The sequence below is a fragment of the Bidens hawaiensis genome, unplaced genomic scaffold (assembly GCF_021521415.1).
Source record: "Bidens hawaiensis isolate Kalapana, Puna unplaced genomic scaffold, B.hawaiensis_p1.1 tig00037688_1, whole genome shotgun sequence".
NCBI classification, from domain to species: domain Eukaryota; kingdom Viridiplantae; phylum Streptophyta; class Magnoliopsida; order Asterales; family Asteraceae; genus Bidens; species Bidens hawaiensis.
In genome coordinates, this window is record NW_027496595.1 from 115,236 (window position 1) to 186,043 (window position 70,808).

General features: G+C 39.1%; 1 protein-coding gene across 1 annotated transcript; it reads left to right on the forward strand.

Moving 5' to 3' along the window:
• The first annotated feature begins 30,202 nt into the window (after positions 1 to 30,202).
• LOC143589653 (ATP-dependent helicase rhp16-like) lies at positions 30,203 to 39,703 on the forward strand. The gene is made up of 15 exons (XM_077070353.1): positions 30,203 to 30,328; positions 30,421 to 31,385; positions 31,477 to 31,599; positions 31,680 to 31,753; positions 31,844 to 31,913; positions 31,991 to 32,134; positions 32,212 to 32,297; positions 32,645 to 32,714; positions 33,906 to 34,025; positions 34,114 to 34,347; positions 34,460 to 34,564; positions 35,327 to 35,479; positions 39,121 to 39,209; positions 39,320 to 39,400; positions 39,485 to 39,703. Exons 1-15 carry the CDS (start codon positions 30,229 to 30,231, stop codon positions 39,558 to 39,560), a joined length of 2,490 nt encoding a protein of 829 aa, XP_076926468.1. The 5' UTR covers positions 30,203 to 30,228; the 3' UTR covers positions 39,561 to 39,703.
• The last annotated feature ends 31,105 nt before the right edge of the window (positions 39,704 to 70,808 follow it).

Here is a 70,808-nt window from a genome sequence, read left to right on the forward strand (position 1 = left end):
AAATATTATGGGAAGAAAGGTTAAGTACATCAGGAGTGATAATGGGACAGAGTTCAAGAACTACCAGATGGAGATGTTCTGCTTACAGAAAAGGATACACCACCAGTACAGCGCCCCGTATACTCCGCAACAAAATGGAGTGGCTGAGAGGAAGAACAGGACGCTAATTGAAGGAGCCAGAACTATGCTAGCTGATGCTAAACTTCCCGTGGTGTTCTGGGCTGAAGCTATTGCCACAGCTTGTTAAATCCTTAATCGTGTTTTAGCTGTTAAAAGATTGAATAAAACTTGTTATGAACTTATGCATTTTAGAAAGCCAAACTTAAATGGTCTCGAACCATTCGGGTCCCCGTGTACGATATTAAAGACGAACTCAAAATTTGGTGAGAAAGCCGACGAAGGTATTTTAGTCGGATATGTAGTTGGGACACCCAACAGACGAGTCTTTAATCTATCGAACAGCAAGGTTGAGGTGGTATGTAACACTGACATCACGAGTTACAAACCACCAAAGCCTAGCATGGGACCCGCTGAGGCTTTCAACTATGATAAGCTGTTCAAATCTTTTAATATGCCTTACTTGGTTTTTGCAGAAGTTGATGAGAAAATTGCTTCACAGATTCTGTATGATGAGAAAGAAAATATTGTGCACCGTCCGAGATACGATGAAAGTCAACCTTTCTCGTCAAGTGCTGCTGACACTCCTGCGGCCACTACCGAGGAAGAATTTTACAACCCATTTCATTCTCAACAACATTCACCCATTGATGAACTCTCTTCGAACTTGGAAAACAATCTGGAAGTCAGTACGGTTCCGACTACTGGAGTTCACAAAAATCATCCTTTGGAGAACGTGATAGGTGATCTGTCTGACGGTGTACAAACAAGACGAAGCTTGAATGAGCACACTTGTGTTTACTCAAGCATTAAGGAAACAGGTATCATTAATGAATGCTTGTACACCTGCTTCATCAGCCAGATTGAACCAAAGAACTATCAAATGGCTCTAAAGGACAGCTCGCGGGTCGAAGCCATGCAAGAAGAGTTAGCCCAGTTTGAGAAGATGGAAGTATGGAAATTAGTTGCAAAACCGAAGAATGTGCATGCTATTGGCACCAAATGGGTTTTCAAATGTAAGAGAGATGAGAAAGGGATAATCATAAGGAACAAGGCGAGGCTGGTAGTAAAAGGGTTCAATCAGCAAGAAGGAATCGACTACAATGAAGTGTTTGCTCCTGTGGCAAGATTGGAAGCGATTCGACTATTTTTGGCATTTTCTGCACACAATGAAATGAAGGTGTTCCAATTAGACATGAAAAGTGTTTTTCTTAATGGTAAAGTCGATGAGGTAGTGTACGTTGAACAGCCTCCGGGTTTTCCTGACCCTGACTTTCCTGATCATGTGTACAAGCTGAGTAAAGCGCTATATGGACTACATCAGGCCCCTCGTGCCTGGTACGCAACCTTATCTGATTACTTACTTGAGAATGGGTTCGAAAGAGGAAAGATCGACAGCATGCTGTTGGTCAAGAGAAAAGGGGGAGATTTTCTACTAGTTCAAGTCTACGTGGACGACATCATATTTGCTGCATCAAAAGTCCTCATGTGTCAGGAGTTTGAAGAAGTCATGAAAAAGAGGTTTGAAATGAGTGCAATGGGTGAATTAACTTTTTTTTAGGATTGCAGGTTGATCAGAAGAAATATGGGATGTTCATCCATCAAACTAAATATGTCAAAGACGTTCTCAAACGCTTCAAGATGGAGTACAGCACTTCATTTGATACTCCGGTTTGCGTCAACCACAAACTGGGTGCTGTTTCGGACAGTGATGAAGACGTGGACCCCACCCAATATCGAGCAATCATAGGTTCTTTAATGTATTTAACTGCATCTAGACCTGATATTATGTTTGCAGTTTGTCTCTGTGCTCGATTTCAGGCAAGCCCAAAGGAATCTCACATGAAGGGAGTGAAGAGAATACTGCAGTATCTCAAAGGCAAGCCTAAGCTGGGATTGTGGTACACGAAAGAGGGAGACTTGGATTTGGTCGCTTACACAGATTCTGACTATGGAGGTTGCAATCAGAACAGGAAGTCGACAACCGGTGGATGTCAGTTTCTGGGAGGAAGATTGGTATCATGGCAGTGCAAGAAGCAGACCTCTGTAGCCATTTCTACCTGTGAAGCAGAGTACATGGCAGCATCAAACTGCTGCTCCCAGGTTCTTTGGATACAACAGCAATTGCGCGATTACGGTCTGAATTTCACTCAAACTCCTATTTGCATTGATAACACTGCTGCAATCTCAGTAACTAACAATCCCGTAAAACACAGCAAAACTAAACACATTGACATTCGTCATCATTTTATACGGGATTGTGCTGAGAAGAAATTAATAGTGCTAGAAAAGGTTGATTCGTTGGATAATTTCGCCGATCTTTTTACTAAAGCGTTTGACCGAACTCGTTTTCAAAATCTTGTTGAGCTTAATGGGATGATCAATCCCGAGTAACCGTGTTTCTCGTTTCTATTAAAAAAAAGAAAAAAAACCATCACTATCGCTTAGAATTATGTCGGTTGCTTCAGTTTGAAGGACACATCTTCGGATATGTTTGGTCCTTACTTCTACTAGTAGATTATGAGGATAGCCATTGACCAGATGACTGAAAGTGACCGGGGCGGTTTATGATGGGTTTTTCCTTCGCTGAAAAATAGTCGTTCATACTTAGTTAGAAGGACACATACTCGTATGTGGTCGGTCCAGCTGATCCATTGGATCTTCAGGATAGCCGTTTACCTGAAGACTTTGACTTGATCGGGGCGATAGAATCTAAATTTCTTTTTGGGAGATGATATAATTTTTCAAGTCTATAACTTCGTAAGAAGTTTCAATACAATGTTTTTAAGAAAATTGATCCAACCTTGGAAAGAGATACACAAACTATTTCTGTGTGCTTAACTAGTGAAGTTATTAGGCCTAAAAGACTCTAGAACAGTCATTGTATGTTATGGTAGCTTTTTATGGTGCGTAAAAGTAGAAGTGATACTAACTAAATCTTCTCGATTTAAAGGGAAGACTCATTCAGAGTTGTGTATGTCTCCATATACATCTTTCCGAATGATAGGCAGAAAAGCGATTACCCAGTCATACACGAGCCCGTGAGTGTTTTGATTTCCGAGAAGATAGTGTGTCAAGTACCTGCAGTGATCCAGATTAGGGACTTGCAGTAGTCTACTGTTTGAAGCTATGTAAATCTTTATTATTTAAAAAAAATGATGTTAAGCCTTCTGAAGCCTATTGTGTTATAATTATCAATCAAGAGGCAAGAAAGAGAACGGGAAGAAGACTCTAAAGATCAAGATGTACTTACTGTTTAATCAGACACTACGGGTCGAGGTCAACTTAGGGTGACTTGGGGAACGCCAAATAGGCTTTGAGAATAGATAGGAGGCATCACAATCTCTGATGTGTTGTCCGTTTAAATTTTGAGCCTAATTGAACCTAATGCGTATCACAGAAGCGATGAAAACCATACTAAGTTGTTTACCTGCTTACAACCTGTTTCTTTATGTCATAATACCGCTGAACATGGATCTATGTGACAGCCATCTAATTAGTATGATTCCTGTTCGGATCTTTTCTAAAACATTCTGGTCCCCGTCAAGACTGAAACTTGATCCCGTGTACTTTATTTCTAAAATTTACTTTACATATTTCATTTTATGGTTCAAAGCTTGGTTACTTGGTCTTTGATCGTAACATTTAAATCTTTAAATAAAGTTTTAAAAGACAATTGCATAATGTTCAAATTTATAAGGGACTGTTGTGTAAATTTTAATACTAAGCGAAGTTGTTTAAGAGGCGAACTTGTTAACAGGCGAAGTTAAGGGGTAAACGAAGTTAACCCTAACTTTGCCTGTATAATTTAAACCGTATATAAAGAGATTTTCTGGTCAAATACTTTACACTTTTCAAAACCTAGCGAAGTTATCATTGGTATCCCTCGGCGAACTTATTAAACCCTCGGCGAAGTTACCTCTCGAATCTAACCATGTTGTTAATCTCAGTTTCAATCCGTGTTAAAGGTGTGTAGGGTCGGGATGATTTATAATTCGTGTCAATGGTGTTAATCAGATGTCGTTTCGGTCCGATTTGTGACCTCGTTCATGCAAACCTTTAAACACCCGCTAACCAAACTCTTTCTAAGTGTTCGTAACTAGTTTGATCGTCTAGATCTCTAAAGTATCATCCTTTTATGTTGTTAATCACAAAATCTCCTTTAAAAATTCTGATCGGTTGTCTGTTTGATGCCGCTTCATATTCAGGCGAAGTTATCTTTAGGCGAAGTTGTTCTCAACTTCGCCTTAGGCATAACTTCCCCTGCTCCTTTAATTGGTTAATTATTCAGGGGCGAAGTTGTTAAGGGTTAGGCGAAGTTATCCCCAACTTCGCCTAATACTTAACTTCGCCTACTATTTTAGGCGAAGTTATTATAAAGGCGAAGTTGTACTCAACTTCGCCCTTTGCCTAACTTCGCCTACTCACTAGAAGTTATCTTAACTTCGCTCATGGTAATAGGCGAAGTTATGATTTGCTTTTACGATTTTCTAACTTAGACCGTTTGTTGTGCAGATATGGCAGCTGTAGCAGGAGCTGGTGGTGCTGGTGGTGACGAAGGTGGTGATAACAACCGTCAATTCTTTCCGGGTCACAATATGTACATCACGCTGGATCCGGATGCTAGCGGTGTTGATGATTATCGCGAGATCATCTCTTTCCTTATTCGCTCGCGTATCTTCCATGCTATTACTACAACTCTGCCCATTTCTCTGCCAAACATTGAAGACTTCTGGCAAACGGTAGAATATGATTGTAGAGTCGAGCCCCCAGTCATGCGCGCCACAGTTAACAATCAGGAGGTGCAGTTCTCATCTGAACAGATAAGGGTCGCCTTGCAGTTTGGGAATGAAACTAGAGATGATCCTACAGACTTTACTGCTCCATTCAGAGATGGTGCATTTTTACGAATGGGTTATTCTGGTCCATTGGGTGACACTCAGAGACGTAAGGGATTTTTGTTAGATCAATGGCGTTTTCTCATGCATGTGATGATCGTGTGCATGTCGGGTCGTAAGGCTGGTACGGACGGTATGGGTGCGACGATGCAATCGGCAATGACAGCACTGACTTACAACAAGCCTTACAGCTTCAGTCAGATGGTGTTTTATGAAATAGACCGTCAGAGACGTGCGGTAGCTCGTGAAAGATTCTTGATGTATCCAAGATTCTTACAAATGATCTTGAATCAAGTGGTTCCTACGCTACCTCAGCGCCGTCCCATTCGATATGTAGAGAGTGTCAGCAAGAGGATATTCGCACAATGCAGATCGTCGAGTGCTCGAAGTAAACCAGAGATTTGTCCACGACATACTCCGTTATTTGGTTATTTGATAAACCCGGCGTATGTTGCTCCTCGTGGAGACGAGTTTCGGTATCCGGCACCGCAACAGGCTGTTGTTTCTCAACCACCACCTGTGGTACAGCAAGCATTGCCTGCTGCTCCTGTTGTGGAACCGGAGGAACAAGTAGACCTTGAAGCTGCTTTTGGTGGCCAAGGGTTCTTTGATATGGAACGAGTTGATCCTGAGGCAGAGATTCAGGTCTCAGTAGCAGAGGTTTCTGGTGTTGATGTGTCGATGGTAGCTACGTCTGTAGCTGATTCTGAAAGAACCGACTCTGACTCCTCAGCTGATGATGTTGCTGAAGCAAGACAGATTCTGGTCGTCCAAGAAAGAATTCATGGAAAAAGAAAGAAAGACACAGATGACAGTGAATCTGACTTTGAGGAGGAGTTAGATCGGTTGATTCGTCGATCGAAAAGGGTCAGAACGGGTGAAGGCTCGGGAGCTGGTGAAAGCTCGAGGGTGGTTCGTTTCTCTCCACCCGCCTTATCTGGTATGATTATGGTCCCTGCATCGATGACTGTGACGGGACCGATCACCTCGGGTGTTCCCGTGATAACTACATCATCTTCCTTTGGCATTCCACCCACTACTTTTCAGTTTTCGGCTCCAGAAATTGTTTCCTTGCCACCTCCTACTCTTGCTCCATCGGAGGTTGTTGCAAGATTTGTTGAGTCGACTTTGGTTGCCACTACAGGGGTATCTGTTACAATACCACATGCGGTTACTTTTCAGCCTGTTTCTGATGTTCCGGCTACCTTGGGAATCCCTCCACCGTATGCTCAAGACACTTCTCATATGAGGTTTGATTTTGATGCAACTTTATCTGACTCAGACAGGATAGCAGCTCTTGAAAGGGTCGTGGCAGAACAGTCAAGAATCAACCTGATCCAGACTCACGCTATTCAGCGCCTTGTTGCAGAAAATCAGATTCAGTCGTCCCTCCTGGTTGAGCACGGTAAACTTTTTGATGCTTTAAAACAGTTCTTAGCATCTCAGGGGGAGACGACCTGTAAGGGCGATGAGTTGAGGACGAAGAAGAGTAATGATAGAGACGATGATCCCAATGCATCGAAAGGTGCAGGTGGTGATTTGCTAAGAACTGAACAAACTCTTGGGACTTCCACATCTCAGGGGGAGTCAACTGGTGCAACAGGTGGATCAGGGGGTGATGATGAGGAGATGTTGGATGATGATATTGTAGGTGACGACGATGTGTTACCGGTTGAAGAAATTGAAAAGATAGGAGCTGACATTGTGATTGATTGTGAGATTGAAGAGGGAGAGATTGTGGAGGATAATGTAGAACATGAAATTCCAGATGTTGATAAGACAAATGTGGGTCAAGATATGGGAATTAAGGAGTCTGAATGGGAAGAGCAGCCTAGATGGAAAGAAGGCTACGCTCAATGGTTTGTGAAGACAAAGAAGCCAGCGGTTCCAACCATGTTTAAAAAGAGTTATAACATCAAAGGGTATGTTGAATCAAAGAAGGGGATTATATGTTGGTTGTATGATGAGCAGTTGAGGCTATTTGTGATTAAACGTTACGATGGGATTCAGTACTTCAAGATGTTGTTGAGATCGTTGAATACCTTGCCTGAGTGTGAGGTGAAGGATTTGGCCAAGTTGGGGTTGATAAACAGAAGTGATGATAATATGGCTAGAATTATCGGGAAGATTGTGTGGAAAGAAAGTATAAAAGAGAAAAGGTTCGAGTTGTTAAAGCCGCAGAAAGGGAAACTTGTTGAAGATAAAGACAGAGGAATGAGAGCTGATGGCAAACCTTGGATGGTAATGAAGTATAAGCCGATCCGGTGTTTAAAAGAAGTGCCGATGAAACAAATGCCCAAGGATGTCTTAAAGAATCTTAAATGGTGGTATGTCGATAGTCACACAGCTGAAGCGGTTATGGAGGATGAAGATGAACAAGAAGTGTTGAGAGTGTATGATCCCATGCACTTGGTAAATTTGTCTCAAGCTGACTTGCAGGTGCTAGACGAGAAAAAGATATTCTATATTCCTGCATGGAAAGATGAAGCCAAGAAATATCAGAGAGTAGTCTCTGTGTGTGTCAGAGAAGGCGTTCATGCTTGAAGACAGGTGACTCGAGATAGTTGGGATTACACGACACGTGATTGAAGATAGAGATATGAAGCTACTACCAAGGGGGAGTCTGTTGGTGCATGATGTCAGTAGTTCAGTATCTAGTGTATGTAATCGTGTTAGTTTGTATTGTTTTGGTGTTTTAGATAACTTGTCTCACAAGTTCGCCTGATATAAGCGAACTTGTGGACAAGCGAAGTTAATGACAACTTCGCCTAGGCTGTTAGGCGAAGTTGTCGTAGCATATATATTCAGGTGTTACGGCTTGTTTAGAGGTAGTTGGCCAGAACGTGTAATTGTGATTGATTGTCACGTGTTAAAGTGTTGCAATACAACGTGTCTTTTGAGTATTGTAACGTGTGTTCATGTTCGGTATTAACGTAGTTTATATCTTACGCTCGTATCGTCTTACGTAGGGATTCCGCACCTACGTAGTACGAGATACTTCCGTGTAGATCCGGCGGGGAACCTACACTTTAATATTTTATTATTATATTATTAGCCATTATGCCTACCTTGGTTGGCTTATAAGAACTCTAGACAATCGAGCAGCACTTCGATGCCTTTTCAATGCTTTCTTGATAAACACTTCACTTTGGCACGCCAAACGAGGCACCAACACTTCTCCACACTTCGGCACGCTTTACGAGGTGATTCGTAGGGACGTTGAGATGGTAATTCCTTCTTGATTGGAACGTTGTTGGTAATGCACGAATATCGAGGAAACGTCGGTTATTTGGCACGATTATCGAGGAAGTTTTGGTACGAATATCGAGGTATTGAGAGAGAGCATCTTAGAGAGAGAAAGTTACTTGTGAAATGGGTGTGAGGAATGCATGGGCTCATGCCCGCTATTTATAGACAAATCAGGGGCCCTATCGCGATACGCGATGGCCCCTCTGGTTAGCCCATCGCCTATCGCGACGTAGGCTTGGCCAGTCACAAACTAGACCTACCACGTGGCAGGCGTTGTGCCACGTGTTGACACTTGGCAATATGTGGGGGACGTGCTGCCACATGGTGACACGTGGCAGACGTTATGCCACGCATGGACACGTGGCATGCCACGTGCTCTTTGTGTCAGACAACCCATCGCGATACGCGATGGGTTTCCCTTTTGATCCATCGTGTATCGCGAAGGGTTAGGAAACCAGAATTTTTATTTTAAACCCTAAGGTTTGATTTTGGCATTTTTGGTCCTTTGACTTTGGAAACTTGGTATTTTTTATCCGATATTTTCACGGTGTTACATTCTTCCCACCTTGAAATAATTCTCGTCATCAAGATTGCTTCTTAGAACAAGTGGGGGTATGTATTCTCCATTTCGGATTCTAGTTCCCAAGTGTAATCGGGGCCTCTTCGTGAGTCCCACTTTAGTTTCACGATTTTTAGAGTTCGTATCTTTAATTTTTTTGTTTTTGAAACTTCGATTTGAATGGATTTTTCAACAAATTTTTAGTTCTCATTTATTTCTACATCTTTTAAAGACATCGATAAAGATTCGTCGGCTAAGCATTTTCGCATATTAGAGAAGTGGAATACATCGTGTATCCCTTGCATTTCCTTGGGTAGTCGCAATTGATATGCCACGATACCAATTTGTTAAAGTTCCTCAAGGGTCCAACGAATCGAGGACTTAGCTTTTCTTTCTTTCCGAAGCGAACTACGCCTTTCCACAGTGAGATTTTTAAAAGAACTTTGTCACAAACATTGAATTCCAATGGCTTACGACGGACATCGGCGTAACTCTTTTGGTGGTTTCTTGGACTATCTCGGGTCCAGACAATTGATGTCTCCGATTCAGACCAGCACACGGGTGTTCTACACTTTCGACCATATAGCGCCTCGAATGTTGCGACTTGAATACTCGTGTGATAGCTATTGTTATACGAGAATTCCATTAGGGGCAAGTGGTCATCCCAACTTCCACCTAAGTCTATCACACAAGTGCGGAGCATGTCTTCCAACATTTGAATTGTCTTTCGCTTTGCCCATCAGTTTGCGGATGATAGGTGGTGCTAAGGTTTAATTTTGTGCCTAACGCTAGTTGGAAGCTTTTCCAAAAGTGATACGTGAAACGACTATCTCGATCAGATATTATAGACAACGGTACTCCATGCAAAGCAATGATGTTGTTCACATAGATACGCGCTAATCTATCCATTGAGTATGATTCATTGATGGGTATGAAGTGTGCAGATTTTGTAAACCTATCCAGATAACCCAAATAGAATTATGTTGTCGAGTCATTTTCGGGAGTTTAGTGATGAAATCCATGGTTATTAACTCCAACTTCCAAACGGGAAGTTCGGGTTGCTGAAGCAGTCCCGATGGCTTTTGGTGTTCAGCCTTGACTTTTAAACATGTTAGACATTTCGCAACATATGAAGCGATGTCCTTTTTCATCCCATTCCACCAGTAGTTTGGTTTGAGATTTTGGTACATTTTGTCAGTACCGGGGTGCATCATGTTCTTGGACTTGTGAGCTTCATTCATTATCCTTTCACGTAAATTCCCGACGATTGGTACCCAAATCCTATTTTCGAGTCTAAGGATACCTTCGTCACCCTTAACTAGCGAGTCAATGGTGTCGTTACGTTTTTCATCGGAGATCTTGTTTTCATTGATCGCTTGGAGTTGAGTAGATTTGATTTGTTCAATGAGATCAATTTGGAGTTCTAATCTTAACGCTCAGACTCTTTTGGGCTTTTCATGTTCTTTACGACTTAAGGCGTCAGCCACAACGTTGGCTTTGCCTTCATGATAGACGATTTCACAGTCGTAATCATTTAGAGTTTACATCCATCGTCGTTGTTTTATGTAAATGCTTTTTTTGTTCGAAAATGTGCTTTAAACTTTTATGATCGGTATACACGATAAACTTGACTCCATAAAGATTATGGCGCCTAACTCTAGATCGTGAGTTGTGTAGTTCTTTTCATGCACCTTGAGTTGAGGAGAGGCGTAAGCGATCACTTTCTTTCGTTGCATTAGTACGCATCCCAAACCGGAATGAGACGCATCACTAAAGACAACAAAGCCCTCAGTTCCTTCTGGCAAGGCCAATATAGGTGCTTGGGTGAGTTTTTATTTAAGTATATCGAACGCCTCTTGTTGTTTTGTTCCCCGTTCATACTTGATATTTTTGCGAGTCAAAGAAGTTAGGGGAACAGTTATACGAGAAAAGTTTTCAATGAACCTTTGTTAGTAGCCGGACAAACGTAAGAAACTTCGGATCTCGGTTGGCGACTTTGGAATCTCCCACTTAGAGATAGCTTCAATCTTAGCGGGGTCCACTTGAGTACCATTGACGTTGATGATGTGACCAAGAAATTGCACTTCGTGCAACCAGAACTCGCATTTCGAGAACTTGGCGTACAACTTCTCGGTTCTAAGTATTTCAAGTAAGGTTAGGATGTGAATTTCATGATCATCCTTAGACTTAGAATAAATAAGTATGCCGTCCATGAATACGATAACAAATTTATCCAAGTAAGGCTTGTAGATTCGATTCATCATATCCATGAACGCAGCTGGCGCATTAGTAAGTCTAAATGGCATAACGGTGAACTCATAATGGCCATACCTTGTTCGGAATGCGGTTTTCGAAATATCCTCGGATTGGACTTTGAGTTGATGGTAACCAGAACGAAGATCGATTTTGGAAAAAAAGCTTGTGCCTAGGAGATGGTCAAAGAGATCATCGATTCGAGGGAGTGGAAAACGATTCTTGATTGTGACTTTGTTGAGAGCTCGGTAGTCGATGCACATTCTCATGGATCCATCTTTCTTCTTGACAAATAAAATTGGCGCTCCCCATGGTGATGAACTCGGTTGAATGAAGCCTTTCTCGAGAAGCTTGTCGAGTTGTTTCTTTAAATCCTTCATCTTAGTTGGCGGTAGGAGATACGGTGCTTTGGCAATCGGAGCAGTACCGGGAATGAGATCGATCCTAAGCTCTACTTCACGATCGGGAGGGTTTCTAGGAAGTTCATCGGGAAAAACATCGGCAAAGTCGAAGACTATAGGTACGTCCTTTATCTCCTTTGGTTTGGATTCTTCAGTGACATAGGCCATGAATGCTAATCATCCTTGATTCAAACATTTGTTAGCCTTAATCATGGAAATTATGCTTACTTGACCAGCGTCTTCGTCCCCTTTAATTTGAATAGTTCGTTTATCAGGGGCTTGAAGTTTGACGGTTTTGCTATTGCAAATGATACGAGAATGATTGTTGGATAACCAATCCATACCAAGTACAACATCAAAACCAGCTAGAGTCATTGGCAATAATTGAATGGGCAGAATATAACCAGCTAAAAGAATTTTTCCGTTATTAAAGGCTTCGGAGATTTTGACTATTTCGTCGCTAGCAGTCTCGACACTTAGAGTTTTATTTAGTTTTGTTAAAGGTTCGTTTAATAGACTATAAAAGTTATAATCTATAAAACTTAAATTGGCACCCGAATAAAAAAAAACTCTAGCATAGGTGTCATTGACTAGAAACGTACCGGTGATGGTTTCCGGCATGTCAGCAGCCTTTTTAGTATCAAGAACGAAGACTCTTGCGTTGCCTTTCTTGGCTTGACCACTTCCACCCGCACCACCAGTCGCGGGTTTGTTTTTAGGGCACTCAAAGCTAAGATGCCCCATTTCCTTGCAGTTGTAGCAGGTCATCTTTTTCTTCCAGCAATCGGTCGTTGCGTGGCCGGGTCTATGACATGATTCACAGACAGTTGCGGTAGAAGGCGGAGCAAAGTGACATCGACCCCTGTGATACCTTCTGCAAGTCTTGCATTGTGGGTTGATATTAAATCCTGACTTGTGTTGGTAAACACTTTTGCCCTTGAATCGGGCGTTTCCTCTAGTCCTCTTTTGATCGTTGGTTGACATGACCTTTTTGTCTTCTTCTTAATTGCGGACAAGGCCGCCCATGAGGTAACCGGCTAACTCCATTGCGAAGTCAGTAGTTTGTGGGAGGTGTGACCTCACCATGTCGCGGAATTACCGCGGCAATCCCCATATATAACGTGTCACTTTGCTGGACTCAGGGTTAACCAGCTGGGGAACGAGTCGGCAATACTCGTGGAATTTGGTATTATATTCGCGGAGGTTAGTTCCTATGACCTTATGATTGAGAAATTTGGTTTGGATTTAATCGGCCTCGTGCATAGCGCAGTATTTTGCCATCATCGTTTCTTTGAATTCTTCCCACGAGAGATTATACAACACTTGTCGACCTTTGCTCATTATCATCGTGTTCCACCATTCTAACGCTTCACCTTTGAACATCTGGGCTTAGTATTGAATCTTCTCTTGATTAGAACACTTGTTTATGATTACAACTGACTCCATCTCCTCGAGCCATCTAACGGTGGCAATAGCTCCTTTATCTCCATGAAACTCCTTAGGTCCAAAATACTTGAAATATTTAAATGAACAACCTCCAATCTTTAACTTCTTAAATTCTTGTCTAACACCATCTCCAACATTTGACTCATGAACACTCTCTTCAACATGGGACGGTTTCGGACGAGATTTAACTGATTTACGAGAGAGTTCAATAGATTGTGAATGCTTAGATTGCCTAGATTGTGATTTAGCTTCAGTTTTAGCCCTAACGGCTTCTTTGATCATTTTCTGGACTTGATTCATGTATTTATGGGGAATTTGTTCGTCTTGTTCTTTCTCATGATCTTTTCCTTTTTCTTTTCTTTTATTATCTTCCTTTCGAGAAGCTTCAACATTGTTACTTTGTTGAGACATTTTTCTTTTCTTTTTAACTGAAATTTAACAAATTTCTTTTCTTTAAATTCATACTTTATTTATGTCACATTATATATATATATATCATAAAATGATATATATATATTTATTTATTTATTTTTACAACATTCATATGTATATCGTTTACTCGATATACATATGTACCTATCCTTATTATACACATATTACACATATCATATTAAGGTTACATCAAACACACACATTCCTCACAACACCACCCTCTTATCACGCATTTCTTCATTCCTTGATAAACTTCTTCACCATTTATGTCATCTTGTTTCATTTTCTTATAAGTTTTTTCTCCCATCTTCTTCTTCTTCTTCTTCTTCTTCTTCTTCTTCTTCTTCTTCTTTCCATCCACTGCTATCTTCTTCCGAAGGTCATCGGTTTCATGTAAGGCTCGGCCCAAATGCTCCTCTTGTGATTGAGGGATCTAGTTTGGATTACCCATCATTACTACATGATAGTGGTTCTTCGGATCTGGGTATGGCGATGTAGTGACATCAGACGAGTAATTGAAGAAAGCTTCGGCAGCCTCATTCTGTTCACGGATTTTATTTGCTTGGTCTTCAATTGATGGGATTTCGCCTTGGTATGGTGGGAAGCTTAATGATGCTTTGTTCTTGAGTTCCTCGAGATATTGCACATAAGGATCGACATAACCATAACTTGGATTCTAGTGGGAGAAAGGTACTTCCATCGGTGTTGTCACTTCATTGGGGTTTTCTGGGTATTCTTCCTCAGGGTCCTCTTCAGATTCTTCTTCACGATCCTCTTCTTCCTCAGGGTCCTCTTCCTCCATCAGTTGAGCAGTCTCCTTCACTATCGAGGGCATCCAAAAACTTTCATATGGCATCATGACTCTCATCTTAGGCTTGCAGGATGGTCCTTCATTGTTGAGGCGAGAATCAACAGAATCGTAGGCAGATGTTACAGTGTGCCACCTTCGTTGGTCAGAATGGCATTGCATCCAATTGGACGAGTTGGACATAGGTTCCTCCTTGACTTGTTTGTTTGAGAGGAAAGCATACTATGGGTGAGGATTTGGTGGTAAGTATGTTGAAGCACCAGACGGGTAATATGGCGGAATCTCAGATGGTTGATATGTTGGAATTTTGAAAGGGTGATACGTTGGGACTTCGGATGGGTGGTACATGGGTATGCTTGACGGGTGGTAACTTGAATGTCTTGGAGGATCATTTCTTGGCATTGGTGGACTATCAGGTAAGTTAATAGGACAATGCTCGGTTCCAGGAAAATATATTGGCTTGGTTCGGTCAATGTATTGGTCTTGGTTGAAGAAAGCCTCATAGTAGTCTTCACTCATGTTATCCTTGGGTAGAGGTTCGGTTATTGCAACCTTCTTTGCTTCACGTACATAGCTATTCATCATCTTCCTGAAATACATCTAAATAGTTGGGTGGTTTAGAGTGAGGAGGGAAAGAAAATGTTACCAGCCTATCTTATCCCTATTCAAATAAAACAAGTAATGAAAATATTTTTTCTATACTTGGATCGAAGCTTAGGTATTATCTTGTAATACCTAATTCTCTAAGATCGATGGCTCTGATACCAACTTGTCACACCCCCATATTAGGCCTGGGCATATGACCAACAGTTGGTACCACCTTTGTAAATAAATCAGAGTTACGTGTTAAAAGTGGAAGTCTTGAAAACATGTGGACTTGAAATATAATATTTACATTACAAAAGACGGGATTATAAAATACCCGTTTAAGTTATAACAAAAATATTACTTGTTTAATTACAAACCATGATTTTGATATTTAAGTTTATACAAAAAGATCCGGGCCATTGGATATTTTGAGCACTTCGTCTTCCCAAGCTCTAACTTTGGTCACCTGCAAAATGTTAATAAAATACGTCAGCAACAAATGCTGGTGAATATGTTGACGCTAAAATATTTTCTTTTACTTAATTACCCCTCGAGACATAACTTGGTCCGGCCCATCGTGGATTAGGAATAATCAAGCTTTAAAACAATACAATTTATAAACTCAAGTCTCTACACAAAGCACCCTAGCAGACACCGCAGCATTCGACATTACTTGGGTACCATAAGTATACACATGGTCATTACTCCCCGCAGGCGAGCGTGACTATAACCAAGTGTGGTGCGATGTGCCCACCGCATTTTACCACATATGTAATGATCTAGACAAACGTATACCACAGCCTGAGGGCTAGGTTTATACTCTTGTTTATAAATGTTTTTAGAGACACGTAGTCTCGTGTAAACATTTTCAATTAACACATTGGACGAGCTTGAAAACAAGTTTGTAAAGTTTGGGGCGTATTCACCTTTTTTATTTGGATCGGCTTCAATACACCGTCCGAGGGTCTTTCACGTTGCTATCTCGCACCTATAGTACGAGTATAACCTTTTGTTAAAACCGGGGCTTTCAACCACTCAGCCATCTCTCCGAAATACAATTTTATTTTATTCCTCCGAATAGAACATGGCCATATGAGTGGATACCGCCACTATCAAAGATCTCGGGATATACAATCCGGCTTAAGACCTTTAGCCTTTTATAGTCTTTACCTCGATTATTTTCTTTCATGAACCTTTAGTTCAAATATCTTTTCTTTACTTTAAAACCTTTAGTTAAAAAGTATTCTTTTCTTTCATAAATTAAAAGTCTTTCTTTTAACTTATATTTCTTTATAATATAAATCTTTAGTTTATTTTCTTTAAACCCTACGTTTCTTCTTTTCTAAGAAACGTATACTTTTTTTTTCTTTATTATTTAATAATAGTTATTATTACTTAAATAATATTCTATAACAGTCCGATATAATAACAAGTATCTCAAATTCTCTCTCCCACCCTACTTCACTCTCGACCTCTTCTCCTTGCCGCGGGCCAACCTGATCTCCTTTGAACATCACACACCGATACAAACATCAATCTTAACTTAAATTCCATACAGACATGTGTATCTATCTGTATTCAGCCTGAGGTTGTTGTTGATGTTGTCGTTTCTCCAATTCTATTTTTTTCTATGAGGTAAGAAACGATCTTTTGCTTTAGGTAATTTCTTGAGTTAGGGTTTTAATTTTATAATGGATTGTGTTTTAAATATTTTTTTGCTTGTTTCGTTACTGTGGCCATTCTTCTCCGTAGTCTTGCTGCCACACTCTTGACTGTCTTAGGTAATTTTCCAGTTTTGTTGTTATTTGTTTTGTGTTTCAACCCAACAACTTTACTCTGGAAATTATTGTTGGCTGGTGGTAGTGCATTTGTACATAGACAAATGATCCGAGGAAAAATCGGACTGTTCGGGAGTGATATTTTCTTATCAATAGTTAGACTATAGGTGTATGAAATAAAAGTATGAAGGTTTTTAGCCCAGATTATTTCTATGAATTCTGTTAAATTTATAGGTGAAAAGTGGTTGGTTTTTGGTAAGTTTTACAATGGTAAATTATCACCATGATACAACTTAAATGATTCAATAAAGAAAGCGATGTATATGAGTAAGGTAAAGGGTCAAATACGTAACATTTATAACCATGACATAGTAATTAAAACATTCATCTTTCTCTTATTTTAGTTTTGGTACTCTTTTTGTTTGTAGTGTGTATATTGGCATATTTAAATGTTACTTTCTATAGGACAGCCTGAGGATGTTACCTTATATTCAAATTGTATTCTATATGAATACAATTTGAAAGTGTTGAGGCAGCCTCAAGACCTCAACACGGTATGCATTAGAGAAGGTTGGTTGGCAAAATGATATCAGACATTTTGTTGGTTAGTAACTCTTTATTATTTTTGCATAGCTGTTTGTTTAATTGAAGGATCATAATATTTTAGTTAAGTTGAATATGCAGATGAGGCAAACTGCTCTCTTTTTGCATTCTTGAGTTATTTTAACCGAAACAAAACCAAAAAAAACTGAAATAAAAAATTCAACTGAAACGGGAACGAAACAAAAATATTATTTAACTGAACCGAAACCAAATGTTGTATAAACTGAAACTGAACCGAACCGAACCGAAACCAATTGTTGTATAGCTCTACAATTTGGTGTCAACAATCAAATCAGAAACCAACGGTACAGAGTACAAGACGGCCAAATTCTAGATGAAAATAAAATATGGGTTTTAGTGGGTGTATTTAGTCATAAATGGTTCTGACCCATATAAACAGATAACTAAAGTTAACATGATTGCAAACTTTTTTATGTTCTACCCGCTCGATGGAAGTGCCAAAGATGCGGGTAGGATTATTTTTTGTTGGTTGTTGGTCTTGGGGAATGTCTAGGCCTCTCAGTTTAGGTGTTTTTAATGGCTAAGAAATATACATTTAAAATATAAATAACTGAGCAAAATATATATGTGGTACACCGGACCTTTTCCGTTTCGATCCATTATTGTTCACTCATATTCATGTTAATGCCATATGCCCATTTCTAGTTTTATTGTATATTATCTTAATGATAAAAGTAAAATAAAATGTTTTTTTTTTTTAATTTAACTACAGCTAATGTAGGAAAGGTGGAGGAATGAATATGAAAAACCTCAATAGTGGAAAATGCCAAGGTGAGCAGACTTTTCATGTTATTAAAATAAACGAGCCAATCCAAGCCAGCACATTTAAGTTCGAACTCAAGCCCAATTGCCCGAGCCCAACCTAGCTCTGCTCGGCTCGTTTACAAGCCAGCCTGTCACTAGCTTTGTAATCGAGCCGAGTCAGGGAAAGCTCTGGCTCGAGTTTAAAACTAAGCGAGCTAGCTAGGCCTAGGCTCGAATTTGGATGGTTGGTAGAGAAGATCGCTGTAGGGAGATTTGGACCATTCTTAAGTAGGCTATTTGACTTCAAAAAGTCAAATTTACAAGGAAATGTCTAATTGTTTATAATAATAAAAATAATCATCAATATTTTAGTTTTATATGCAATACAACATCAATAAATACATTATAAATAAAGTTTTTCCTACAGTTTCTTTGTTTACGTGGATAGTTTGGTGACCTATTGAGAACTTATTGAAACAACATATATGACTTAGTATACAGTATGTATATAAGTACTCATAAAAATTTCTTCAACTTTGAAGCTACATAATAGTCTATTTAATAATTAATAAGTTCATGAAATGACCCCTTTTTTATACATGACAATTTTCTAAAAATGAGTTTGACTTATTTTTAAAGTCAAATGATTAAGCACATAGTCAAAACATATGTTATGAGTAGCTGCTGATTAATTTCATGTGCCTGCCTAAGCCTCTTATCTACATGGGTTCAAAATTTTAATTTACAGTAATCATTTGAATGTTAAGCCTATGGATTGTTTAGTTTGAGGACTTTTTAATTAATATACTATTTATGTTTTGAATATGATTTTGACTTTTTGTTTGTTTTAATTTTGACTTTTTAATTAATATACTATGGAGGAACGAATGCAACAAGTTCAGGCGACGAAGCAGATGTGGAAGTCTGGTCTAGCTGAAGCCTAGGGAGTCCGGTTTGGTCGGCTTGTAGAATTAGAATGCTCTTTAGAATATTGTGATTTTTGTTTATAATGTTTCTTTTTGAAATGGAAAATGAAAATGCATTTGGTTTAGGTTATGTTGAGTTAATTTATGTTTTACTTTTTGTATATTTTGTTCCATGTGAAAATTAAAACAAATCTAATTGTTTGCACATGCTAATGAATTATCTTAGATCTACCGCTGCTTGCAACTGCGGCTTGACAATTTAAGATGCGGTGTCCAAATGACCCCTCGATCCACCCCCACCCCTCCACCCACCCACACAAAATGAAACCAATTAATCTTCTATAACTTTGTTTTATTCGTTGATTATATTTTGATAGGTTACAAGTAATAAATAGGTGAATGGTCATTAAACTACCAATGTTATCATTCATGCTCGAATTACACAACCCTTTAACTTAACGATACTGTGACGTACCGCTTTGCAAATTATCGCTCCCGCCGCATCGCGCGGGTTTCGCACTAGTGTGTGTGTGTATATATGTAGCAATGATATTTCTTTTATGCATAAATCATGTATCATCCATTTTGAAAAACAGATTAGGTGATCACATAGTTCTAGATAGCAACAAGAATAAAGGAATGTAGAGTAGCTAATGATATGAGGGTTGCATTTTTGCTTGGTTTTTCTTGAGGTGGTAAAGTGAGTGAGTTCAAGTCAGTCGGGTTATGGTAAGGATCAAGTGGGTAATTCTTTATTTTAGTTCCATTGGGTTGATCTAAAAGGCTTTTTTAAATTTGCTCTATATTGTTGAAGGAGAACTGACTTGGAAACCAGTTTTCCATGTTATTGAAGATTGTTATGTAATGCTCCGTTTCCGGTGCCTCACATTAGGATGTTGGATTTACTCATTCACATAGTTCTAATAATCAGAGTTAATAAAAACTTTCGTGGAATATAAAAACTTCATAAAAGATTACATAAATCCATAACTTGTCTTAAACAAAACAACTTGTCTTCCAAAAACTAAGTAATTAAGACATAACACGTCCTGAGTCTTCCGATGCCAGCCTCTTATTCAATGCCACGTGTTCCCCTCAAGCGAGCTGCCTCATCCTACTCACCTGCGTGCATACTAAAAGTCAGCTAAGCTGAGTGAGTTCTAGTTAATCATACAACATATTCATAATTACATACTTTCGTACGTACTCCATACTTTCATACTTTCGTTCATATACTTACTTACTTAATCTTTTTCTTACTATTCATACCTTACGTTTTAAAGAGCATTTTGCCCTATGACCTTCGCATATATTATTAGGGTATGCAACCCTTTAACATTCGCATATATTATTAGGGTATGCAACCCTTTAACATTCGCATATATTATTAGGGTATGCAACCCTTTAACATTCCTTACCTTTCATTACCATAGCCATACATCTAACACCATACATATCATAGTCGTACATACTTCCTTATTCACATACACGTGTCATACGTACTGCACTATACTTGCCTTAACAATACATGCAATACCTGAAGGTCGTTCACGTACTATTAAGCATACATACATAACTATTACAATATTTGTAAATGCATACACTTACCATTAAGATAAGTGTATTAACATTCACATCGAGTATGCACACAGCCCCGAAAACATAACAAGGAAATGGGGGTAGAAACTCACCTGAATTCGGTTGCGTTCACCGTTTATCGTTATTCCTTTCTTAAGCTGTGCACGACTAACTGTATAACAATTATACGTATCAATTAACTATCACTATCCATATCATCTTTCTAGTTAATCATTACTCACAGCGAACGGGGGTCCGGGGGCAGCGCCCCTGGAAGCGGGGTTCTAGGGGCGGCAGCCCCTAGCGGGGTCCAAGGGGCAGAGCCCGTGGCTGGGGTTAACAGGTCAGCTTGGAAAAATTTTATTTTCATTAACTATCTTAACACATTTCCCATTAACATTTTAAGTTATCTTTTAAGTTGAGCTTATTTACTAAGCCAAGATAATGGGCTTAACATTTATGGATTTAGTTAATTCAGGCCCAACTGTTCACTATCTGGGCCCAATTTTCCATCTGGTCCCAACCGAAATCAGGCCAAAAACCCAACCGAGAACTGGCCAGCCGAAAACCCAGCTCATGACCGAGAACTATGGTCTGACCGAGAACTCAGGTTTGACCGAGATCTCGCGTTGACCGAGAACCCCAGTCACCGAGAACTCTCGTTGACCGAGATCCTGTATCTGACCGAGGACATGGGTTGGCCGAGAACCCTCAATCTTGGCCGAGAACACCCAGCTCACTCATTTTTTCTATCTTATGATTCTGCCTTGCCCAGATTACTTGATTCATGGTTCAAATTATGAACTTTTAACCCTTTATCATCATCATTCATACCCGTTTACACCCATTACTTATCACAGCTTCAAGATCTATCTCGTTTTAGGCATAAAGTTTGGACCTTTATAGATTAAAAATGTTCTAGGCTAGATCTAGGGTTTCCTTCATGAGCCGTATCTAGCCATGAGTCCATTACGTCCATTTTAAGCATCAAGTTTGCTACTTTATGATTTAACTAGACCCGATCTATTCTATGTTTAAGTTTCATGACTAACCGTTCATAAAAACGTAAGCTTTAAGGTCAAGAACATACCTTTAATCGTTTGTTAGGTAGCGGCTAGTCCCAATATATAACTCTAACTCGTATCTTGCTTGTATGGTTAAGGTTTATCAAGATCTATGCTCGGTATTAGGTATTGGATCACTCTCTTGGTTGCGGCCGTAAGGTGTAGGCTTTTGTGTGTGTGTTTTGTGGTGTGAAATGGATAAGATGGATGGAAATGAAAAGATTTAGGATTTAAGGGGTATTTATACTCCCATAAGCCCATGGACCTAAGGCTCATCTTTCCTTTTTAGTCCATGATTAATTATCTTTAATTAACCTCCTTAGCTTTCCTTTTTTATCATTTTACTATACATCTATTTACTCAAGTAACTTTTCCATTATAAAAAATAATATGTAAAATATTATTATTTAAAAATTCGTGATATTACATGTTATAAATGGTTGTTTCTAACTATGACACTGATATTACAACCACAAGTCCACAACTTATGGTATTTCCTTCACATCAATTTAAGTCTAATAATATGTTTGTGTCATATCAAATTGATACTTAATTTTATTAACTTAAATAAAAGAATGAAAAATACAATAGTAAGAATACTATGGATATAATATTTTAAGTTGTGTTTCATCAATTTTTGGAAAATACAATAGTAAAAATACTATGGATATAAATATGTCAATTTTTGACATATTTTAAGTTGTGTTTCATCAATTTAGTTATATTTTTTAAATATATTTTGATGTATGTTTTTATTGATTTGTCATGTTTTGTGATTATATGGGATTTATATTTTTCGTAACGGATAATATAAAATTTATTTTCATGGGTATATTTATTTATGTTTTTGGTTAGTTGTTAGGTTTGGTTGATAATACTGAATGTATATTTTTTAGTTAATGTATCATCTTAAATGGGCACATGGATGTATTAATTAGTATAATCCATCATTTTTTTTGTTTAATATATAAATTTTGTGCTTCACAGGACATCACACTTACATATAACTTTATCACACTCACGAACAGTCAAACCCACAACTTTATTCAACTGCTAAAAAAGTTGCTTCGCATTTCCTGTCTATTGCTCTACGTTCCAAAAACTCCATTGAATGTATCAGTAGCTCCCTAATCATGCAAAAAAAAATGACAAATTAAATAATCAACCAGCAAGTTACAAACATTAAGTGTAAACACCCTAAAATTTGGTGATGGGTCTTTAACTAAAATAGAAAGTCATTTGATCCTTATCTGTCATAACATGCTAACAGACATGTTGTTTACGCATCTAAAGACCATAAAACATCACTTAATGGGCTATTTAGTTAAATGGGCTAACTCGTTTAACATTGTTCGATTAAAAGGGGCTGGCCCGGCCCAAGGGGAGGGCATGGAGGCTCAGGCCCACTCCCCTTTGAGGGCCCATGGATTCTTAAAAGAGTTATGTATATATATGTATTACAGGCCCATTGATTTTAAAACAAAGCCCAATTATGCATTTCATTAAAATTTAACAAAACCAAATAACATAACCAGGGTTTTGAACGTAGGCAGCAACTATCATCGGACTTCCAAGTTCCGACGACATTTCGGCAGCCACAACCAGCGGGATTTTAACGATCGGCTATTACAGGTTATTATCATTATTATTTACTAACTTTATCCATGGTGTAAATATTTCAATGAACATGTCAAAACTCAAAATCATAGCAGAATTAATAATTTAATTTCCTTTTGGTTTTTCAAATAGGTTATTAAGCTATTTGTTAAATTTTAATGTTAACAGTTAATTAACTCTTAATCACTTACTTAATTTTTAATCATTTGATGTTAAATAATTTCATATTTGTTATTTTGTTGATATTAGTTTTAATATTTGTTAACTTTTTTCAGTTGATATAGTTAATTAGCTACGTTAATATTTTTATTTTAGATAGTTTGCCTCCTAAGTCTAAACAATTATCAGGTAGTCAAAAACGTAAAACGAGGAAAATAATTAAATATTTGTTATTTTGTTGACGTTAATTACCTTTATTATTTGTTAACTTGTTTCAGTTGATACTTGAATACTTGGTAGTTAATTGAGGGCTTTGCTTCTAAAAATGCTAGAATAGCATCACGATTCGTTTACGTATTTTAGTTAGATTATTTTGCTGAAAAAAAACTTTTGTTTTGTTTTATTATTATCACATTTGTCTAAAATTTAAGTTTGTAGTTTAGGGCCTTTTGGTTGTCATACCCTAGGCCTTGGTCATTTTTTGTATTCTCAGAGACGGCCCTGAAAAGGGGCGATCCACTAACCCATTTAAAACCCGTCCAACCAAATTTTTTTACAACCCACCAACTCGATTAACATATTTTACTAGTTTGTACAACCCAGTGACTCAAAAACATTTTCTTTATAACTCGTTTTAACCCGAATAAAAATTGACACTCCTTTTAAACGGCTCGAACTCAATTTGTTTATAACATGTTTTCACACGAACCAAAATGCACCATCAGAGGAATATAGTATATTATAAACGTGTGATACTAGAAAATGAATTCATCAGTTGCCTACTTTATTATAAATGGTAAAAGTAATATTTCTGTACCTTGTCATCTAATGACACTGCTTTTAAGAAAAGAAATATCGTACCTTATCAACTAATGACATTGCCAAAATCAAAACTTTCTGAGTCAACCTGTTCCAAACACTATGCCACCCAGCCCGACCAGACCTACAATTCAACATATGCATTGGTTATCATAAAATTCTATCTTTATTAGTAGGATGAACCAAATTGGTAGTTTTAGAATCTTTGTTTCTTAACTAAAAACAAAGATTTAAAAATGTATTTGTTTATTTGTCAACATAAGCTTTTAGTATCGTATAAAGTTAGTTGTTTTTTTGGGAAAAACAGACAAATCAACTTCGTAACTTTAGGAGGTTACTATAGTAATCTTTGCTTCCTAAAGCAGTCACTAATATGGGATTAAGTTAATAACATAAATGCAGATTAAGGGTATAGTAAATATATGATAACCATTTATAATGGTTTCAAGAAGAAATGGCACAACGTCTCTTTAGTAAGTTGATTTAATTATTCTCATATCTCTCATTCCTTGCATTGTCTTCAGGGTAACTACTGAAATTAATCACAAAGTTTATAACCTTTTTGTAATAAAGAAAGTAAGAACACATCTAGAATAATCAAAAGGGAAAAAAATCATACTTAGATGATATCTGCAAGTTTGCTAGATTTCTTAGTTTTAGTTTCTTGATATTTGATGAGCTAGCACACTTTGACCTCAGACGTTAGACCATTGATAATTGATTGCACTTTTAGTTGCTTCTGTAAGCAATGTTTAGATTTAAATGATCAGCGTAACAAAAATCAGATATTTAGCTTTTAAAAATATATGTTAACCAAAATCTAAGCTTTCTGCCAACTCACTGATCTTTAGCATGGTGTGGGAGTTGAAGGACCACTTTTCAAGTTGGAGTAATAAGAAGTTACATAATGAAGATGAAGTTATGAAACAACACTGATATAGAAATATAAACATATGCATACTTACAATTTTTAATTGTCAGGGACAAGGGCAGGCGCCAGCAGTACCATAGCTAACAACCAAAGTATTAACACGCCCAATGATGATATACATAATTAGTCGAAGTTCAAAGAATATATGTTGTTTATTTAGTATGGCATTGAGTCTGACTGAGTTGGTTGTGAACTAATACACGTGCTATTTGTGCAGTTTTTAAATTACTATTAACTAATGAGTTAATTATGATTTAAATAAACTATAGTATAACAAAAGCATTCTAAATTTTTATAAAAAGTGATTTGACTCATTTTAGATAAAATGTAAAAAACAACTCAAATTCACTTATTCATAGGTAAAAGGTTAAAATTGTCACATTTTGAACATACTTTGGGTTGTTCGTGCATATAATGCATAACTGGTAGTCTGGTGTGCATATAAAGTCAATCCAACTTGTTTACCTTTTACGTTATCGGATTTTCACGAACATAAATGAAAAAACATAATCGTTATAAAATTGAACCAACGAAGACTTGCTGGTGTTAGGTCGTGAAGCTTTTATTGGACAAACGAACATTTCATGAACACATAACAAAACGAAATTCTTGTTCGTGTTCGTTTGTAAAGAAATGAGATTGGGCATATTCGTTAGTGTAATCGTTTTCGTTAACTTTCTAAACAAACGCAACAAACATATCTGATTAATAATTTATAAACATAATCTACATATAAACACCTGTAAACAAACATTAACGTTCAGTGAACTGCTCTGAACCGTTCAACGAAAGATTTGTTTATGTTCGTTCATATAATAAATGAACGAACATGAACAAAAATTTTAAAGAAAATATAAAATTGCTTTTTATTTTAAAGGATAAAAAATATATATTTAAAGCATTTTTTAAGGAAAAAAAATTAAGTATTGTCATTAACATAAAGCTAATGGAAGGCTTATGGACGAGTGGATTGTCTATGTCCATCACTTTGATAATATGATTACAATAAACAATATATTTAAAGCATTTTAAAGGAATAAAATTAAGTATTGAAACATATGTAGGAGCAGTTTTAATACAATCAAAATTTTGCTTTAACAAGACGAGTGGATTGTCTACGTCAATCACTTTGGTAATATAATTAAAGTAAACAATTTATATTTTCAAACAAAAAGATCGGGGGTTTATTTAGGTATTTGTTTTTAATCATTTTGCTACTTTATTTCTTGAAGTGACTAGTTTTATTGCATTTTGATTTAGTACAATTAGTTTGTAATATTCATTATATTTTAACGTTTGAGCTATTTCAATTGTGAAGGGTACTTTTTTAGATTTTTAACAAACAAACATAAACGAACACATCCATTTTTATATGAACAAACATGAACACAAATATTTATCTTATGACATGCATGTATCGTTTTTGTCCTTAATCACATGTTCTATCATTCGTTTATTAACATAAACGATTTTGGTGTCACGTAATGAGTTGGTAGAGGTGGCAATCATTCATGAGGCCTTCCCCGAGGTTAAATTGGAATAAGCCCCCCTTCATGCACTGCACGAAAGCTGTGTGACCATCAACACCTTGAAACTTGGAATAACCCAAGTTTAAGCTCATAAACTGAATTGCGATTGTCAGATCACATCAAATTATACTTTATAAATCAAATCCAATAGCAAATCAAAACCCATAGATGGGCTTAAATAGAATATATGTTTGTCCAATGTGTTAAACGAATATAAACGACATATAAATAAATTAACATAAACAAAGAAACGTAAACAAACAAAGTATGGTTGCAAATGTGTGATGAAATTGAATATAACAACCATTACCAATATCCACTTATTTTAAGTTTATCAATTTTAAAATCGCATTAAGTCGTAAATTACTAAGAGCATTTTTTTATATATAGTATTGGGGAAGAATCAATACTAATCGCATGAATACTGCAAACTATAATATAACAGCAATAAGAAAGTAAAAAACATTAGATATCATAAGAAAGTAAAAAACATTAGATATCATTAAAACTCGGAATGTAATACATGGTTCGAACTTGCATACGATATGAAAAACAAAAAAAAAACTAAAATTATTCATTTTTTATTTAGTCCTTACAACTCCTAAAAAATATTAATGTGTCTTTGGTGGTGTCCATTAATCCGTTATAATACATCTATGGTTTTGTATTACATAAAATGTCAGGCTTTTCTTCGTTTAGGCTCGTTTGCGTTTTTTAGACAACCAACAAACTTTAAACACCTTCAGAACTCAAATGCTTGCAATCTGCAACTTGTTATCAGCAAATTCAGCAAACTCAGTGCAAAAAACAACACGTTTCAGCACATTTATCAGTTCATTTCAGCAGTCCGATACGTTTCAGCTCGTTAAACAACTTGTTTCAGGAACTTTCAGCAGACAAATAGTGTATTTCAGCACTTTTAAACACGCTCAGCCTTTAAAACTGCTCGTTTCAGCATGTTTTCACACAGTTCAGCACGTTTATCAACAAAAACATCAGTTTCGTCGCGTTTTCAGCAAGAAAACAGTTCGTTTATCAGCAATTCAATACTTAAACAGTGCGTTGCAACGATTTTAACAGCAAATCAGCAGGTTTTGGCAAGTTTCAACTTGTTTTAGCATTTAAAATTGTTTGTTTCAGCGCGTTTTTTTTACCAGTTTTGCTGCAATTCGGCACGTTTTGGTTCGTTTTGACACGTGTCAATTAACACCAATATACATCTCACTAATTGACATTTAACCAACCAAACACTTAATTATTGATAATAGATATTAACATTCTCTTGACTTTACACAACCCAACTATAACTGTTGGATATGTATAGCTAAAACGCCTCGTCTATACACCCACCTCTACATAACCCTCCGATAATCACATTATACATCACCAAACTCGGCTCATACCCGTTCTCCGTCATCTTACCAAAAACCTTTTCGCCTCAACCAACTTCCCGTCTTTACACAACCCACTAATCACATTTGTATAAACATACATGTCCGTAACGATTTTCAACTCAAGCATTTTAGCATACACCTTTCATACCAACTCCGTTTTCCAACACTTCACCGAACCCGTCACCAACGAATTAACGCAACCCAAATCTGGAAACCGCTCCTTAACATTAACCCGTAAAACAACACACATAGCTTTATCTTACAACCCTTTACTTTTATGGCCATCAACCACCGTTCCATACATTAAACACCCAAATTTCAAACCGAAACTCTCATTATCACAAACCCATCAATCGAATCGATAATAACCTAAACAGGCATCCAGGTATCTATCAGTTGACCCATTAAACCCTTGGCAAGCCTCAACTGATTTGAAATACACAACGACGTGGACATAATCAAGAACGCATTAGGGTTTTGAGCAATACCCGTTCTTGAATTGACCAATTGAAGAAGTGGAGAAGACGAATTGGGTGTAAAGGTTATGGGTTTTGTTGGATGACGGATTATGGATGTAGAGGCCGGCAATGAGAGGAATGAAGGAGAATTTGTGGATATGATTTGGCAGAATTATGGTTTTGTGTTGTAGTCATGGTTTACAAAAGAGAAGAAAGAAGGAGAAGTAGGGTTTGAATGTTTTTAAACCCGTTTTTCTAACCTGGACCCGTGGATAGAACCCATGACCCACGAATTTTAAAGAAGAGAATGAATGAGAAGCCATTATTCACGAATGGAGCAATCTGGTGATACGAGAGGTGGGGGTGGGGGGGGGGCGACGTGAGGCCTCCAAATGTAGGCAATAATATATATTTAGATAGATAGATGCGCTTTTATTATATTTTGTTTGCATTTTTATTAAATTTACATAGATTTAATCAAACGTAATTTTGTAGATACGAGTTGGAAAAAGAAAGAAATTAGTCGTTAACAAAAATAATCCCAAACTCTATTTTATTTACGATATGGATGTATTTTGGGAAAGATAAATTGCAGAAAACGTTTTTCAAAAAAGCTACTTTTTTTTTCCTTCCAATTTTGTGATTTTACAATAAATATTATTAAATCATAATTATTTGTTTAATTAGACTTAACCAATAATATTAGGAATGAGAAACTAGAAAATGATATTTTAATAATAAGATCCATTATGATAAATACTTTTAAACCTATTTTGATAAATAATTTTTCTCACAAGTACATTTTATTTTAGTAAAAAAATTTGCTAAATAAACCTAAACATATCAAAAGTTAAACTTGGAAATGTTTTAAATTAAATTAAAAAAGATAGCAAAAATAATAAGGAGATAAATATCTTTCTTCGTCTGACATTCTGACAGCCTGGCTCTTACATCTTCTAGATCTTTCCCTTCTGGCCCATCACATTGGCTTTCTCTTTTTGGCCCATCTCATGTTCTCCGGAGCCCAACATGTTCCTTTGCCGAATGCCTGGATCAAACGGTCTACTAAATAAGAACACTACATATAAGCAAATGCTTCTTTATCATACCCTTCAGGTTAGAAAAAAAAAAGACTCGAACTTAAAGTCTAGCCCCACTCGTCCTTTTATTGTATATTAGTTTTAAGCCTAATAATGATAAATGATTAGATGAACCAGTGAACCGTCAATTATCTAACAACGGTCATAAAGAAGTATATAAAATAAAAATGAAGTAAAATAATAATGAGTAGGAATATGAATCAAATAAACCTTTTTCCCGCAACGGCTTATAACGATCACCGCCACCCTTCCAACTTGAACTACACTCTCATATATAATTATAAATATATATCCTACACCCAATTTTGATTCTTGTTTTACAAACCCTAATCTCGGATTCATTTCTCATCTTACGCCTCAATTAACCTTCGTTCTCGCTCTGATTCATCTACCGAAGGTAATTAGCTTTCAATCCATTACAATCTCTTATTCATTTCCGCGAATTTACTGTTTTTGCTTGCTTCAGCTGCCATCGATCAATGCTGATGTTACAGTTTAACCGATTGAAGAATCGTTGCTTTATGTTTAGTTTTTTAATCAAAACGTTTACTGAAAATCTAAGTGCTATAGACTCTTTTTGACTGGTTTTGGCCTGTTTGGAACCGGTTGTGGTGGGGAGAATTACAAACTGTTTGTGATCCTATGGTTTCAATTAGTTTCTACATAATCAGTTTCAAATTGGTTAGGTTGACCGGGTTTACTGAACTCCCTATGCTTTCAATTTTTTTGTTTTGGATGTGTAGTTGATCAGATTGTATGGAAACAGGTAAGAGCTATATGGAGCTGTCGGGAAATGGAAATGGAGATGACAATAAGTTGTCTTTGGGTTCTGATAATTACGAGTTTGGTCATGAAGGTACCTCTTGATTTTACTTTACATCCTCTAGGTCAAAAATTGGGATCTATATATATCTTAAGCTCTTATATTTATGTTTAATGGGAATGTAGGTGCTGAAAATGCTGAAGAAGTGGTTAAAATTTATACTTCAGAGTCTGAAGTTGATGAGCCGGAGAGGATGGAGACGAAAAACCTTTTGCAGTTTCTTGAAAACAAAGGTGCTCGTGATGATCTTGATAAGAAAAGGAAAGAGCGACGACCAAAATTAATGTGGGAAGTTTGGGAAGAAGAGACTGAGAGATGGCTGGACCAGCATATGCGAGACGATAATAATTTGGAGAATTCGAATGAGATAATGGAAGAAACTGTTGATGCATCACCAGATTTTGTTATGCCACTTTTAAGGTACCAAAAAGAGTGGTTAGCATGGGGATTAAAGCAAGAAGATTCTGCTTCAAGAGGCGGGATTCTTGCTGATGAAATGGGAATGGGAAAGACGGTGCAAGCTATTGCTCTTGTACTTGCCAAACGGGCACTTTCTCGTGAACTTAGTGGACCTGGACCTGCTGAGCTGGCAGCTAGCTCCTCCGCATTACCTTGTGTCAAAACAACCCTTGTGATATGCCCGTTGATTGCTGTCATGCAATGGGTTAATGAGATTGACCAATTCACCACAAAAGGAAGCACCAAGGTACTGGCATATCATGGGCCCAACAGAGGAAAAACACTTTTTGAATTCTCGGAGTATGATTTTATCATAACTACCTATTCTATCGTGGAGAGTGAATATCGGAAACATTTCATGCCACCAAAAGAAAGTTGTGAGTGGTGTGGTAAAAAGCTTTGTGCAAGAACAATGAAAATTCACCTTCAACGTTATTGTACCGGTGTCAAAATTGTGAAACAATCAAAACAGGACAAAAAGAAAGGAGAAGATCTATCTGATGAAGAGGATGATAAAAAGAAAGCAAGTAAAAAGAATACTAAGGGTAAGAGGACGACGGAAAATTCAGAAACAGGTGATATGATATCTTATTTGCACTCTGTAAAATGGACCCGTGTAATTTTGGATGAGGTATGCTTTCTTAGTTTCTTTAGAGGTCTATTGTTTTGAAAATCTTTACATTGTTCTGCTTTCTATATATCTTTTTGTTTTTTTTACACAGGCTCATTACATAAAAGATAGACGTGGTAGTACCACACGAGCTGTTTTTGCTTTAGAAGCTTCCTATAGATGGGCTTTAAGTGGAACCCCTTTTCAGAATCATGCTGGAGAACTCTGTTCACTTGTAAGTGCTCTTCATCTTAAGTTAGTTTACAGTTTGTCAACTATGAATTCTGAATTCTACTATTTGCTTGTTTTTTATAGGTTCGCTTCTTACAAGTAACTCCATATTCTTATTACTTCTGTAAAGATTGTGACTGTAAAGTGCTTGATTACACGTAAGGTTCTTTTTATATTCTGGCATATCTATAGTTTATGCATTGAAGTGTCTTTTGGAGATCACAAATTCTTTCTGTGTTGGATTGTAGTACAATTTCTTCATCTTCGTGTCCATGTTGCCCTCACGGACCAGTAAGACATTTCAGTTGGTGGAACGCAGTAAGTTATACGTTGCATGTTCTTATGCTTTGTGAGTACCAATTGTTTGGGGTTTAACGTGTTCTTGTTTGAATTAGTTTATTGCTCTTCCCATTCAAGATAGAGGGGCTAGTAGTAGAGCTAGAGCTATGGTTTTGCTAAAAGATAAGGTTTTGAAATGCATTATGTTAAGACGTACTAAGAAAGGCAGAACAGCTGATCTTTCACTCCCTTCTAGAACAGTAAGTTCTGATGTTAATCTAAAAAAAATGTTTTAATGTACCCTTTAATCGTGGTACGTTGGATGCCCTTTTCACAGATTTCTGTGAGGCGTGACTATCTTGATGCTACGGAGAACGAATATTATACATCACTCAAGATGGAAAGCCGGAATCATATTCATAGGTAACTCTTTTTATCTCATGGCCCCTTTTATAAATTTTAAGCGTGTAATTATTTAACCATTTGAGGGCTAATCATAAATTTCTTATGTTGTTCATAATTATACCTGGTATGATATTTGATAAATATGGATCGAGTTTTACCCATTCATCGCTCATGTAATCATGTATTGAATACAGTCCACATTGAGAATATATTGACGGGTGGAGTCTCGTTAACCTTTTGGGTGATATATTAGAGTTTCTTTTTATAAATTTAAATGTCGCTTTTATATTGTGTTAGTGTTTTTGGTCATTTGTGTTAAGAGTTTAATGAAATTTTAAGTTTCTGAAATGTTTTTCTGTTTGCAGATATGAGGAAGAGGGAACACTTATGAGCAACTATGGGCATATCTTTAGCCTCCTAACACGCCTGCGAAAGGTGATCAATTATTATTTTATTTATCTGACTGTTAATTTTGGAACTGTGTATTTTTGTGACTTCATCATCGTACTCAGTATATCCCACCAATAGCCAAGCTATGGTAGGGTCTGAGGAGGGTAAGATGTAGACAGCCTTACCCCTACCCCATAGGGATAGAGAGGCTGCTTCCGATGAGACCCCCGGCTCGATAGTAGTTTTGCATCAAGCCTTGGACATAAGGCACATAGCACTCAATCATCGGGACACCGGCTGATTGGTGCATGTACCATTGTCTTTCGGCTATCAACGCCACCACATGATGCCTGATTAACCTTCTGCCACTTTTAACGTTATTTTCACGAGATTAGTAAAATAACGTTAAAATTAGTGCAATTTTACTTTTGCCCACCCGTGGGTTCACACATATATACATTATATGCGCGCACCGCAAGCAGGGCGATCGAAATTGAGGGGAGGAGGGGTAGAGGACGACCGAAATTGACTTGGGATGAGAGGATTAGGCATGATTTGATAGACCTAAACCTCTCCGAGGACATGGTTGAGGATAGGAATTCGTGGAGAAGTAGAATTAAAGTTAAGGATTTTTAGAGAGAATTGAATACCTTAGGGCTTAGACTTAACTTATTTAGGTCACATACCATAATGGTATTTCCCTTACATATATTATTATTATTATTATAATAATTATTATTAGCTTTTATATAGCTGTTAAACTGTGATCTTATTATTAATATTATTATAATTAGTAGTAGTTTTTATATAACTGTTAAACTTTGATTTCCTTTATTTTGCTTCATACACATGTACTTAGAGCCGAGGGTCTCTCTGGAAGCCACCTCTTTATTCCTTTGGATAGAGGTACGGTGTGCCTACATCCCACCCTCCCCAGACCCTACTTATAGCTTTGCTGTCGGTGGGATGTTACTGGGTATGATTGATTGATTGATTGATTGATATGTATTTTTGTGACTTAATTCTGACCAAGTTTGAGTATTATTAATGTAAGAGTAAGACTATGGAAGTCTTAAAGATATTTCTGGTTATCTGTTTATATGGATGCGTGTTTAATGAACCAAAAATGTGCTTAATGTTTGAAATATTTCTTACTCAATTTTTTTTTGAAATATTGTAATATTTATTTTAACAATAAACATGAGCAGACTGAATTAAATTATCTTAACACTGCAGGCTGCTGATCATCCTTATCTTGTGGAGTACTCCACATCGGCTGTTGCAAGAGGAGGCAAGAACAAATATAATAATGAACAAGTTTGTGGTTTATGTCATGATGTAGCAGAAGAGCCTGTGGTACACTAGTTTCCTCTTGATTTTCATTCTAAAAATATACTCTATTTTAATAAATCATAAATAAATATTAGTGTACAAATACTTCCAGGTCACATCATGTGAGCATCTCTTCTGTAAGTCATGCCTGATTAATTTTTCTGCTTGCTTTGGTCAACCGGCATGCCCTTCATGTTCAAAGCCGCTTACAATTGACTTCAGTGCAAATAATCATGATCAAGAAATTCAGAAGCCTAAATCAAGTTTGAAAGGATTTAAACCATCTAGTATTCTAAACAGAATCTCTCTTGAAAATTTCCAGACAAGCACAAAAATCGATGCTCTGGTATGTCGGTCTCTGTTTTAACTTATTTGCTCTGGTTAACCAAACCGTAAACATACAAAATACTAGTTTAGACTTGTTTTTCGAATAGACTGACCGGGCCATTGACTTTCAGAAGGAAGAGATCAGATTTATGGCTGAAAGGGATGTTTCTGCTAAAGGAATTGTTTTCAGCCAATTCACTTCATTTCTTGATCTAATACATTATTCTTTGCAGAAGGTGCAATAATGCAACTGATTATCTAACAACGCTTTCATGTAGGGCTGTAAAATGAACCGAACATTTAGTGAACCGTTCGGTGGGAGGTTCATTTATGTTCATTTATTTAATAAACGAACGAACATGAACAAAACTTTTGCTCATTAGGTAAACAAACGAACATGAGAATATGTCTTGCTCGTTCAGTTATGTTTGTCAACATTCGTTTATGTTCGTTAATATATTCTTTTAGATTTTTTGGGCCCATTACAAATTTGTTTAGTTTTAATTTTAGGCCCAACGCATTGTTGTTCACATGATCACATTTACTTTTAATTGGTTAGCATAGTTATGTTTGTTCATCTATGTTCAGTTATGTTCGTTCGTTTATGCTTTTAAAGAATGAACATGAACACGTTCAATTTCTAACATGGACAAAAAAAATTTTGCTCGCTTAGTTGTTCGTGTTAGATTGTTTGTTCCCTTAAATTTAAACGAAAGGACATGGACATGCTTTCATTCTTGTTCGTTTTGTTCGTTTACAAGCCTACTTTTAAGTTTATTGGATTCAAAGTACATTATTTCCTATTCAATTGTTAGTACTGTATATGAAAATGAAAAAATATTGCAAACTGATCACTCAAAAGTCAAAGTTGACATTTTTACACTTAGATTCAAAGTTTGAGTTTTTCTACCCTTAAAAGTCAAGGCTGACTTTTGAGTTGATCTTTTCTTTAACTATCAAATGAACCAAGATGAAAGCAGAATGTTGTGAATCTGCAGAGTGGTATGAAATGTGTTCAGTTAGATGGATCCATGACAATGGCTGCTAGAGAAGCTGCAATTACCAGGTTTACTGATGAAGGAGACTGCAGAATCTTCTTGATGAGCTTGAAAGCAAGCGGCGTTGCTCTAAATCTCACAGTTGCCTCACATGTAAGTCATCATCAGCATCATCTTGCATTTTCTTTAACTGTCATTACTCATTGTCGAAGCATGAAATGAATCTGACCTGATCCATGACGATGTTTCCACGGATTTCGAGATGAACGAACCACGTCTTGATCTTCTTCTCCGGTTGCTTGAGATCTGCAATGGCTTTTTGGGGGCGTGGAGGTGACCGCTAAGAAATCTCAAGGATCTCTTGTTTACAGACACAAAAATATGGTGGTGGCTCTTATTGAGCATGACCCCTTAACAAGGAGGTGGAGACCTCCTTATATAGAGAGCCTCATGGCCACCATCATGGTACCCTAATGGGCCTAGCCCAGTTAGGGTTACCTCCACAAAACCCCCTCAGCCCAATAACATTGTATTAGTCCATATAATAAAATAAGCCAATCATAATAAATTTAGGGTCGTAAAACCGGGTTTAGTACCATACCCCTACAAGCCCCCCAAGTCCAGCGTTGCTCCTGGGCGCGCAAGCGTTTAGGTGGAGCGCTGGACTTTATGAGGTGTGTTAGGCCATGAGGCGGTTTTTTCCCTTTTCTTCGGCCTTGTCTTTATTGTCTTTGAGTTTTGGGAGGTTTTCTTCGTGATGGTGACATGTTGTGGTCCTTATGATAATGATGGTGCCCTGGCATGAATAAGATATAGCACGCATCATAACAATAGTGGCGCGAGGCCTGATAAAAGGTAGAGCGCGCATCTCGATAATAATGTAACATAACTTGCGCGCGAGGCAGCTTACGAGCTATGAGAATAATAAAGCCTGCGCGCGAGGCGACTTACGGATCTATGAGAATAATAAAAGCCTGCGCGCGAGGCGACTTACGGATCTATAAGAATAATAAAAGCCTGCGCGCGAGGCGACTTATGGATCTATAAGAATAATAAAACCTGCGCGCGAGGCGACTTACGGATCTATAAGAATAATAAAACCTGCGCGCGAGAGGCGACTTACGAGCTATAAGAATAATGAAGCTTGCGCGCGAGGCGACCTACGAGCTATAAGAATAATGAAGCTCGCGCGTGAGGCGACCTACGAGCTATAAGAATAATGAAGCTCGCGCGTGAGGCGACCTACGAGCTATAAGAATAATGAAGCTCGCGCGCGAGGCGACTTACGAGCTATAAGAATAATGAAGCTTGCGCGTGAGGCGACTTACGAGCTATAAGAATAATGAAGCTTGCGCGTGAGGTGACTTACGAGCTATAATATGATGATAATGACAGGCCCACAAGGGCCTCTTCTACGCGGGATGACTATCCCGGCTTGTCTTCAAAATAATAATGGAGGCACAAACGGCCAGATAGTAATAATGTTATAGGTGCTTGTGCGACTCGTAGCCGAACATTGGCGCGTGGCCGTTTGGGATATTGTTAGGCTCCCGCCCTAAGATTCGGATGTCTTCCATCGCGATAATGCAGTGGTGGTATACCACGATAGTCCCCTAGTTCATTGCTGCTAAATAAGGTTGTCCTTATCCTGATTTGGGATTAGACTATTCTCATTTGTTGTGTCGCTTGCGCATAGGCTCTGGCTTTGTGTTATGCGCCACGCGCAGATGTTGCATGCGCGTGCGCGTAGACTGTGTCATGCGCCATGCGCAGATGTTTCATGCGCTTGCGCGTAGGCTTTGGTTTTGTGATGCGCAGATGTTTCATGCGCAGATGTGATATGCGCAAGCATATGTAATATGCGCCACGCGCAGATGCGATATGCGTGAGCATATATGATGCGTGAGCATGTGATATGTGCCACGCGCAGATGCGATATGCGTGAGCATATATGATGCGTGAGCATGTGATACGCGTGGGCATATGTGATATGCGTGAGCATGTGTGATGCGTGAGCATGTGTGATGCGTGAGCATATGTGGTGCATGAGCATATGTGGTGCATGAGCATGTGATATGCGACTGCGCTCAAGCATTATGGTGGTGCGCATGTAGAATGGCGGAATGGTTGATCCGCGGTGGCGTGCATGTGACGTGGCTTGTGTTAATAGGTTTAATTATGACGGCGTTTTGAACGGAGCGGAGCCGCGTTCGGTTTTGTATTCGGCGCGAAGCCGTATGGGTTTATGAGGATTCCCAACCTTTAAGTTTGGCACTTGGCCTTATGGGTTTGAGGATTCCTAACCTTTAAGTTTGGCGCTTGGCCTTATGGGTTTATGAGGATTCCCAACCTTTAAGTTTGGCACTTGGCCTTATGGGTTTGAGGATTCCCAACCTTTAAGCTTGGCGCTTGGCCTGACGGGTTTATGAGGATTCCCAACCTTTAAGTTTGGCGCGTGGCCTTATGGGTTTATGAGGATTCCCAACCTTTAAGTTTGGCGCGTGGCCTTATGGGTTTAAGGATTCCCAACCTTTAAGTTTGGCGCTTGGCCTGATGGGTTTATGAGGATTCCCAACCTTTAAGTTTGGCGCTTGGCCTGATGGGTTTATGAGGATTCCCAACCTTTAAGTTTGGCGCGTGGCCTTATGGGTTTAAGGATTCCCAACCTTTAAGTTTGGCGCGTGGCCTTATGGGTTTAAGGATTCCCAACCTTTAAGTTTGGCACTTGGCCTTATGTGCGCATGCACGACGACGGAGTGGTCTCGCGGGGCGCGTGCATGGCGGAGGTCTTTTGCGCAAAACCCACATGGTGGTTTCCGCGGTGGTTTCCACGGGCGCTCACGCATGTCGGCGGAATGGTGACCCGCTGGCGAGCATGCGTGGTGGCAGTCTTCTGCGCAAAACCCACATGGTGGAGGTCTTTTGCGCGAAACCCACATGGTGGTTCCCGCGGCGGCACATGCATGGCTGCGGAGTGAGAATCCGCGGGCGCGCGTACATGGCGGCGGAAGTCTGGTAATTTTTGGATCTGCAATTTGAGAGTTAGATATGCAATTTTAAACCTAAAATCCAGGTCTGTAATCTAGATCTAGATCTGTAAATCAGATCTAGATAGATCTGAAGCTCGGAGCGGATTTAAAACCATCACAGATCCGGAGGCTTGATCATTCGAATCAGGTAGTTTCCTTTTGCACAGATCTGGAAGCCTCTTTTAGATCTATGGATCTTTTTGAGCTTTAATAGAACAAGCCTTAAAGCCTTTTTCTGTAAACTTCCAGATCTGGATTTTTCCTGGGAGAGATCTGACAGCCGAGACGAAAATCGAAGGGTAGTTCGTTGCCGTCCCACGGATGGCGCCAATGTCGAAGCATGAAATGAATCTGACCTGATCCATGACGATGTTTCCACGGATTTCGAGATGAACGAACCACGTCTTGATCTTCTTCTCCGGTTGCTTGAGATCTGCAATGGCTTTTTGGGGGCGTGGAGGTGACCGCTAAGAAATCTCAAGGATCTCTTGTTTACAGACACAAAAATATGGTGGTGGCTCTTATTGAGCATGACCCCTTAACAAGGAGGTGGAGACCTCTTTATATAGAGAGCCTCATGGCCACCATCATGGTACCCTAATGGGCCTAGCCCAGTTAGGGTTACCTCCACAAAACCCCCTCAGCCCAATAACATTGTATTAGTCCATATAATAAAATAAGTCAATCATAATAAATTTAGGGTCGTAAAACCGGGTTTAGTACCATACCCCTACACTCATTTCACTCAACTTCTTTAATCCTTAGGTATTCTTAATGGACCCGTGGTGGAACCCAGCGGTAGAGCAGCAAGCCCAAGATAGAATCTACCGAATAGGCCAATACAAACCAATCAGGTTAATTTCATACTTTCATTTATCTTCATATAGATGACAAAACGAGTCACGTCAAGTAAAACATCAAGATGTGTTATTTACTAAATGAGTAAATGCATTGCATAATGCAGGGTTGTGAAGTTTGTGATGGAAAACACAGTTGAGGAGGATATTCTGGAAATGCAAGAGAAGAGGAGATTGGGGTTTAAGGGGTACACTTATTATTATTACTATTCTTCACTTTACTAGCATAATAATTAATAAATACTTGTAGTTTATATAGTTTTGGTTTACAGGACTATTGGTGGCTGTAAAGATGCTCTGGGAAAGCTAGACCATAGTGACTTGATTGGATTTTTTTTGCGTGTTTAGGTATAAACAGTTTGTTGTTTTAACATTTTAAAGTGTATTTTCGGTATTTAGTATAACAGTATGTGTTTTAAATGCTGAAAATACATCTATACCCGACAATGATTGTTCAAACTTTTGTGTTGTTGAATAGGTAAACAAACAGTTTTTTTTTAAACTTCCTTCTTAGTACCCAACCCGTTTTATGTGGTTTTTACTTAGGCTGTGTGCATGTGTGTTGTGGGTGTTAAAGCCACCAGCACCAAAGCCACATCATCACCATTAGGGGCGTTAAACCAAAATGAGCATGTTAAAGTTAGATGCCAAAATGGGAGACTCCATCCCATTAATGCTCGTAGTGGAACTTGTGAGATGAGGTCCACCCCAAATCAATAAGTCACACTTTTTTTTAATATAGTTTTTAGTTAAACCACAACATTATAATTAAAATGGTGGCGGTTAGTTAAAGCTCATTGCCCACGTGACACGGTGTTATGCAGTTTTTAGTTAAACCACAACATAATAGTTAAAATGGTGGCGGATAGTTAAAGCTCATTACTCGTGTGACAGGGCGTTGTGCAGTTTTTAGTTAAACCACAACACATAGTCTTAGCACACACGTGATCTTCAAGAAATTCAATGAAACAGTTGTTTATTTTTCATCTTCTAGTTCTAGTGAACATCTTGATGCAATATTATTAGTAGATTCAATTACGCAGCTAGTCTCTAATGTTTACTGAAAGTAACAAGTTTGGATACTAAGGTTAAAAAGTCATATGCATGGGCATTCAACTTTTCTATATGTAACAACTTTAGATATTAACAGAAAATAGAGGGTAGTTTCATCATCATGAAAAAAAATAAAATAAAATATATATACATATTTTTAGAGAAAATTGACTTCCACATAAAATAAATATTCTCAAAATTAAACATCATGCATAGCAGTATATTAAATACTCATCGTGCATGGCTTTCATTTTTCGTGTTCTACTTCTGTAATTTTATTATCGAATGCTAAAATGAAATATCCTAAAAATATCTTTATTTAGAAAGTAAATTTAAATAGTTATTTAAATATATCTTTCTAATTTAAAACCTTATAATATACTTCTTGAGCTTGATCCAAAAAATGGAAGTTATGAAACATGATTAGTTAGTTATCAACTAGGAAGAATCCCAGTATATTGCGCCGGGTTGATGTTATTCTGGTTATAACCCAAAAAGAAGCAAACTATAAATTCATCCACTCTTAAATATACATCAACTGAACATATTTAAGAATTTAAAAAAAATGTGGCGAACAAGAAAAACATGTGCGTTGCAGTTGCGAACTATTCGTTGATTATGGAATCGAGGGATAAAAAGGTAAAAAAAAAAAAACCCACGCGTTGTGTTTGCGAACTAACGCGAATTCAGCCGGAATCGACGTTGTCGAGACTAAATCGTACATAGAAAACCATGTGTTGTGGTGGTGAACCGACACGGGTTCGGTTGGTATCAGCTTACGACTCCGAAATTAAAGCAATAAGTTAATTCGTTTACACACAAAATACAACAAATTAACATATTTACATAAAAAATACCATGGCGAAAACCAAAAATATACGCATGTTGTGGCCTTGATCTGACACAGATTCATCCAGAATCAATGGACTATAAATAACTCACAGGGAAAAAAGTTTTGGGTTGCGACCGTGAGCTGATGCGAACTTGACCGGAATCATTTGACTGTATCAACGATACAAAAAACCCAGTATTTTTCGGTAGCGAAACGACACGAATTTGAACATGTAGAACAAACTAAAAGCAAATAAGAAGTTTGGCGACCAATCACGCGTCGCCAAACTTCTTAATTCTTATATATAATAATATACTTTCTAGCATCATATTAAAAAAACAAAACAAATCAATTATCAATTCTATCTCCCTAATTCGATAATCTTCTGTTATTTTCAGCCTCCAACTTAACCTTTTTTTATTTAACAAGTAATATATATGAGTAAAAAATATGTATATATGTTTGGCTAGGCTAAATGGTTTATACTTAATCTAGTTGGGCTTGGGTTTGGTTAACATGTAACACCAAAAACCTTGTGTTTTCGTGGGGCTTTTTGTATGGGCTTGGGCCGTAGTGTGATAGGCTATATATATGCTCTTTGTAGTAGGTCTACATGTTAGTCGATGATTAGCAAACGGTGTAGGGTTACATAGTCTTTAATTCTTATCATATTGTAATCCTTGGTTAAGGCCTTAAGCACGCGACGTTAATATAACGTGTGTTTTTAAGTCCATCGTGTGTTGATTTTTGTTTATACTTGTTTGTCTTGAATTAATTCGTTGTTAGTTTCTGCATAACAATGAGTTTATCAGAACCTATAGACCTATTCTAGGCTCGGTGTTGGTGATATCAAGGATTCAAGATTGTTTTTTTGGTTGATAACCATTGGGTATTTTTTTGAAAATCAAGATCTGTGGCATTTATAAAATTTTCTTCGTGTTCATCGGATTTGTTTGAGGTATTTCTGGTATCTCTGAATTAAATTCAAATCCCTGAATTCTTGGGATAATATTTGTTACCAAGTTTACCAAGTCAAAGATTCAAGGTTCTTGACATCATTTGACAGTTCTCGGGAAACAATCAGGAGAATATCAGGGTTCTCGGCATAATCTGATCGTTTTCAGCTCAGATCAAGGGTTCTCAGGGCTATTTGGGTGTTCCCGGTTATTGTGTTTTCCGCTCAAGTGTTTTTGGCTCACATACAGGGTTCTCGGGTTTAATCCAGTGTTTTCGGCTATTGGGTTCTGGGGTGTTCAGTTTAGTTTTGGGCCAAGATATATTGGGCCATTGTTGATTGTACTTAAAATTTATACTGGACTGTTGGACTGATATTTGGACTTTCGATTGAAATGAACCAGTTAAATAACACATCTTCAAATGCTGCATTGCATCAAGAGTTGGATTCCATCATGAGAACTGCTACTCATGTACCCAGTCTACTGTCTCATGAGGGGTTTACTGAGTGGAAGTTCAGGTTCGAAAAATACGTGAAGATGAAGGATGCAAAGATTTAGAGAAGCATTGTTAAAAGTCTTTTGTATGATATTTAATAAAAAATAATATACTAACTTATAAAAGAGCGTGGGTAGAGAAGTACAATGGGTTAGGGCCCACTAGAAAGGAAAAAGACTCTAAGACCAAGCGTAGTGCAGCGTTTTGGCTCAAAACGTCGGGGAACACCGTCCCCTCCCCTCCGACATTTGGGGGGTTTTTTTTGAGCGTTTTGTGTAAAACGCTTGAAAAGGCTCAAAAACCAAAAAAAGTATCCGTTGAGGGAGCCGTTGGTTTTTTTTTTAAAAAAAACTTTTTAAAATAATAACCGAACTATACTATAAAAAGCACACCCAGACCTCATTTTTTTACACAATTTTCACAAAAACACACCCAAAAACCAAAACGTTTCCGTTTAACAACAACCAAAATATTCTCGGTTTCGGTTAATTTGTCCGTCAAGGCAACGCAAGCAACCAAAATCCACAACAGAACCCATCCACCGCCCCGATGCCAACCGTCCCCGTCCCTCAATCCTCGTATCCGTTCGAAGCGCATATGGTCGCGCACATGCAATATCTTAGTTCGGGAGCCCCTTTACCAAATATGGTGTCCGGCTTCCAAAACCCAACCACAAACATTTTTGTCGGTTCGGGTTCCCAACCCAACGACGAGTTTGTGCCGGAGACACAAATAAACCCGGAGTCACAACCCGTCCCGGAGACTCGTGGCGGTTTGAGCCAACGCGGATGTCCGAGAAAACACGCAAAGAAGCCCTCCGGCGAAGCTCAGGCTAAAAAGAACACCATATCATGGAGTATCGACGAGTGCGAACTATGTGCTCGTGCTTGGTGCGCGATATCGGAAGATGCCGAGTGCGGTAAGTTTTTAATATATATATATATATATATATATATATATATATATATATATATTTAAATTTCTTAGAACAAACATTGAACTTGTAACGTTTTTTTTTGCGAACTATCAAGCAACGGGCGCATCTTGGCACAAAATTAAATAGTTGTTCCACGAACTTGGTGGGGACTCACTGATAAAAAGATTCGTTACAGTCGAAATGGAACGACATCAACATCAAATGCACAGGTTTCCATACGGTTCACACTCGGATGACTCGAACGTGGAGTAGCGATGTCTTTGACGCGGAAATAATGAAAAAGACGTTGATAGAGTATCAACATAAGGTTAATGGGAGCTTCATTTACTTTGGCATTTGGAAAGAACACCTGAGGTTTCACCTGAAATGGGGCCCGGTTATGGAGGTCAACACCGAAGGTGGCCCGCCTAAAAAAAGGTCTAAAACATCGTCCTCGGCTGATTCGGACACGGCCCGTTCCGACACTCGAAACTTCAACCTAAGCAATAATGAAGACGGGAATCCTTTTGCGGATATTACCGAGATGCCTCGATCGGGGGGTAAAAGAAGCAAGAGAAAGGGAAAGGGGAAAGGAGCCGCGTCGTCGTCGGCAACGGGTTCGAATGTTGAAATGGAATGTCATTTCAAAGAAATGAACATTCGACTCAAAGATATACAAGAACTTGGAGCTAAACGTCTTCAAGTAAATTTGGCCGCCGTCGAAGTATTTAAAAGGGATGAATTAGACAACGGCATCGAGGTTCTAACAAAGGAGTTAACCGAAGACGACCCAAGAGCCCAATCTCTAAAAGCAATTCGGCAAAAGAAATTTTTGAAAAATACAACATGTAGGCTTCTTAATTTAGTTTTTATTGTATTTTTTAATTTAATGTATTTTTTTATTTTAATTTAGTTTTTATTTGTGAGTTTAATGTATTTTTTTTAATTTTAATGTAGTTTTTTTAATTTTATATCTATTTTTAAATGAATTGTTATTTAAAAAAACAAAAAAAAAATTAATGGTGACTGGGCGCCACGTGGCGCATAACGCCTGAGGGTGTGGCTTTATGACTACACCTGTTTTTGTATAAAACCATAACTCTGATTGGGCGCCACGTGTCGCATAATGTCTGGGGGTGAGGCTTTATGACTACACATGGTCTAAGGCATTTGATGAGTGGGTATTTGGTCAAGACTAATTATTATTAATATTGCATTTTTTAGTTTAAATATTTATTATAACATATTATGTTAAGTTCTTTTTTATATATTATAGAATAGGATAAAAGAACTAAAAATATTTAATATCTTATATTTAGTAACATTTAATATTAATCACCATATTGAATATTGAGTTTCAACGTGTATGCATCACTACAAATGAGAAATGTAGAGATTTACTATTATTATTATTGTATTTGTTACGGTGGCACATGAACACAGATGGGCTACAGTTGTGTTTAGGGGAGTTAGGGTAAACTGAGGCCCACAAATAAATTGAATGGCAGCCTATGATTGGGTGTGGGGGGGGGGGGGGGGGGGGGAATTGGACGCAAGGAAATAAGGCAGACGAAAGGACGGCTGGCTGAGTTTCTTGGGGTAGCAGGAAATGAGGATGAACAACAGCCTTTTGGTTGTTGTGCATGCCAATCCAAATTAGTGATCAAGTTCAAGGTCGCTATATGACAGGCTAATCTCATTGTGACTTTTTCTGGGTGAATGGTTCGTTTAAGTTAAACCTTAAACTTTGTTTTATTTATGCATTGGATTTGTTTATGTGATGACAAACATTTAACAAATTGAAGTATTAGTTAATTAAACATTTTGTTGGTGTTTTGAGTTCTTTCTTTACAACCGCGTTCAGTTGATGACAAAACCTAGAAGTGGGTTGGGTGACTAAAGGGGGTTGACTTGATACTATTAGACTGGGTAATTGAAAGGTTTAATAACAAAGGCATGTCTCAATATACTTTTAACTAATTTCTAACACCATTCTATGTGGTGTCCAATTGATCAAACGAGTTTTGTGTGAAACTAGAGCCTGAACCCGAAGGAGGTTGCATTTTCCTTAAGTTGTCTTATAAATCAATCTTTCAAATTTTTCTTGACATCATTTGTCCACTTTAGTTATAATTTTAGATTAAAATAATCAAACATATATGTAATACTGACCACATGCTCCTTGTTGCATTGCTTGTTTGAAAATAAATAAAAAAAATCCAAAAATATTTTACTTTTTTTCTTTTTGTTTAAGTTCGGTATTACAATTAGTATTGTTTGTCTTTGTTTGTGACGGAACTTATTATAGTGTCGGCAGGTTACGTGTAGTTCAGTTATGAGTTATTACAGTAATCAAAGTCCACCAGGTAGCCCATTATACCCACCATTCACACAAAAACAACAATTTTTAAACTTTTACCTGCCACATCCTAAAACCCAAAACCAATATGAATATGACGAGTTTAATGAGTTTGTGCCTTCAATGCCACAGTTTAATTAAAGAGCTCAGAATGAGGTCAAGTTGGGTCAGCAAAGGTATAATTGTGTCAAGCTGAACAATTATGGAGGACAACAAGGTCAGAATGAGTATGTGGATGAAGTGCCTAGGGCGAATCAGAGAGCCCCTATTAGAGGAGTTGCCAGTCATTTTGTGCCTATAGTACCAAAAAAACGCCTCATTATTCGTGCCACCACATCATTATTCAAGATCTTTTGAGGCACCAATTCAGAATTGTAATGAAGGAGGTCAAAGTAACTATCAAAGAAACTTACAGAATCAAGGGAATAGGCAAACGGGTTAGCATGGGACGAATGATAACTCCATCAATGAAAAACTGGATACAATTATTGAGTTAATGATGGATATTCAGAAAGGCAACGAGATCAAAGATAAGGAAATCAATGCATTGTCACAGCAGGTTGGACAATTACCTGAAGAAGTAGCAATCATCATAAGAGATCAAGGTAAGCTTTGTAGTGATACTCAGATATGTCCAGCTCACAAATCTTCTAACACAACGAGTGTCCACATAAATGAGGTAAGTAAGCGTCCTCTTTCTGAAATTTATGTTGTTGAAAGTCATCCATCACAATGTATTGAGGGTGGGGTGAATGATGTAATTGAGTTTAAGGGTAAGAGTGAACATGATCAGGAAGTTAAAAGTTTTACAAAGTCTAAAATTGATTCAAATAACATGTTTTTTGAAATTAGTAATTTGAATGTGAAAGTTCCATTTCTAATGGCATTACTTGCATCAAAAAATTGAAGTAAACGGGAACAACCTAAGAGTGAAAGGTAGAAAATTTTTGAAAAAGTGAAAATAAATAAACCATTGCTTGAACAAATTAAAGGGAGTCTGGATCATGTTGAGTGCTTATAAGAGTTAAGTGCCCAGAAACGACGTCACAAGATTCCTAAACAACTTGATTTAAGTGCTAGTGTGAACGCCATTTTGATGGGTACCCTTCCCCCAAAACTTCAAGATCCGGGAACACCTATTATTTCAATACAAATAGGTGATTTTAAATTAGACAAGGCTTTGTTGGATCTTGGAGCTTGTGTAAGTATTTTACCGGGGTGTTTGTATGATCAGTTTGATTTTGGGCCACTACAAAAATTTAAAACCACAGTGGTGTTGGCTGATCAAAATCCTACATCCGTTCTTACTTACAACAAAGGCTATTTTTAATTGTGCCGAGGAATGGTCAGAATGAGGTTTGGGGAAAAGAAAATTAGTATAAAGGTGTTTTCTAATTCGTTTGATCATAAAACTGACAAGTGTGGATATCCTGAGAAGGAGAATCAAATTATTAAGAAAGAATGTTTTATGATTGATAGGCTAAATGAAGAGAATGTAAAGAAGAATTCAAAAAGGAGAAGAAGAAAAAAGGTGGAGTTTTATTATTACAGAGATATATGTAAATTTTATGATCAGGTCTGGGAAAAAAACTAATGATGAGAGTAGAACAAGTTTAGGAGCGAAAGGAGGCAAGAACCCTACGAGACCACCAAGAACGACACATGAGGTATGGTCTGGCTGAAGACCTTAACAAAAATTTAGCACTAACCTGTAGGCAACCCGGCCTTGTATTCAGGTACGTGTATATTATGTTGTATTAGAACTTTGTGGGTTTATGTCACTATAAACCCTTAAGAAACCTCATTCATCCACCCGGGCTTAAGGGGGGGGGGGTGGTTAAAGGGCTTGTTGCATACGCTAAATGCAATCATGATTCCTACAAAAGTGAGTTAGGTATTTTGACACTTTTATTAGTTTACCAAATTTAATTATTAAATTTATTTAACTTGGCTTGGTAATTAAAATTAACGGTTTTGCAAACGGTTTAAAAGACATATGCTAATAGTTGTGAGAAGCATGCTTCTACACGTGTGAGAGTTTGCAGATTCTATTGAGTGAATTAAGAATGCGGGTTCGTTGAGCGCAAGCACGAGTGCACCTAAGTTTCTTCTTATCTTATCAGGTGATTTTGTTTTCATAATTTTCTTTGTTTTCTTAGTTGCGTTGTTAAAAGTGTAATCGTATAATTGTATAAATTGTTATGACCATCATATTAACCCCGGTTTTAAAATTAATAAGCAGTAAATTTTAACCCCATCCTCGTTAATGTTCTTTTAAAAGTTATATGTTTATACATTGAGGACAATGTTCACCTAAAGTGTGGGGATGGAGGTAAAATTAAAACTTTTGCCTTAGAGTACATTGATTTTTCGCAAAAGCCAAAATTGTAAGTAATTAATTGTTATTATTAATGCCAAGTAGAGGCATTTGGTCATAGTCAGTTTTAAAGCTTCTCGAAAGTCTTCCCATCAAATGTTTTTCAAAAAAGGAAATTAAAATGGACTGTTTATATGGGGATAACGAGTCATGGGACGAGTACACATGTTTCATATCGGTAGCCTAATTCCTCCATAGCGTGTGTGAGATTTGCCTTATATATAATACGCATATAGTACATAGTATATACACATGTCATATGAGTGCCATGATAGAGAGTAACCAGCGTGTTCATGATATCTAGAACTTGGTTGTCATATACATATCGAGATCTTAAAACCATCACCTGTATGAGGAAAGAGGACAGTACAAACCCACATATAATGGCCTTAAAAAAATAATAATACTCACTGCCCTACGTTATCCCCTAGGAGCCAAGTTTGTGTCTTTTCATTTTCATTTGTTAAACCCACATTACAAGCCGTGTTAGCCTTGACCTTTTGTTTTAACCTTGAGGATGAAACCTAGTATGTTAGAGTTGTATATAAGTTGTTTGTCGAGTATAGTACACAATATATGTATATCTCGGGTCAGTTGTTGTATATGTTGACGTTAGTATTTATCAAAAAAAAAATTAAAAACGAAAAAAAAAACAGAGAAAAAAAAAGAAAAAAAAAGTTGAAAAATCAAAGAAAATATCAAAAAGAGTCATTGTTGCATTGGTATCGTTTGTAAATAAAAGTCAGTGAGTTGTTCATTTATTTAAGGAAAGAAGAAAAACGACAGCACGGCTGAGTTGCTTAGGGCAGCATCAAGTGAGGACGAACAACAACCTTTCGGCCGTTGTGCACCAATAAAAACAAATGAGGATTGTTATTAAGACTAATTCGTGCTAAAATTGTTGCGGTTTTCTAGTTTATGACATGTACAATTGTCCTTGACGTTGTGAAGGTTCTCTTGTACCAGTTACAAGCGATAGACGATTTTTGACACTTATGATTAGGAATATATGTTGATGAATCTGAATAGTCATCTTTATTTTGATGCTAAATTGTCTCTATCTTGTCAAAAATAATAATAATGAAGTTCCTAATCAACTTAAACAAGTTAGGGAAAGTAGGGTGTTGAACCACGAGGAGTATATGGTCAATGTAATATGTATTTAATTTCTTAGATTATGAAGTAAACAGTTATAAGTGCTGATCACACTAGCAAAAGACCGGTTTTAATACGGAAATTCAATACACACCGTGGGTTTTTTTAGAAAAAACCCACTAATTTTGTGTTATTATGTTTTCTAATTATTTTTTTTGGGTTTTTTCTTTTCTTTTTATGTTTTATGTTTTGATTTTATTATTTTTTCTTTTTTTTAATTGTTTTTATATAATAATTTTTTTAAAAAAAGATGTGTTTTTATATAATTTTTTTTTCAAAACAAAACAATAAACACGTAAACACAAAACAATAAACACGTATATACAGCGAACCAAAACATTATTATATACAAATCACCGAGTTTGTACAAAATATAAAAACTATAAAAACGGGGTGTCGTCGGTATCGTCGTTCGGGGGCTGTACACGTCGCATCGTGAACATCGACGTGGTCGTCGGCCCTGCGTTTGACGCCCAATCTCTGACCGGCTTCGTCACGTTTTCGCCTCGTCTCGTTGTCAAAAGTAGGTGGGGGTGGTACCTCGTACCTAACACCAGGCTGAGCAGCGCTGAGGTAACTGATGACCCAGTTAATCTGACCCTGCACCTGTAGCATCCTCGCTGCATCTCCAGCATCCCCCGCTCCATGTGTTGTAACCTGGCGTTAGTTCCGGCATCCAAACGCACCGCACGATAACTACGATGAATGTGTTGCGGTGGTGGCTAATATCAAAACAATAACAATTATCAAATAGACGAATTAAAAGTAAACTTTAAATGATAATATAATAAATGTACCTCATGTGCATCAATATCATCATCCACGTCTCCACCTGCATCCTCATCTCCGTACCCCAACGAAATCGCAAGCTGTGTGACATATGAGCCACCCAACAACGACCCACGCACCTGTCGTCGGTTGTAACCAACGAAATAGTGTGCAAAACCTCGCGCGAGGTTGTAGTGTGTGTGGGTCAAGAGGCACCACAAAAAAAAAACATATCGCAGAGGTTGCAGTGCTCCGCGCCCTGAATATGACCCATAACAGACGTGGCAATAAGGCGATGAAGATACCTGTATAATATAATATAATATAATATAATATAATATAATATAATATAATATAATATAATATAATATAATATAATATAATATAATATAATATAATATAATATAATATAATATAATATAATATAATATTTAATGTACCTATGCAACGGAACCTGATAGCGGAGACCTTGTCTTTCGTAGCCCTATCCCAACCCCGAAAGCCTCATCTCTAATCGTCCTCCACCAGATCTGCAACTCGTCGTCCGGTAACTGGTGGATGCTGTCCAACAAATTGAACCAACGGCCAGTTGTACATATTGGTCTTGCATGTCGTGTCAATTAACAACACCTCAGGGAATGCACACCACATTTTATGCTACTTATTATGACATAAGAAAATATTCTTCGTCCTTTCGTTGGAAGCATTCTCCTGAGTATAGTACACGAAACCATTGTAATGGAAAAAGTTTTCCAGTGCATGCATTGGATTATATAAAACTTTAATAAATATTATAAACATAAGTTTATATATACATAGTAAAACTATGAAGGTTTTCAACTACCTTAATTGGGGTATCGTCAATCCTTTCCTAATCTCTCAGCTTACTCAAGTAGTTGTATAAGTCCTTGAGTGTGGATTGACAATCGGAAAACTGCTCTTGTACAGTTGTTTGAATTTGAAGGGGCTTCAAGCCGTTCCGATATAACCTCACAACTAGATCAAGTTCATCGCAGGTCATTTTCCGGAGCAGCGCGTACCCCGCCTCATAAACAACGGGATCGTGGTTGTGTGTCTCGTTTACCACTTCAAGCCTCCAACATTTACTAAACAAGTCATTACTGCTTAGGAGTTTAAATGGACAACATTTTTTGATACTACCGGTACGCCTGATCGTGGCCTTCAGTTTCGGTTACCCTCCACGATTGTATGCAAGGTTCACATCGTTTTTCATTGACCGCTGGACCACAATAACACATCCATGCTCTCGTCCTCTCTTTTTGGTCCATTCCTCTAACTCATTACAGGACTCAAAAATTTAAAACTAGTTACAAATACATTTTTAAAACATGTTCAAAAATCCTAACAATAATATCATATCATGTCATGTCATCAGTTCTTTGCTAGGTTCAACATTAATAAAGTTAATAACCTTGGCTCGTTCTTGGTAGAAAGTGGTGTGAAAGTTGTTAGAGTGCCCGCATTGTGTGAAAACCCGCGCGCCAAGCTGGGGATCCCATGTGTAGTGATCAATCCACTTGTGTGTTGTAAAGACACATAATTGGTGATTGACCCTTGTCTACTATTACTAAGTTGTGATCCAAGTAACTTAGTACACATACTTTTAACTTTAATAAAATTGGCTTGGGAGTTAGTCCAATTCTCAGGCAGCTATTCATATATATCAAGAGGCTTCTTCAGTTTGCTAGATCCTAGCAAATCCTGCCATGAGCTTCAAAAATCACAAGCCATACTGGACAAAGAATTCTGGCACAACACTAGGTGTGAGTGTCACACACCCGGCAGTATGCCGGAACTAGTAAAAGGGGTTTCTAGGTGAAAGCCAGATCCCTGAAACTAATTATGGCCCATAACTAGAAGGAATTGGGCTAAAGATTAAATTGGTAAATTTACCAAGTTGGAAAAACAAAAAGAATGAAGCTATTTAACTATCATTAAATAATGTAAGTATGTTCGATATTATTATTAAGTCAAGTTTATTACAATAAGGGGACTCGAGAATTGGCCACGATGTGTAAGGAAATCTAACTTAACAATATTATATGAGGATAAATAAGAAAGGATGGACCTAACCAGTTTCACCAAGACAACTAGATAGAGACACTAGCCAGTGACCCATTTGGTCTCCAGAATGTCACCCCTTACACTTTTCTTTTCTCACCACCCAACTCTGAAGGGGCCATTCACCAAAGCTTTTCACATCAATAAACTAGAAATAATTAACTTAATGAGAAACAAAATAATTCAATCTTCAAGAAACCATTGATTATAAACTCTCCAATCTACTATCTATCTATTATAATAAAAAACTACCTATTTTTTTCACTTGTCATCCTCATATTCTTTTCACTTATTTTAATATATGGTCTTTTTCTTTTAAACCATGTCAATATATGAATTCAAGTTTGTTTTTATTATATGTAAATCCTAATAAATTCATTCATTAACATTAATGGTGAAATAAGGAAATATTAAAATTGACGTTACAAGTTTGTTAGAATATAATTATAAAGTCACAGGTAATTGCAAATTAAAGCAAATAAAGGTTCATTATTGTCCAAAATTTGGATTTGTATGGTAAACTATAAATTGTTTTTTAAACTAGGATTCGAGCAACAGTGCATAATTTTTTATATAAGATTGATTTCAAATTTGGATTTAAAATCTTCTCAGATGCATTTAAACTCGGGAAAATGTGTATTTTCTTAATTTTCTCCAAACGTTTTGTATAAATATTGCAAACATAGAGAGTACCTATTATATATCTTGGTGTTTAGCATTAAATTATTGAAGTTGAAATTATATATATATATATGATCTATATGCATACCGATTTACTATATGAAGTATATGTCATTTATTTATATGACTTTTTTGTGTAGTATAAAGAGTTTTAGCAGTAAAAAATCAATATTTAATTTTCAATATTTTCTTTATAATTCAGACCAAAATGCTTCAGAACATATATTTTCACATTAATTTACCAAAAAATAGTTAATCCGGTTAAAAGTCATTTACCATACTTCCAACAAATCCGAAATCTTTGTTTTTTTCTGTAAGTTTTAAAAATATATATATCGATTAATTAAATATTCCAACAACTCCCATAATATTAACAAATAACAGAGGATTAGTATTCAAAGTTTAAACATTCCTTATCAAATACTTTCATATCTCATAAATAAGAATTACTACCTTCACTTTATACAACTTTAAATCTTCTATTATTCTACTAACTAAGAATAATCACTTTTCCTTGAACATGGCTTTACGGTTAGTATGTGTTTGTCATTTTCCATTAATATGAAATGAAATTTTTTTTTTTGTTATATTTTAATTTCCGGTTTTATATGTTACTTGATTATACAATTGTTAATTGTAAAATATAAAATCAAGTAAATATTTGTCATACACAGAATATTAATGACACCAAATTTATCATGGTCAATCAATTTTAAATTACAAAAATTATAAGGATGACTATATCATCAAAGTTCAGGTAATCTGTTTTTAGATAATCATATTTTGGGATAAACATGAGCACATGATCTCAAATGACATTATATATATTAATTGATTAACAGGCATGATATTTTATGTGTAAGAATATATTTTTTTGTTAGTTTCATGGACATATTATCATTTATCGAGGGTCGGTATGTACTTGAAGAATCTTATTTTTCACACGGACAATTATACGTAGCTATATCAAGAGTTATAAACATACCTATATGTTATATTATCAAGAGTTATAAGCAAACATGGATTAAAGATCTGTTTCGTGATAAACAATGTATACCAACCAATAAAATCACAAACGTAGTGTACAAGGACTGTTTTACTTATTTGTAACATATTTATGTAATCTTAGTTATGTAATTTCTATAACTTTAATGCTAATTGTAATTGTATAAAATATATGATCATTTTGTTAAGTATATTTCACTTAATGATTAAAGTACAAAATTTTCATCAATTACCCGTATAATACACGGGTCTCAAACTAGTAGAATATAAAATATACATATTTAATCCTTAAAACCAAAACTCCACTTTATAAAATGACAGAAAATAATAAAGGTTGAGTAGCGGAAGTCATGTCCTTAGATGATACTTGCTTCTTACTTAAGTTATATTATGCACGATTGGTTCTCTGCCCGATTATGAGTATTCAGTTCAAGTAATTATCATTTTTATAAATTTAAAACCTTAATAAACTTGTGTTAAAAATCATCATTTCATTAAAAATCTATATTAACATACGCGAACAACCCCCCCCCCCCCTCCCCTACAAAAGGCTTGTGTATCCACCCCTGATCATATAATATTGTATAAATTTTTCGTGTTTGCTTTAATATTTTATGCATAATCTTCTTTTAACACATATTTAATTATATATCATATAAATGTCACAATTAAGTTAAACTTATTGACCACTATAATTGTTGGCAATATCATGTCCTTTTTATTAGACATAACCCATTATAAAAATTATCTTCTGTTCTTAATATACTAATATTAAAACAAGGTGTCATTGTCAAGAATTGTGACGGGTTGCACGAGTCATGTTTTTTTTTTTTTTTTTTTTTTTGACCCTAAAATTTATATGGGTATTAATCTATTAAAATATGTGAATGATATATGAAACACCAGATCGATTATGCCCATCTCGCTTTTATGGTCACACTACACACAAACCATATCCTCTAGATCTTTAACCGTAGGGTTTTAAGATTTAGTCGTAGGGACGGTTTCAAGTGTTGTTCTTGCAAGATCTTGTTGGAGGTCGAGAGAGGGAACGAGAGAACGTGTCGGTCGTTACTGCTAACAGGAGACTATGGAGGTTGTTATCGGTAGGGGTGTTCAACGAATCGAATTTCGAATATTCGAATCGAATTATTCGAATTTTGAAATTTTAAAGCTGGATTTGAATTCGATTCGAATTCGAAATAGTCTGGACTAGGGGTGTGCATGGTTCGGTTCGGTTAATTTCAGTTAATAACCATTTTCAAACTTGGGCTAAAATTTTGCTTAAAAATACATGAAATGAATGTTTAAATTCATGAAATAAATGCATAACCACATGAAATGAAGGTATAAATATATGAAATTGAGAATTAGTATATGAAATTGAGATATAAATACATAAAAATGATAGTATTAAACTATTAATACATATAATACATGAAATAGAGGGGGAAAAGACTTGAAAATATTACAAAGTGAAGAGTTCGGTTCGGTTAATTTCGGTTAATTCGGTTATATTATCGGTTCGGTTTCGTCGGTTTTCGGTTCGGTTTCGGTTAACGATTTGGTTATTGCTCACCCCTAGTCTTGACAAATTCGATTCGAATTCAGAATAGCTAATTCGATTCGAGAATTAAGAATTAAGTTCGAATTCGAATGAAATCGATTGAATTCAGTTTACAAAATCTATTTCAATTACAAAATCACTACAAATTTGAGTTTTTTAACAAAAAAGAATACAAGTCCATAAAATAAATAATACATTTGAACTTTGAAGTTATCACATTCTAAATATTCAAAATGATAATGCCCAATGACATTAATTATTAGCCAAAGTAATGAACCTTCTATTTATAATCTCTATAACTCTAAAGATTTATATATTAGATCTTTTAATCAATAAGTATATATACATTAATAAAATTAAATGTATAATTTGAATTCGAATTTCGAATCGAGTTTTAAATCATAAATTCTTATTTGATTCGAAATTCGATTACTCAAATCGAATTAGAACCGAATCAAACTCGAATGATTGAAAAACGAATTCGAACCTTCAAATTCGAATACGAGTCTAATCGAATTTCGAGTTTTTCGAGTCTGATTCGAATATTGAACACCCCTAGTTATCGGCAGTGTTTTAAAAACCAGTTCAAACTAGCCGGTTGAACCGGTTAAACCGGATTTCGCACAATAGGTCGGGTTTTTAGGTCCAGTATTTTTAACCGGTTTGCTAGAATATCGTACAGACGGTTTTTGTCTAAAATACCGGTTTTTACCGGCAAACCGATTTTAAGCCTGAGAAATTTTTGATATTTGGCAACCCATATTTTTTCAAAATTATTTTTAACCCAACAATTAACATTCAAATGTGTAAATTAAGAATAATTATTTTAAAATTGAGTGCTTTTGCATTATTTTTTAATATGAATTAACTTTTGAATTATTTTTTGTTATAGAAATCATTTGGTTTTAGGTTATTTTTGGATTGAAGTTACATTTATAGGCAATTATAAGGTAAACTATTCAACCGGTTGAGCATTCGGGCATAACCCGGTTCAACCGGTTGTACCCCTTTTTAGCCCAATTCGATACAAATAAAATATCGGTTTTTAAAACAATGGTTATCGGCGTTAATCTGGTGGGAATAAATTAGACATATACTACATGTTTAATGTATTAATAATTAATCTTTTTTATAATGGGTAGGGGTGCAAACGAGCCGAGCACGAGCTCGAGTAGACTCGTTTAACTTATATGGAGCTCGAGCTCGAGCTCAGCTTGTTTTGAGCTCTAGTTTCAAAGATCGAGCTCGGATCGTGAGTAGATTCTAAAGCTCGAGCTCGGCTCAGGCTTGGCTTGTTTACTATTTATTAATTAACTTTTTATATTTATAATTATTTATGCATACATATATTTCAATTAATTTTTTATTTATAAAATAATATTATTATTTAGTTCTTTTTAGTTATTTTTCGTAACATTATACATATTAATTAATATTATTAAATATATATTAAAAAATAATATAAATGGTGGGCTTGTTTAGGCTCGCGAGCCGGCTCGAGCTCGATAAGTGAAGCTCGGGCTTGGGCTCGTTTATTAAACGAGCTTACTTTTAGGCTTAAGCTCGGGCTCGATTAAGCTCGACTCGATCGAGCTTTTTCATAAGCCGATCTAGAGTAGCTCGGCTCGTTTACACCCTTAATAATGAGTGTGGAACCCTTTAAATTATAACCCATTTATTTCTATTTTTTATGCACAAGGGTATTTTCGACATTTTGATAAAATTATAATATTTATATTAGAAAGCATCCTTACACCCCTCTCACAAGTTAACTATTCATCAATGTCTGAACATTTTCTGCATGTGGTACAAGTCGGTATAGCTTTAGTAAATATCTTAATCTTAACACACGTCTTGGCCACACCACACATACGACATTCTCTTCGGAAGAGACGGGATGGCAAGATTCAACGCCGTGGTATCTTCAGTCCACGGCATGATGGGATGGCCAACAGCTGAGGGTGTAGCGATGATCACCGGCATTCCCCAGGTATGCATCGCATCTATCTCATCTAAACCCAAACCAAAGATGGCTAAATCAACCATCACCGAACCGGAAAGATGGGCCTTCAACGGCAAATACCCTGACCAGGCCGTTACCATTGGCCCAACAGTTGTTGATACCACACGCACCTTACTCAAACGCTTACTACAGAAAAACGCTGACATCTTCGCGTGGACACCAGCTGACATGACTGGTGTACCCCGAAGTAAGGCAGAGCATAAGCTCAAGTGCGATCCGGCTGTTACGCCAGTCGTACAAAAGCGCAGAGTAATGGGGCCAGAACAAACTAACGCGTGTAGAACCCAAGTCAAGGAACTCCTTGACGCAGACATCGTACGCGTTAGCAGATATCAAACATGGGTTGCAAATCCCGTTATGGTACCGAAGAATAACAAACAATGGCGCATGTGCATAGATTTCAAGGACTTAAACAAAGCATGCCCCAAAGATTGTTATCCGTTACCCGAAATTGATCTTAAGGTGGATTCGTTAGCACCGTTTCGCCTTAAATGCTTTCTGGATGCGTATAAGGGATACCATCAAATCCACATGGCCGTTGGTGATCAGGACAAAACCGCTTTTCGGATTCCCGATGGTACATTTTGTTATCAAATGATGCCATTTGGACTTAAGAATGCCGGGTCCACATACCAACGCCTGATGGACAACCAGTTTCATGCCCAAATTGGGAGGAACTTGGAAGTCTACATGGATGACTTGGTCATCAAAAGCCCTGACGCAGAAGCGATGTTGAAAGACATCGAAGAAACTTTCAACACGCTCAGGAAGATAAACATAAAGCTCAACCCGAGCAAGTTTGCCTTTGGAATGGAAGAAGGGAAGTTCTTGGGGGTCATCGTCACTAAAGATGGCTTCAGAGCGAACCCTGAAAAGGTCGAAGCCATTATCAAAATGGAATCACCTACTACCATCAAACAGGCTCAGACACTGAATGGACGACTAGTCGCACTTAATCGCTTTTTGGCAAACCACACGGATAAGTCGTTTCCTTTCGTGTCAACGTTGAGAAACTGTTTAAAGAAAACGCACTTCCGCTGGACACCAGAAGCGGAAGCAGCTTTTCAAGAGATTCGGTCACGCTTGATCGAACTCCCAACGCTCACCGCACCAGAAGCGGGGGAGGGGTTAATCCTATACCTTTCCGCAACAGATAGAGCAACCGGGGCGGTCCTGCTAGTTGAACGGAAAGGCACCCAGATGCCAATCTATTATGTCAGCCGTATCCTAACAGACGTAGAAACCCGGTACTCTACCCTAGAAAAATTAGTCTTAGCACTTATACATGCTTCACGCAGGTTAAGACGGTATTTCCAGGGTCACCCAATCACCATTCTCTCCAACTTCAAACTTGCAAACGTTCTACGCAAACCCGAGTTATCGGGACGCCTAGCCAAATGGGCAATTGAGTTGGGGGAATACGCGATAAAGTATAAGCCAAGACCAGCCATAAAAGGCCAGGTTTTGGCCGACTTTATTGCGGAAGTGCCTGCATCGCGGGAAAAAGAGTGCCAGGAAGAGGCTCAACCCTCTCCAGCACAGGACATCAATGATGTCTGGCGACTCTACACTGATGGAGCAGCCAGTAACGAGGGTTCAGGCGCAGGGCTGAAACTAACCAACCCAGCAGGCCAAGAATACACTTATGCTATTCGACTGGATTTTCCAAGTACGAATAACGAAGCCGAGTATGAAGCATTCTTGGCCGGGCTGAGAATTGCGCGTAAGATGGGAGTGAAACACTTGGAAGCCCACGTGGATTCCATGTTAGTAGCCAATCAAATCAACGGGACGTACACGGCCGTGAACGACACAATGGCCCTGTACCTCGCACAAGCAAAAACCCTTATGCGCGATTTTAACGATTGCAAAGTCATACACGTCAAGCGTAGTGAAAACAAATCTGCGGATGCGTTAACCAAGCTTGCATCATTAGCCTTCACCCACTTGGGAAAGGATATCCGCATTGAACTCCTCGAGGCACCTTCGGTCCCGCACAAGGAAATTTGTGCCATCCAAACCGGCACAGAAACGTGGATGACACCAATAATAAAATACCTTGCGGCAGGTACACTACCAGAGTCAAAAACACAGGCAAGAAAACTACGCTGTAAAGCACTGAATTATCAACTCATCGATGACATCCTTTACAGACGTAAGTTTCTTGGCCCACTCTTAAGATGCGTGGACAACCAAGATGCTGACTACCTCCTAAGGGAAGTACACGAAGGCATCTGTGGAGTACACGCAGGTCCACGCGCTGTTGTAGCTAAGCTAAACAACGCGGGATACTTTTGGCCGGGGATGCATACGGATGCGCTGGCATACATCAGAAAATGCAGGTCTTGTCAGCTCTACGCACCCAACACGCACCGCCCGAAGAACGAACTTGTTCCAGTCACCTCTTCATGGCCATTTCAGAAGTGGGCCATCGATGTGACAGGCCCATTTCCTACAGCAGCAGGAAATGTTCAGTTCTTAGTGGTAGCCATCGACTACTTCACCAAGTGGATAGAAGCAAAACCCTTAGCCCAAACAACCGCGAAACATATCAAAAAATTTATTTGGGAATTTATTATTTGTCGTTTTGGACTTCCACAGAATTTGGTGAGCGATAACGGCACCAACTTTGCTGACAAGAAGCTACAAAAGTGGCTGGAAGAACTTCAAATCACCCACACTTTTACCTCAGTGGCGCACCCGCAGGGTAATGGTGAGGTAGAAAGAGCAAATAAGAGCATCGTCCAAGGTATAAAGAAAAGACTCTTGGAACACAGATCCGGCTGGGTGGACGAGCTTCCGCACGTCCTCTGGGCAAACAGAACGCTGAAAAAGGCCAGTACGGGAGAAACCCCGTTCAGTCTCACTTATGGCACTGAAGCCATGGTCCCGGTCGAAATTGGTTTACCCTCACCAAGGGTCTTGATTCAGCCAGAAGACAATGATGCGGAAAGACGGTTAGATCTTATGCTAACCGAGGAACGCAGAGACTTAGCCGCATTGCGTGAAGAGAACTACAAGCGACAAATGCAAAAGTACTACAACACGCGGGTAAAACTCTGCAACTTCAATATAGGAGACTACATACTGCGTAACAACGAGGCTTCGAACCAACAACGCCCAGGAAAACTGGCCCCGGTCTGGGAAGGGCCATACATTATCAAAGAAGTTCTGGGAAAGGGCGCATACCGGCTCGAAAGGCTCGATGGCACTCCCATCCCAAGAACATGGAATGGAGCTCAATTACGCAAATGTTATATGTAGATCAATTCCAAACTTGTAAAGAAAAGGCCTAGAGCCACTTCTAATGGAAATGATTCTCCTTTCACAATGTGTTGATAGCCTTACCTTTATACTTATAAACTTCCCACACTGATGTGCCGGTATTCACCGCATAAATATGGGAAGAAGTAAGTCGTTACGTGTGGAAGGCGGCAAAACCCGCATAAACACAAAACGGTAAAAATTTCAAGTTTTAAGGAAAACCTCCACGCAGGTCAGATGTAGGCAAAGTTTAGCCATCCTACTAAGTGCAAGTGACGGTCTTACCCGCACAATCACGAAAAAGGAGGCAAAACTTCAACCTATTATCTACCACGTTCAAAGGTTAACTTATTCTAAACACTTAGAAAATTTCAAAGGAAGAGATGAGGAAAACTTCCACGCAGGTCAGATATAAGTAAAGTTAATCCATCCTACTAAGTGTAAGTGACGGTCATACCCGCACAATCATGAAAGAGGAAGTGAAACAAACTTATAATTTGCCACGTTAAAAAGTTTAACTTATCTAAGTACTAAAGAAATTGCTAAGTTAAATCAAAACATGCGTAAAATAAACAAGGCAAGGAATTAACACAATCTTTATTTCATCAAAATTCAAATATTACAAAGATTGCTGGGTGCATACCCGCATACAAAAAAAAGCTATACAAAAACAAAAATCTACGCTAATGGTGGAAAGGGATCTTCAGGATCATGCTTCAGGACCACTTCCACTTGGACCCACACCATCAGTAGAGCGTGGCGGTTCAAGGAAAGCTTTAAGGATAGCTAGCCCATCATCAGCAGCAGCGACTTCGTTTACCTTCTCCACCACCGGATGCGGGAAGGCGGCATACTGATTCACTGCTTGGTCATAAACAGCTTCAGTATCCACATCATACAAAGGGAAGTTGGAAGGCGGGATGCTTTTCTCAACAAACCCTAGACCAAGCAGGAAGCCGGCCTTTTCCCCATCCTCATGAGAAGCGTTGAGGGCTGCGCTCATAGCATCGTCATAAGACGTCTCTGTGAAGACCCGATGCACAACCTACAAAAAAGGAAAATACATCAAAACCTTTCCTATTCACAAAGAAGCGTAAAGACATTATGAAAAACTTACCTGAGACAACGCTTCTCGAAGAAGCCATTCCTTGGCAACCAGAGCTTCTTGGAGGGCGGCTTGAGCTTGGTTACGGGCGCGTTCGGCTTCACTTTGGTTGAGGTTGGCAAGCAACACTTCTTTAGCCGCAGCCTCTTCAACGCCCTTTAGCTTCCGCTCAGTCTGGTCAAGCACCCCCCTCTGGTCCAGGATCTCTTGGAGCTTCTTCGCGTCTTCCATCGCCAAGGCATCATGAGCCTGTTGGAGCGCCTCTAGTTTAGCTTTAAGTTCCTCATTCTCGAGGCGTAGGGGCTCAGCAACAGCTTCAGCCTTGGTGGCCCTTTCAGTTGCGTTCCGAGCAGTTTCCTTAGCCAGCCGAAGCTGTTCGTTAACAGCTTGGGCAGCCTTGGAACGGGCCTCGAGACGGGCCTGAACTTCAACTTCAAGGGCCTTGAACGCCTTCTCCTTCTCCGCAGCAGCCGCGGAGAGCCTCCTATTCTCCTCCCGGACAGCCCGCGCCTGAGCTACTTCTTGGATACGAGCTGCTTTTAACTTGTCGTTTTCACGACAAAGCAGCTCGACGCGCGGCTGCATCCGGGCCAGGAGAACCCGAAGCTCATTGGTTAGCCTACCCTCCTGGTAGCTAGCCATGGCTTCCCCCAACGCACCACTGGGAGCTGCGTGACGAGCCCACTCCACGCACTCCACAGGTGTGCGAAGGGTTGTTCCTCGGCGGATGTTCCATCGTGGAACATACACTTCATTGGAATCCGACACTGCAAAAAACAAAAAGCAGTTAAAAAAAAAAAAGGAGGCCAAAAGAACCCTACGCACCTGTAGGGTCAACAACAGGCCGATAGCCGCCAAACCCATCACCTGAACCCAAGGGAAATCCGTCCAAGAGGTTAGGTAGATGGGAAGGAGGCAGAGGTTGGCGAGAAGTCCCATGCATACCTGAAGGATCGGCCGTTGTTGCCGATGACGGAGGAGGCATGGTGAAGGCCGCCGCGGTAGTAGAAACCAACGGAGGTGAACTCACTGTAGGTGAACTCACAACCGTGGTCGCCGCTGCGGAGTCCGCAGAAAAAGTAACCGCCGGCTCAGTGAAAGATGCGGTAAATATGGCACTGACAGCCGGCGGTGATGTCATCACAGCTGGAACAGTTGGCTCAACGGAGTGAGCAACTGAACCAGCGGAAGCAGGCGCAGCCGCCTGGGTCGTCGCCTCAGGAAGGCTGACCAAGCCTACCGTCATGGGTCCGGAGGTACTCCTCCCCGCTTCACCCTGGAAGGCGGTAGCATCCACGCCTGCACAAAGAAGATAAGTATTAATGATGGAATGCTATGAAGTTAAAAATAAAGTTTGTACTTACGGGTTCTCTTGAGCCTAAAAGTGCGGACAGGCGGGGATGAACCCGATGGAGCCGGCCTCTTCACGCCGCTCACCGTTGTCATCCTGGGCTCTCCGGAGGTGACAGTCGTCGCAGCCTCCGGAGCAGTGGTTTTATCACCACCGGGGTTCCCCGCCACCTCCTCGCTCTCGGTCTCTGAATCAGACCGAGGCACCGGATTGGCAGTAGAGGCCACCTTCGCCTTCCCCTTCTCGCCGGCAGCCTTCTTCTTCCGCACCAACGAAGGACCATCTGCGGATTCCTCATCAGAACACAAGATTAGAGGAATTCCAGCAGAGGTTTCAACATTGAGGGGTCGAGGGTTGAATAACGCCTTACCTGGCCGCCTGGCGCTCAGGATCTCGTGGCCTGGCGGGTAGACCTCCACGAACCGATCCGCCGTCTGTTCAAGGATGGGCAACTCGTCCTCATCTAGAGCACGAGTACCCATCCGAGCGGGACTATCAGCCTCCCGCGGATACAGGAGAGACTGCAAGTCGTTCCCCTCTGAAATAAAAGAAAAACAGTTAGAAGACAAACCTATATAAACAAAGAAGACAGAGCGTACCGTAAGGGACAGAGTTCAAACCGTATTCAAGGACGATCGGGATCTTTTGCGCATCCGCATCCTTCCACACCCGGCTCATCCCGAGCATCACCATCCCGGACTCCGCAAAGCGGTAAACCGGAGATTGGACTCGGGATATCTTTGAGAACCATTCCGCCTCCTGGTAGTTGGAGGCGTGAAGGCTGGGGAGTGCTTGCCCATTCTTGAACTTCATGGCAAGGGGGATGGCGCGAGCGGAGATAAAAAAGAACTCACGCTTCCATGAACGAAGACTGCGCTCGGTTGCGCAAATCTTCAAACCCTTGATCCGGGTTATCAGAGTATACCACCCCTGGATGCACCTCCAAGAGTAGAAGGTCATCAGGCGGTCGACGAAGGGCTCAACGCCCAGAATCCGGCACACCCACTCGAAGTGGCGAATCTTCGCGATCGCCATCGGGTGCACCTCGGTCAGGTGTACACCGTGCCTCTCTAGGACACGGTACACAAACTTTGTCAAAGGGAACCTAAGATTCCCATAGACAAAGAATGCGGCATATACCCTGATCTTGCCTCTGGGGGCATCATACACCGTCTGATGAGGTTCAGGAAACTCAGGCTCGAGAGACTCGAGCATGAACTTCCTGACGATGTACTGATATAGATCGACAGGCAGAGCACACTGGCACTCGCCAGCAGTACTCTTGTCATCCTTGTCGGACGTGGATGACGGTTGTTCGGCGTACACCCCAGCCTCCTGGGCTGTAGCCTCAAGATCGTGAGCAGAAGACATCTTGCAGGTGAGAAAAAGAGAACGATTTCAAGAGAATGCTCGACTGAAAAGGTGAGTATTCGCTGGAAATCGTTTTGAAGATGAAGAGAAAAGTGAAAGTGTGGATTACAAAGGACCCTCTCCCCCTTTATATACTAATCGCAATTAATGCGGTGAATTTAATGCGGAAGAGAGAGAAATCGCAGGTGCAATGAAACTATGACACGTGGCAAAAAGCAAGCTGGCAACAGCTGTTGAAAGGACGCGTGCCAGTAATTTCGCGGCCACGTGCCCGAAAACTCGCGCCCACGCGCCTGAAAAAGCGCCTGGAATGACCATATACTGTCACGTCGCCATAACTTCCTGCACGTCCTGACACTGTCAGAAGAAACCGTCGGACGACGTTTCAATAGTTTGGACTGTTCTTATCCTTTCACCAACTCTTTGAATTTCAAAATTTCAAAAAGATTCAAAAGCGGGAAAATACCCCTTACCTTGGCAACCAAGCAACTATAAGACATGTGCTAGTAAAGTGTTAAAGGCAAAACCCTTCACATACTTAGCACCCGCAGGGAATTGACGCCAGGAATACCTTGGAAGTAAAGTAACCGTAAGACGAGTGCGGGTACAGTGTCAAGGCAAAACCCTTCACATACTTAGCACTCCGCAGGGAATTCAAACCAAGAAGGATCTTCTGGGCCATGCTTGCGGAAACGGGAATAACATCCCCGCATGGCGGGAACGTCGAGAACTATATTGTTTGAAACTCCAAGATGGAATTGGTGGTTTTAACATAATTGATCACTATGTTGAAAACTACCAAAACCCCATGGAGAATCCACACAAGTGGGACTCAACGCTCCTGACTTGCGAGGAGGTTACAGACTTACCCGCTTCATACCCAAAGATCAAGCAGAAAAGTCGGGAATTTCTGTGTGACACTAGGAAAACCGCGGGAAGAATCCCCACGGAAAACCTTAAAACTAAAAACCCTTTTCAAAACCCCTTGCTAGTCCAAAAGTTCACCTCACTTATTGATAATTCATGAGAAGAACATTGGACTGGGGGGACTTGAAGAGGTAGGTCCCAGCAGAGCCCAGTTGGACCCGCAAGACTCACCCTGAACAGGGACGTCTGCGCAACGACCAACTGCTTCCGCAGGACCCACCATGCTCAGAGAAGACCTTACGCGCAGTACGCCAGCTGTACCCGCAGGGAAAGCCTCCCAATGGTGAAGTACCCCGCTTGTTCCCACAGTTGCGGATACAAGCCATCAGGGAAGGCTACCCGCACTAATAGCAAGGCTACACGCACAAGGCACTAACTTGCTACTTCAGTAGTCACCTGAAGGAATGAGCAAGGCGGGAATACTCCCGCCCAAATGAGCCAGTCCGTATGCTTCTAGAAGATCTTTTGTACTATACCTACCAAGGTATGGGCAAAACAGACGATCTGACCAGAGCAGCCCATGAACCAATCACAGGGTGACAACTCACCGACAACAGTACGAGGAGGAGCACTCTCTAGTACTGTTTGTCACTATTAGCCGCTGCCTACTCTACTATGGGACGTGCGCAGCCTACAGTTGGTGGAACAGTGTATAGCCGGCAGTAAAGGAACAATATACAGCCGACCTTGTCACTGTCGGCCGCAGCCAATCCACCAACCAGCATGGCTTGTGCGTAGCCCACTGTTGGTAGAACATGAATACTATTCAGCCGGCTGTACCTTCTAGGAAACCTACATTCGGCTATAAATACTCCAACACCTTGGAATGGTAAGGACATCATCTGATATCTCATTATCTTATCTTCTCTAGCAATCTCTTAATATACACTTATATTCAGAGCAATCTAGTCTGATTCTCACGCCGGAGGGTGGTCACAAGGAGGAACCCCCCCCTTCTCAGTGACGAGCTTACGGTGTCTGTTTTGCAGGTCACCTGAAGAACAACTTTCTTTGCTGGACCTCATCCTCGTGGGAAACATTACTTAGCCCCCAGATTATCCGTAATCTGCCCGGGGTCATTTAGTGTTTCTTCATATGCACAAGGGTATTTTCGACATTTTGATAAAATTATAATATATATATTAGAAAGCATCCTTACACCCCTCTCACAAGTTAACTATTCATCAATGTTGAACATTTTCTGCATGTGGTACAAGTCGGTATAGCTTTAGTAAATATCTTAATCTTAACACACGTCTTGGCCTCCTATCTCGCTTCTTCCAATTTCTCGAACAACCACGTACGACGGCCATTCCAGAGAACCACCTCCACGAAGCCATCGCCGCTTACTGCTACACACCATCGCAGAGCGCAGCCATCGTCGCCTTCCCCACTTCCCTCCGATTCGAACAGCCGTCGCTGCTGCCTTGCACTACACAGCCGCCCAATGATTCGCTTCTTTAATTCATGGTAACAAATCTCTTCTTCTAATTCGATTCTTAAAACCATCAATTGATAAGGTTTCGTTCTAATTCGATGACACGTGACTAGGGTTTCCATAGACTTAAGCGTCGACGGTGACGGGTTTATCCGGCTGTGGTTTATTAGATAGGTGCTGGTAATAACCGAAATTGATTGTTCTGTTTACGAAATTACTCAATGAAGAGGTAGGTCCCAGCAGAGCCCAGTTGGACCCGCAAGACTCACCTTAAACAGGGACGTCTGCGCAGAGACCAACTGGATCCGCAGGACCAACCATGCTCAGAGAAGTGACGTCCTTACGCGCAGTATGCAAGCTGGTCCCGCAGGAAATGCCTCCCATGGTGAAGGACTCCGCCTGTTCCCGCAGCCTCGGATACAAGCCATGAGGGAAGGCCACCCGCGCAGCATGGCTACACGCACTAGGTACTTAGCTCTCGATCATTCAGTGTCACCTGAAGGAATGAGCAAAGCCGGGAGCAATCCCGCACAGAGGCGGGAGGGGGAATACTCCCGCCCAAATAAGCCAGTCTATACTGAAGGACCTTTCACTGTACCTGACGAGGTATGGGCGAAAGATCTGATCAGGGATACGACAGCTCACTGATACAGTATGGCGAGCAGCATGCTCCTGTACTGTATCACTATTAAGCCGCTGCCTACTCACCAACTACTGTCATACCACGTGCGTAGCCGGCAGTTGGTGGAAAGGGAATAGTATACAGCAGGCCTGGTCGCTATCAGCCGCTGCCTACCCACCAACTACCAGCAGGGCACGTGCGTAGGCTACTGTTGATGAACAGGAACACTGTTGCAGCCGGCCATACCTTCTTGGAAACCTACCTTCGGCTATAAATACCCCAAATGGTATGATCATCTAAACACAACATATCTTACTACATTATCATATTATACCTGATATCTGCTCTAGCAATCTCTTAATATACTTTTATATTTAAAGAGCAATCTAGTCTGATTCTCACGCCGGAGGGTGGTCACAAGGAGGAACCCCCCCCTTCTCAGTGACGAGCTCACGGTGTCTGTTTTGCAGGTTATCAGAAGAACCATCTTCCAAGGGTCTAACCCCTCGTGGGAAACAGCTATCCAACCCCCAGGTTACCAGTAATCTGTCCGGGGTCCGGTTAGTGTTTCTTCATTGGCGCCATCCGTGCATAAAGCTAGAACTTTATTTTTCTCACAGTTTTTTCAAACTTCTACAAAGATGGTTAGAGAAATTCCGGTAACCATAACCCCTGCTACTAGGGGGAATACCGGCAACACAGTTTTTACGAACACTACCCCGGCTACCGAAGTCGGGGCAAGCGAAGTAAATTTTACGAACACTACCCCACTTACCAAAGCTGGGGCAAGTGCAGTAAATGAGCGCCTACTGGGATCCACTGATACCCAGGTTGAGAAACGAAGACTCCCCCGCCAGACTCTCGATGAAGTTAAGGCATGGGCGGAGGCACGACAAAAGGAATTCCAGGCTGAGTTGGACGAACGCTTGCGTTCCGTACAACAGGCCGACGAATTCGAATACTGGGAGGATGACTCGGAGGAATCCGACTCTGACGCGAACCCTCGCCATAGGGCAAAAGGGAAGCGTAAGGAAACGGAATCCCAACCGAAAAGGCATTTTGGACAAGCCTTCAAACCAAAAAGCACAGGAGGAAGTCCACGAGACTTCTCTAAAACGTTCAGACCAAACGTTGCAAATGCAGGAACGTCCAAATTTGCAAGGGACATTGCTGAAGCAATCGCCCCAAAGAGTGCCAAACAAATGCCCAACATAGGCACATATGACGGTATATCTGATCCAGACGATCATTTGAACAGGTTCATAGCAGGGGCAACCGTCAGCAATTGGACGGAACCCACGTGGTGTTACATGTTCCAAATGACGCTGGTTGGGGCTGCTAGAGCATGGTTCGATCGTCTACCGGTCAACCACATCTACGACTGGGCAGACTTCCAACAAAAGTTTAGCCAACACTTCAGCCAGCAACGGAAGTATACCGAGGAGCAATGGACAATCCTCAAATGCATACGAGAGGAAGACGAATCTCTGCCAAACTTCATCACTCGCTTCAACTAAAAGAAGTTAAGTTTGGGCAATATCAGTGAAGATCTTGTTCGCGCTGCCTTCATCCAGGGCGCACATGACCCGGAGCTCATCCGCACCCTAACGGGTAAAGATGGCATGCCATCCACATGGGATGGCATCATGACAGCAGCAAAACGCTATGCGGAAACAGAGAAGCAACTGGGTAGAGATCTCCCACAGAGCACAAACCTCTACACCCAGAGGACGAGAGAAGACAACGTCCTCACCCGCCCGATTAAATAAAAAACGAAAGCTAGGCATCTGGCAGTCAAGGGTAAACTTTGACACCTCATCCGGCTTGCAAAATCGGTTGGGCGGAAGGGATAATGTACAGTCGCACCGGAACTCCAGATGGACGCCACTCACCAAAAGCGTCACTGAGATATTCGCCACTGAAGGGCTCCCATGGCCAAAACCGCCAATAATCCGACATCGTCACGATGCAGATCGGAGCAAATACTGTGACTTTCACAAGACAAAGGGCCACAACACTGAAGAATGCATAGATGTAAAAGATATGGTCGAAGCATTTGTCAGAGATGGGACGCTCGCCGCACCTCGTGGCGTAATAAAGGCTGAGCAGGCGGGTGCGTATAGAACCCCAGCTGGGGAAAACACGAATCAATTCCAGCTTCAAAATCGAGACTACATGCTGCGTAAAGAACGAGATCCCGAACCAGGTGCGTATCGGCTCGATGGCACTCCCATCCCAACAAGGAAGGGAGCTCATTTACACATTTTGCATGTAAATCAATTCCAATTTGTAAAGAAAAGCCAAGAGCCACTTCTAATGGAAATGATTCTCTTAAGAATATCGAAGCTGATGATTTTACATTTAATACTTTTCTGGACACTAATATGCCGGTTTTCACCGCATAATTACGTGAAGTCATTGCATGGGAAGGCGGTCCTACCCGCACGAACCCAATAACGTGACAAACCTTCACGCAGGTCAGTTGAAGGGGAAAAAGTTCAGCACCCAAAAATGAAAGTGCCGGTCTATCCGCATGAATCATTAACGAAACTGAATAATAACCTATCAACAACCGCGCGTCGAACGGTTAAAACTATCCAACACTGGTGACGGCATTCACATTACGTGAAGTCGTTGCGTGGGAAGGCGGTCTTACCCGCACGAACCCAATAACGTGGCAAACTTTCACGCAGGTCAGTTGAAGGAGTTCAATTATTCCATTAAATGAAAGTGCCGGTCTATCCGCATGAATCATGAAAGGAAAATGAACACTAACCTATCGACAACCGCGCGTCGAACGGTTCAAAACAAAATTCTTATAAAGGAAAGAAAAACCTACACGCAGGTCAGGTATGGGTAAAGTTTCGCCATCCTACTAAGTGCAATCACGAAAGAGGAAGCAAAACTTCACACCTATTATCAACCACGTTCAAAGGTTAACTTATCCTCAAAAGGTAAGAAAAACCTACACGCAGGTCAGATAAGGGTAAAGTTTTGCCATCCTACTAAGTGCAAGTGACGGTTCTACCCTCACAATCACGAAAGAGGAAGCAAAACTTCACACCTATTATCAACCACGTTCAAAGGTTAACTTATCCTCAAAAGGCAAGAAAAACCTACACGCAGGTCAGATAAGGGTAAAGTTTTGCCATCCTACTAAGTGCAAGTGACGGTTCTACCCGCACAATCACGAAAGAGGAAGCAAAACTTCACACCTATTATCAACCACGTTCAAAGGTTAACTTATC

What these genes read in the sequence shown, in the direction of transcription:
- LOC143589653 (XM_077070353.1), top strand. Translation starts at nt 30,229, where the DNA reads ATGGAAACAGGTAAGAGCTATATGGAGCTGTCGGGAAATGGAAATGGA. An exon ending in TTTCACTCCCTTCTAGAACA is followed by an intron (nt 32,135 to 32,211) that starts GTAAGTTCTGAT and finishes CCCTTTTCACAG; the next exon opens with ATTTCTGTGAGGCGTGACTA. An exon ending in ATGTAGCAGAAGAGCCTGTG is followed by an intron (nt 34,026 to 34,113) that starts GTACACTAGTTT and finishes AAATACTTCCAG; the next exon opens with GTCACATCATGTGAGCATCT.